At 38.3% G+C, this 72,089-nt stretch overlaps 1 pseudogene; it reads right to left on the reverse strand.

Moving 5' to 3' along the window:
• Window positions 1-13,239: 13,239 nt before the first annotated feature.
• Window positions 13,240-13,335, reverse strand: LOC113917585 (annotated as a pseudogene).
• Between the last annotated feature and the right edge of the window lie 58,754 nt (window positions 13,336-72,089).

Here is a 72,089-nt window from a genome sequence, read left to right on the forward strand (position 1 = left end):
TTCCCACCAGCGTGTGTAAGTTCCAATTCCTTCATATCATTACCAACTTGTTATTATCTCTTTAAAAAAATTATAGGGGTGCCTGGGTGGCTCAGTCAGTTAAGCTTCCATTCCCAGTCCTGGGATCAAGCCCCACATCAGGCTCCCTGCTCAGTGGGGAGCCTGCTTCTGTCTCTCCCTCTGCCTGTTACTCCCCATGCCTGTCCTCTCTCTCTCTATCAACTAACTAAATAAAATCTTTAAAAAATCTTTAAAAAATAATTATAGCCCATCTGGTGGGTATGAAGTGTATCTCATTGTGGTTTTGATTTGCATTTCCTTAATGACTAATGATGTTGAACATCTTTTCCAGTTGCCTGTTGGTCATTTGTATGCTTTCTTTGGAGAAATGTCTGTTCAGCTCCTTTGCCCATTTTCAAATTGTTTTGTTGTTGTTGTTGTTGTCTTTTTTATTGTTGAGTTGTAAGAGTTCTTTATACATTCTGGATCTTAGACCCTTATCAGATATATGATTTGCAAATACTTTCTTCCATTCTGCAGATTGTCTTTTCACTCTCTTGATAATGTTCTTTTTTCTATGAATTTTTTAAAAAAGCTTTTATTTATTTATTTGAGAGAGAGAGAGAGCACAAGCAGTGGGAGACGCAGAGGGAGAGAGAAAGGGAGAAGCAGACTCTCCACTGAGCAGGGAACCCAATGCAGGGCTGGATCCCAAGCCCCTGGGATCATGACCTGAACTGAAGGCAGATGCTTAACCAACTAAGCCACCCTAGGGCCCCAATAATGTTCTTTAATACACCAAAGTTTTAAATTTTGTTGAAGTCCGATTTATCTTTTTCTTTTGTTGCTCATACTTCTAGTGTTAAATTTTTACTTTTAAATCAAAAGATGAAGAGGTAGAAAAGGATCTCTTTGGCTCAGGGCTATTTGACAGCCTTCAAAACACTACTAGGGAAGTGGAATGATGACTTCTGGAAGACTATATTTTCTCTTCACTATATCTACTAGGATGGAGAACAAATAATAGAGTCTTTTTATGTTTATAAATGGTACTTTTTTCCTGAGAACTTACCACTCGTCTGAAATAGCATTTTTATTTCAAGAGACAGAAATCTATACTAAGGGATGTGGTACAGATTGTTATCTGTATGATCAAAGGGTGGTTTTCTAGAAGTCTGCATTTTGTGTCTTTTCCTAGAAAATACTATGGATGTTTTCCCATACCAAATAACAAAATCCAAATTCCAACAAGTACATATTAGAAGAGGGTCTTGTGAAAGACCTAACACTTATTGGGTACCTCCAAGTATGAAGTACACCAGAAATCCTTGACATGGATTACCCATTTAATCCTCTAACACCTCAGAAATACACTGTATTATCTACATTATCCCCATTATTATGGCACTCTAGTTAAAGGCTTAGGGGGATCATATTATTTTTATTATTATAAAAGTTGCCTTATGTTATTCAGTTTGTAGTTGGCAAGCGTAATGGGAGCTATGCAATTTCAGTTTGAAAACCTAAGACCATAGACGCCATAAAAAAGTTGAAAATAGAGCTGCCATACGATCCAGCAATTGCACTACTGGGTATTTGCCCCAAAGATACAAATGTAGCGATCTGAAGGGGTACGTGCACCCTGATGTTTATAGCAGCAAGGTCCACAATAGCCAAACTGTGGAAAGAGCCAAGATGTCCATCAACAGATGAATGGTTAAGGAAGATGTGGTATATATACAATGGAATATTATGCAGCCATCAAAAGGAATGAGATCTTGCCATTTGCAATGACGTGTATGGAACTGAAGGGTGTTATGCTGAGCAAAATAAGTCAATTAGAGAAAGACATGTATCATATGACCTCACTGATATGAGGAATTCTTAATCTCATGAAACAAACTGAGGGTTGCTGGAGTGGTGGCGGGTGGGAGGGATGGGGTGGCTGGGTGATAGACATTGGGGAGGGTATGTGCTATAGTGAGCGCTGTGAAGTGTGCAAGACTGTTGAATCACAGACCTGTACTTCTGAAACAAATAATACAATATATGTTAAAAAAAAAAAAGAAGACAGCAGGAAGGGAAGAATGCAGGGGGGAATCTGAGTGGGAGACGAACCATGAGAGACGATGGACTCTGAAAAACAGAGTTCTAGAGGGGAGGGGGGTGGGAGGATGGGTTAGCCTGGTGGTGGGTATTAAAGAGGACATGTTCTGCATGGAGCACTGGGTGTTATACACAAACAATGAATCATGGAACACTACATCAAAAACTAATGATGTAATGTATGGTGATTAACATAACAATAAAAATAAAAAAATAAAATATTTGAAAACCTAAGACCATAGATGCCAAAGGGAAGTCATCCTTTTGAAAACTGAATCTGACCATACCTTTCCCCTGCCTATAATAACCTTTCAGTGGTTTCCCAATGCTCTTTGGCTGAAGTATAAAGCTTAAAAGACTTTCCTAATCCTTAACCTACCTCACCCCCACCCCCCTTTTTAACTGCTCTTTCTTTTTTTTTCCCCTGGTTCACCCTATGGCATTATCTGCCATCTCACATCCCTAACATCTAGCCTATTGCTACTACAATCAAGAGTGTGTTGAATGACTTGATGACCTTTCCTTTACCACATGTATTCTCTAGCACACTGAGGGGAGGGCAGAAACCTAGCAAACAGAGTTTGGGGTAGAACCCCAGATCTGAGATATTTAGTTGCTCATCTTCAGATCCAAAGTTGGCTCGTTGAGATATATGGGGATATTTCACTTCTTCAGCTTCCACACTGACATCAGCAAAGTTGAGAACGGTCCCCGAACTCCTATGTTCCTGGAACCTCACTTCTCCCTGTCTCCACACTACCGTAGGCAGGAGTTAAGTGCCCTGCCTCCGGAAAGCTGTGTGGTCCTGGCAACTCCTTTCTCCTTTGTCCTTTCCTCCCTAGTACTCACAACCTCAGCACTTCAATGTGCCGGAACTTCAAACAGAATAGTACAAGGCTCTTTGTTTCTATTTATATCAGTTGCCAAAATAATCCCCAGGTTCCCAGAACACCATTCCAGAGTTTACCTCTTTTTCCTATCTCTTACCCCTTTTCCACCCTTGAAACACATCCCTTAAAGCCTCTGCAGCTAGCTCATGTGAACCCACAGGCAACTTCCTTACAAACCCCCTGTGGGCCTCTTCCTTTTAGACATGACCCGAGAATACCTGTTTCCTTGTAGCTCTCTCATTCAATATCTATGTTTAATTCATTCACCTCTGCAGTAGTAGGTTTGGAAAGAGGTCTTCCCTGCTCCTTGTTGCCACATCCAGGTGGCTCTCCCTCCCCCTCTCCTAAAAAGCCTCAACTTGAAGCTTATGCTCTTGGTCCATATTACTCATCAGATCTTCTTAATGTGGTCATCCCCAGCCCCATTGTACTGGCCACATTACTGAAAGATGCCAGTGCCTGCACTATCACTCTCTTCAAGACTCCTATCTTCCCCCACCTCAGTTTTATTGAGATATAATTGACATATAACATTGCATACATTTAAGCTCTGTGGTCTGATTCAATACACTTACATATTGCAATATGATAATATATTTTATTGTATATTGGATAATCTATTATATATTTTCCCTTTTTTTTTTTATGTTCTTTCTCTCCCTTGAAGTACCAAGACTGCTGTTAACATTTCTACTTTGTTTAGTGTGAACTTCCTTTAACAATTCTTTAAGGATAGGTTTATGACACAAATCTTCTTAGTTTTCTTCTATTCGAAATGTTTTTTATTTCCTGTCAATATCAAAGGGTCCTTTCAATGGATATAGAATTTATGGTTGATTTTTTCTTCTTTTGGTACTTGAAAAATATTGTGTCATTTCCTTCTGGCATCCGCAGTTTCAGGTAAGAAATAGGATGTTCTTCAAAGTGGTGTTTCCCAATATGCAATAGGTCATTTCTCTCTATCTGCTTTTAAGATTTTATCTGTGTCTTTACTTTTAAGAAGTTTCATTATGATCTGTCTTGATATAGATTTCTTTGATTTTATCCTATCTTATGTGTGGTTTATTCAGTTTCTTGAATCTGGAGGTTTATTTTGCCAGATTTGAGAAGTTTTGCCATTCCTTTTTTTTTTTTTTGTCATTCCTTTTTTAAATAGTTTTCCATTCCCATTCTCTCCTGTCCTCTGGGACTCTACCGAAATTAATGTTAGCTCTTTCGTTAGTGTCCCCAAATCCCTGAGTCTCCATTCACTGAAAAAAAAATCTCTGTTGTTTGGATTGACTAAATTCTGTCTGCTGTTCAGATCAAGTGAGTTTTATCATCTAAGTGCACTGACTCTATCTTCTGCCTCCTCCATTTTGCTATTTAGTCCATCCACTGAGTATTTTTTTCCATCTCGGTGATTAGATTTTTCAGTTCTGTAGTTTCCTTGTGTTTTTTTTTTATAATTTTTATTGTTATGTTAATCACCATACATTACATCATTAGTTTTTGATGTAGTGTTCCATGATTCATTGTTTGTGCATAACACCCAGTGCTCCACGCAGAACGTGCCCTCTTTAATACCCATCACCAGGCTAACCCATCCCCCCACCCCCTCCCCTCTAGAACCCTCAGTTTGTTTTTCAGAGTCCATCGTCTCTAATGGTTCGTCTCCCCCTCTGACTTACTCCCCTTCATTCTTCCCCTTCTGCTATCTTCTTCTTTTTTTTTTCTTAACATATATTGCATTATTTGTTTCAGAAGTACAGATCTGTGATTCATCAGTCTTGTACAATTCACAACGCTCACCATAGCACATACCCTCCCCAATGTGTATCACCCAGCCACCCAATCCCTCCCACCCCCCACCATTCCAGCAACCCTCAGTTTATTTCCTGAGATTAAGAGTTCCTCATATCAGTGAGGTCATATGATACATGTCTTTCTCTGATTGACTTATTTCACTCAGCATAACACCCTCCAGTTCCATCCATGTCGTTGCAAATGGCAAGATCTCATTCCTTTTTATGGCTGCATAATATTCCATTGTGTATATATATCGTGGGTTTTTTTGTTTGTTTGTTTGTTTGTTTTGCTTTATCACTTCTGTTGCTTTGCTGGGATTTTGCATTTTTTAAAATTTATTTTAAGAGAATTTGTAATTGCTTGTCGATACAGTTTTATGAATGGTCTTTCATATCTGTTCTTTACTGAATGATTGTAATATCTGATTCATCTTGGTGTTGCTATTTGTTGATTTTCTTTTCCTGTTTATGTCATGATTTTCCTGGTTCTTGGCATGGTAACTGATTTTAATTGTATCCTGGATATCTTGAATATTATATTATGAGACTCTGAATCCTATTTAATCTCTTTATTTTTTTAAGGAGGCATTCCTGTTGATGTGTAGCACAAGGGTCCAGTGAGGGTGTATGTTTAGCTTCCTGCTGGGCCTTGCTGACACCATTCTGACAAAAGTGAAATACTTGTTGCAAATAGTTGGGGTAAAATTTCACCTTCTCATTTGGTCCTGCTGAAAGTAGGACACAAAACTGCACCACTTCATTGCCTCTGAATGGAGGTGTAAGTTTGTCTTCATTCTGTGCCCTCCTGCCACCAGAATGGGGGCAAGGAAGAGTTGAATCCTACCACTTGGTTAGGAGATTCACCAGGGGACATCTGGAGAGAAGTGGGGAGGAATGGTAATCTGCCCTCCACTACCTCATCCAGCCTAGTTGATCACAGGTGGAGGTTGAGGCTCAGCTGCCCTGCTCACACAGCAGGGGGGAATCTGAGTACTGAATAACCCTATCTTGTATCATTTCGTTCAGTCTTATTGATGCTGGGTGGGGTAGAGGCTCAGCTTCCTGTCGTCCAATCTTAGAAAGGCAGAATAGGGGAAGCAGAGTACCCACTAGCCCTGCTTAGTACCACCTTGTTCAGTGTCACTGCTGCCAGATTGGAGACAGCTCCCAAATGAACCCTGCTGACACACCATGGAAAAGAAGTAGCCCAGTGGTGACTAGACCCACTTCTTTACCAGCTTTTTAGAATCTCATTGTGGCTGGAGGCTTAGCTTGCTGCTGTACCTCCTGATACTATCCCTTTGGTGGAATCTCAGCCTATGTTCCTCAATTCCACTGAGGAGGAATCTGGGTGCTACTTATTTCTGCCAGGCAGAGGACGGAAGATTAACTACCCTCTTGACTCCAAAGGCACCACTAGGCAAGGGATCAGAGTACTGCCATCTGCTTCCATGGGGCAGGAGGGTTGGGTGAGAAATCAGCCCCTTGCCCAGTCCTGTTAAAACCACAGGGGTGGAGGAGTAAAGAAGGGGTACAGTTTTTCTGTTGGTGTTGACCAAAGTAGGGTGAGGATTGCTAACAAGATTTTCTGTTGTTAAGCCATACCAGTCCTTTGGCCAGAGAAACAGGCTATTCTCAGAGCTCTCTTTATCTGTGCCATCGACAGTTCTGGATAGGAGGCTCTGGAGCACCCAGTCTGGGATGTATGTGAAATGATAAGAAGATCCAGGGGACCTGCTGCCATTTTGCTCCTCAAGTTTCAAGGTCTCTAGGCTACCATCCTTCTTTCTACCTTTCAGTTTTCCTATGCTTGTTGTTTGTTATATCTAGGGTGTTTTTAGTTGTGAGAGGGAGGAACAGGTAGGAGTAGGGTCTTTGTCAGAAAGAGAAATCTCTTATTCCCTTTTTGACCAACACAAACAAGGATTTTCCCCCTAAATCTGCAACAAAATAACTTGCTAAAGTCAGTAATGACTCCATGTGGCTAAATCCAGTGACTAATTCTCCATTCCCATCTTACTTGGCCTATCAGCAGCATTTGGCACGGTTGGTCAGTCCTTTTTGAAACACTCTTCACTTGGCTCAAGGATTCTACTTTCTCATGGCAATCTTCCACCATACTGACTGCTAACAATCAGAAAACATCAGAGTGCTCCAGAATTCTGTTCTCAGATCTCATCTTTTCTCAGGCTACACTTACTTTTAGATAACCTCAATCAGTCTCATTGTTTTGTCTGTTTGTTTGTTTTTAAACTTATTTATTTGAGAGAGAGGGAGAGGCAGAGGGAGGGAGAGAGAGAGAATCTCGGAGCAGATTCCCCACTGAGCACAGAGTCTTATGCAGGACTCAATCCCATGACCCCGAGATCATGACCTGAGCTGAAACCAAGAGTCAGACGCTCAACCGACTGAGCCATCCAGGCGCTCCAATCAGTCTCATGGTTTTAAATGCCATCTACATTTAAACACATGCTCACAATTTCCAAATGTGTATTCCACTTCTGACTCCCCTTAGAATTCCAGACCTAGATACACACCAGCTTACTTGACATTTCAGACATCAGATGTCTTACATGCCTCTCAACTTTGGTGTGATTTCCTTCAAACATACTCCTTTTTCAATCTTTCTCATCTTGGTAAGTGGTGACTCCATCTTCCCAGCTGCTCAGACCAAAAACCTTGGTGTTATCCTTGACTTCCTGGTTTGTTTGTTTTTTCCTAGTATCTCACATCCAGTTTTGTCACTTCTAACTTCAAAATATACCAAGGATCTGTCATACTCTCCTCCCTCCACTGCTACCATCCTGATCAAAACAATCATCACCTCTCATTGGTGACTGCAGTATCGAGGTAATGATATCTCCATCTTATCTCTTTTCCCCATCTGAGTCTCATACGGTCAACTTCTCAATCTAGAAAATCAAGTAGCAACTCTCATTAAAACATTCTTGTTCTACCTTCTCTGTTTATTTAATATGTTAGGACTTGTAACATTTGAAACATTTATGTGTTATGCTCATTTTCCTACTTAAATGATTTCCTAAAGTAATCTCTTTTGTGATAGAGCACATTTCTTAAAGTTCACTTTAAATTTAGAAAAACCTTTCAATCATTCAAATTAATACTTTAAGGGTTCAACATTACCTTTTAGCAACAAAATAAATTGAAAAAAAAATTAAGTGCAAGTAACAAAGGTTGACTGAGGTGGTGTATTGATTAATCCATTCCCAGTGTGTGTCAGAGTGGGATTGTTTTATGAATTCTTATGCATGTGAGTTTTGAGAAGGGGATGGAAATTCACTGCAAGGTCAGCCAGTCCATCTCCTTATCAAGGAAAATATTTTTCTTCCAAATAGACCTTCAAGCCTTTACCCCATTGAGGCACATATCCTGGATCACAGCATGGCAGGGATTACTTGGAGTGTGGGAGCTGTCAGTCCTTATGATCTAAAGGCAGATTAGTGGATGGTGTGATGATCATTAAAAACACCTATTGCAGCCCTAGTCGACAAGGATCATTTGTCTGCTTGACATCAAAATAGTCTGAGTCACAGGGATTACAGTTTCTCATTTTCCTGGAGGCACTTTTTCTTTTCTAGTTTACCTTCCTTCCATCCAGATATCTTGCCAGTATATTGATGATTTATTTTAGCATTTTCTATTTTTTATTTCTTTACCCCTAACTTTCCTAGTTCTTGAGAGTTTCCTTTTACTCATGCTGCTTTAAGAAGGAAACTCAATCTCTCCCTTTTCTGAGGCTATTAAAACTACCTAAAATTTACTTGATGCAATCTCCTTTTCACTACTGTGGTGTGGCTTGTTGTTGTTGTTGTTGTTGGAAAGTATTTTTAAATTCTCTGAAGTCTATTCTAAAAACATCAATTTGCTCAACACAGACAATTAATACATATCAACATTTTGTCAAATTCTTTAACTTCTTAAAGAAAAATAAAAATTATTAATGAACTTGAAATTAGCTTTATAATTCCAAAGCCATTCCAATTCATTTACATGAATTTGATGTGAGTCCTTCTACTCTTCTAGTTTTATTTATCTTCTATCCATATATTATTGGCAGTACATATGGTGAATTTTCCATTTTATTTTATTGATATTTTTGTCTCTACCTGTGCCTTTATTATGCTGTTTTACTATTTTTATGATTTTTAAAAAAAATTAATTCCTGTGTAGTTAACATAGGTGTTATATTAATTTCAGGTGTACAATGTAGTGATTCCATGACTTTTTAAAAAATAATTCTTAATGTCAAGAAGGACATTTTCAAATTTTTTTCTTCTTTTCAATTATGTTAAATATTCTTAAAATGTAATTTTCCATACAGTTTTAGAATCTGTCAAGTTCTACAGAATTTCAATGTGAATTCACTGATTTAATAGGTTAAACTAAACCTAGTCAAGGACATAATGTATCTCATGAATTGTTCAGATTTTTTCTTCATAATAGTTAATATTTTAATTTCATTTATAAAGTTTTATTTGTTGAATATTTTTAAAAAAATATTTATGCCTATGGGTCAGAGTTTTTATTACTGTTGTGAGCCATCACTGTGAATTAAGCAAGAAAACCCACGGATTGAGGCTCATGCTATGTAGTAGCCCATGGTGGTAACATAGCACAAGGTAGGGTAGATAAGTATTTTTATCTGCCTCAATGGGAGTTTTTTTGGGGGGTGGTTAATACATTTTTTTAAAGCTTAATTGAGGTATATTGGTCAATACATTTTTCTTTAAACATTTTATTTATTATTTGAGAGAGAGAGAACATGTGAACAGGGGGCAGGGCAGAGGGAGTCTCAAGTGGAATCTCAAGCAGACTTTGCACCAAGGGCAGAGCACCACGTGGGACTTGGTGTCCCAGATCATGACCCCAGCTGATATGATTAGTCCAACCATCAACCAACTGACCCATCCAGGTGCCCCAGGTCAATACATTTTTTTTCAAAGATTTTATTTATTTGACAGAGAAAGACACAGCAAAAGAGGGAACATAAGCAGAGGGAGTGGGAGAGGGAGAAGCAGGCTTCCCACCGAGCAGGGAGCCCGATATGGGGCTCGATCCCAGGACCCTGGGATCATGACCTGAGCCGAAGGCAGATGCTTAATGACTGAGCCACCCAGGCACCTCCCAGGTCAATACACTTTTTAAAAATTTTAATTGATGTATGTTGTACAATCAACTGTATATATTTAAAGTGTTCAACGTGATCATCTTTGACACATGTGTAAAGTATTTCCCATTTTCTACTAATTGTATAAAGCTGAAATTATCACCACGATCAAGATAATGAACATATCTATTGCCACCAAAAATTTCCTAATGCAACTTTTAATACCTTCTTACTGTCCTGCTACCATCCTTAATGGGATTTTATGGGGGGAAAATTAAGTAATAGCTGGGAAAGCGCATGAAAACATGTCATTAGGAGAGGTGGTGCTGAGCTGCATTCATCACCTGCATGCACAATTTGGACAGTGTATGGTTATTTTATGGTAAGCTCTCTTTCTTCACTATCTAGGCTTTCTCTTCTTTTGATGTGAAGATCAGGCAATTCCTGACTGACAACACTACCCTTGAATTATTCTTGAGTAGTAGGTGAATCTGAGCCTGAAATTTTTACCCTCCTCCTTGGGAATTTGGGGTGGTATTGCTCTTTGTTCCCTATTGAGGAAATATAGAGAGTTCCCAGACAAGTAACCTACCAGTGTTGACATAGAGAACTGAAATATTCTAATTCTTAGAGGAAGTTACATTTTCCACAGCCAACCTGCAGATCCAAGTCCCATTTATAACATTGTTTCTCTGGGCAAAATGCATTTACAATTCCAGGTAAGCTAAGTAAAAACAACCTTTGGGAATATGAGCTGCTTGGAAGCTGGGGATAACTGTACAGGTATAGTCTACTCTATATGAGGCTCTTTCTTGTAAGGATCATTTTAGCTCATTCTGTTTAAAACATTTTCTCTTGTTTGTCTGTCTCTATATAGAAAGCTATTTCCTTTTTTTATTATGAGGGGAAAATTAAAATTTATTTCATTGGAAACTTTTCCTTCTTCCCTCCTTTCTTCTCTGTCTCTCTCCTTCCCTTCCTCTTGTAAAGGAGGAAAAAAATTTCTCCTCTACCCTCTTAAGCTTAGTAGTCAGAGCTTTCAAATTAAACTGAAAAAAAAAAGGCAGATTGACAGGAGAAAAGGTTTATTTCATATGCACACAAGAGATTTACATAGAAGAGATGCAAATCCAAAAGAAGTGGTGAGACTTGAGAGCTCCTGTACCATTTTTCCAAAAGCTGATAAATTGTGGAGAAGTGTCAAGACAAAGGAAAGGGGATTTGGACTTCTGGGGGTGATAAATTGTGGGGAGGTAAATATATGGAGAGAAACTAATGGAAAATAAAGATTATTTCAGTAAGTTTTGCTTATGCAGATTCAAGCTGGTGCTTGCTTTCCATTTCCTGTGATAAGGGTTGTTCTCTTCCTCCTGGTATGGGAGAGGGGAGGGGTACACCTTCACACAAAGGGAGATTTATGCCCTGCTTTTAGGCAGAAAGGAGGAGGGCCAGGAGCCACTCCTGTGTCTGCCATTTTTTAATTGCCTTCAGCTCAAAATAGTCCTTATGCTAAAGTGACATACTGAGTAGCATTTTCTGAACCCCTTAATAGGATGTGAGGCTGTGGGCTCCACAAAGCCTCTCCCCATCGTGTTCTGACTACTCAGAGGCCTTGCTGCTGATAGGAGTCCAAGGACAACCTCTCTTGGACTACGGGCTCTCAGAATGTGTTTTATCTGGAAATGAGACTTATTCTTCCATCGCCAGAGTGTCCCTTAAATTATTTCAAACTCAAAAGCCATAAATATAAAGCAGCCTGATGCAACTTGGTTATAACACATAACCATAATGTAGGCACTTAGATTTGAAATGTTTGAAAATAAGAATGTGGTTGGTTTTAGCTATCTATTCATAAAAGATTGGAGAGGTGTTCGTACCCCTGGGATCCAGAGAGCGCAGTGGCCACGCCTGAGGCAGTGAAGTACACTCAAGCCAGTGCTGGTGCTGCTGATCTCTGGAGAGACCTTCCTTTTGACTAGCTGATAGAAGTTGGGTTTCTTTGGAGACCCACAAACTTCCAGGACAATCACTTCCATTCCCTACCACCAGTGCCTGTCTGTTTGGAATAGTGGAATAGTGAGGATTTATAACCATTAACCCCTCCAGGAATAGGACAAGAGGTGGTATTAAAGCTTGTTAGTAGTATTTAATCATACCATATCTCAATGCAAAGCCTCACTCATTTAGAGAAAAAAATAGCTCATGTAGAGCTCACCTCTGGACCTAGAAATTCAGTCCTTAGTCAGACTAACACAGTCTAACACATACTTGACTGACAACATGGGTGTAAGTTTGAATCTCCTACTTGTGATTAATTAGTTTCCCATGGCTTGTTATGAAAAAGGTAAGTGACATGTCACTTGAAAGAAAAATACCTCATAGTTATTAAAACTTGTATTTGGTTGGCATAGAATGCATCATTAAAATATCAAAGTGTAGGTAAGTTATTGTAAACATTTCTTCTTGTATAAATATAAGGTTACTATTTCCCATGACTAACATAGACCTTAGCTTTTATAAGGGTGGAAAATAAGGTCAACATTTAAAGAAATATACATCTGGCTAATTATGTTGAGTTTTGTCTTAAGAAGTAAGGAGAAAAATAATCTCAAAGAAAAAGAAATGTGGGAAGGAGCAAGAATAAATAGAAAAAGAGAAGGGAATGGCTGTTGGTTGAGTGATCCCTCTTGGGCAGGCATTATGCTAGGCATTCTGCCCTTTGCTATTTCAGGGAGGAGAGAAGAGCAGGGATAGAAAAACTTCAAGAATAAAATGACCCCTTCTGGGGTATAATTAGCTCTTTCCCTTAAGAATCTTATATTACCTGACAACCCATCATTGTCACCAGCCAACAACAAGACAGACTGCACGGGGCATAATTGTTCTCATTTTATTTTATTTTTTATTTTTTTTTGACAGGAAGTGGGTTTTATTGGTGGGCATGAATAGGGAGGGGACAGTGTCGAGGTTCTCATGAGTGCAGAGCCCTCCATTTGTCCAAGGGGCCACAATTAGGGATGTATTTGACCCCACAGCCATCTGGGATAAGGCGCTTTTCAGTCACCATGTCTTCAAATTCATCCGCATTAAACTTAGTAAAGCCCCACTTCTTGGAGATGTGGATCTTCTGGCAGCCAGGGAACTTGAACTTGGCCCTGCGTAGGGCCTTAATCACATGTTCCTTATTCTGCAGCTTGGTATGGATGGACATGATGACTTGGCCAATCCTGGCTACTGTGCCCTGGGGCTTTCCAAAGGCGCCCTGCATACCTGTCTGCAGCCTAGATTGGAGATGGCATGAGGTCAGACCTCAATATCCACTGGAAAGGGCTGTCTCCAAGGTCCCTTAGGGCAACCCATACAATCAACAGGCTGCATACACTACCAAGGAGGCTACTGTTTGCAGCCATGGCACACTGGGCCCCTATGTTATCATTTTAAATATAAGGGAAAATACACAGAGCATGTACACAGAGGAGAGTTCCAGGCGGATTACAGGTCTCTCAGATTTGCTTTCCCTGATTTGCCTAAGCTTTTCTTTCCTGCTGATGAGAAACTTGTGAATCTACTTTTCCTATTATGAACATTATTCACTTTAATTCAATGAATATTTGCTGAGCACTTTTATGTGCAATGTTGTGTGACAGGTGAAGGAGTGAGAGAAGATCAAGGATGTGGACATCCACTAAAGAATAAACACAAGACCCACTCTACAACAAAGAAGGTATGATGTGCCCTCATACAACCAGATGTTAATTCTGATGAAAGGTTGACAGAAAGCTTCCAGAAAGGATCTTAGTGGATTATGGGAGGAGAGGGAAGGTGATTCTAGACAAAGGGACTAAAGAAAGGCAAGGAGGGTGGTGCCTGGGTGGCTCAGTCTGTTAAGCATCTGTCTTTGGCTCAGGTCATGATCCCAGGGTCCTGGATCGAGCCCCACATGGGGCTCCATGCTCAGCAGGGAGTTTGCTTCTCCCTCTTCCCCTCCCCTGCTTGTGCTCTCTCTAAAATAAATAAAATCTTTAAAAAAAAGAAAGACAAGGAGGCATGAAAGTGCCTCTCTTAGCTATGGAATTGCAAAAGCTGGGTCTGGCTGAATGTGTAACCACCTGGGTATGTAGCTTAAAAAAAAGACTGGAAAGATAGATTACATCTGGGCTTTGGTGGATTTTGAATGCCAGATAGAATGAGAATGGGCATTCCAATAAAGGTTTTTGAGCAGGGAAAGATGGAATAGAAAAGAGAGAGACTGGATGTGGAAGACCACTAAGGAGACCATCATCGTCAATAGTCTGAGTTAGAAGTTGTGTGGGAAAAAAAACATGAGACTAATAATGGAAACAAGTGTGGTCTTCAGAAAGACATTAAGGGTTGGTCAAAAGAGCTTTGGGCATGGACATCAGAAACCTGAGTTCTGTCACTTCCAAGCCATGTGACTGAACTGGTTTCTTCAGTTGCTGAGATCAACTTTCTGATTTGTAAAATGGAAGTAGTATCATAGAAGTTTTGTGAGAATGCTTTTTAAATTCTAAAATGCTATACAACTGTTCTAGATTCTGGGCATCTGGCAGTGGAATAAAACAAACAAAATGGCCTGCCATCACTGTGAGGGGGGAATAGAAAAGAAATACTGTAAGTAGGGAAAATATAGAGAGAGTTGGTAGGAATGAGCAGTAAGGAGAAAAAAAAACAGAAGAGAGAGTGGGAATATAAAATGATGAAAGAGCAGGTGGAAGTTTTAGATAAGGTGCATAGGGCAGGAGCTCGCTGTGACAGACTGGGAGGAAATGAGGAGCTTAGCATGCAGATATCTGGGGAAAATTTTCCTGGAGGAGAAAACAGAAAGTGCAAGGGTCCTGAGGCAAGAGCACCCTGGGAGTATTTGAGGAATATATGAAAACCAGTGTGCTGGAGCAGATAGATGGGAAGCCAGAGCTTAGGTAGACTTTATGGGATAAAGTAAGTACTTTGGATTTTACCCTTAGTTGAAAGAGAACTATTAGAGTTTTGAACAGAGACATGGCAAGATGTGACTTAGGTTTTAACTGTATCCTTCTGACAGTACATTGAAAAGAGAGGAAGGAGTTAAGGAGAGAAACAGGGAGATCATTTTGGAATGGTCCAGAGTGCTAACAGGTTATGGTGCTTGCATCAAGGTAGGGGCAAGGGGTTTGAAGTGTGAGAAGTGTCCAGGTCCCTGATATGTTTGAAGGTAAAGTTCACAACATTTACTGATGGACTCCAGATGGAGTGTAAGAAGAGGAAAGTCAAGAATGACTTCAAGTTTAATGAAGATGCCCTTGATTGATTTAGAGAAAACTGCAAAAGGAACTAGATTTTGTGGGAATCTTAGGGGCTCCATTTTGAACATGTTATAATTGAGATACCTGAGTGGAAATATGTGTCAGGAAGTTGGCCATGAGCCAGGAATGGAGGAGAAAGGCCACACTGGTGATGTGGAATTGTGTCATTAGCAAGTAGTTACTGAGAGGAGAAGTGAATTTTGCCAAAGTGGTTTTATTATAAAAGTGGTTTGCAAGTCCCTGAGAGTGAATAAACAAATGGACAATGAATGGTCAGACCGTATCTAAAAATAAAGCTCTGATCCATCATCTGCAGCAACCAGACTAGGAAGCCAGCCTGCTATCTTTGTGTCAGCTTATAGGAAGTCAGACCCTTGCGATATCAGCACCAAAGGGCCAGGACTTGATTAATAATTGATAGCTTTCCTAATTTTTGTCCTCACTTCCAACTTAGGACCAACCAGAGAAAGTCCAACACACCCCTAATCAATAGGATCCCCAATTCTAATTAGCTCAACTATAACTCTCCAGTGCCCCCAGGTCAACAGCTTCCAACCAAGGCACACCCAAGACCTTCTCTTTCTTCTATAAACCTTCTCCCACGTCTGCTTAACTTCAAGTCTCTCACAAATGACAGTGATGGTGGCTTGCTTATAGCAAGCTCTGAATGAATAGATTTATTTGTTCTCATTTGACTGGTCTTGGTTTTCCACACTCCCCATCATGTCTGTACATGATAGAAAAATGATCACTCCAATAGGAGATTCTCCAGGAGAAACGCAGATTTAGTTCCCTCTTTAGAGAATGCCATAATATTCACAGAAAACTGTCTTTTTGGCTTCCCTGAACTGTCAAAAAATATTTAAACTTAATATTCATCATCAATGCATTTGTATGCATCGAACAATTATGTTAATTGACTCTTTTCTGCCATGAAACAGCTGAGCCCAAACAATTATATGGCCAAGCAGTTGCCCTAATTAGTCATTTGTACAGAAATAACCAAAACAGTAATGGTCTATTTCTTTTGTGCTAATAAAGAGTTGAATTTGGCTTGGTTTAAATAATTTGTCTGAAAAATTTTTGTATCGTGATAGTGGATTTTTAAAAAACAGGTATGTTGGTAGCATTTCTATTACAAAAATTCTATAAATATTATAGTCAAAAGTCTTGAATAGAATGGCTAAAAGGTTCAGATATTTAAAAATGTGTTTTTAAAAAATATTTATCTAAACTATTTAAACTTTTTCATTATAATTATTTTTCAATACCAGATTTAAAGATTAAAAAGAAGCTGGGATTTTTTTAAGATTTTATTTATTTATTTGAAAGACAGAGAGAGTGAGTGGGGGAAGGGGCAAAGGGAGAGGAGAGAGAGAATCTCCAGCAGACTCCACGCTGAGCACAGAGCCAGACATAGGGCTGGATCTCACAACCCTGAGATCATGACCTGAGCCGAAATCGAGAGTCAGATGCTCAACCAATTGAGCCACCCAGGTGTCCCAAGAAGCTGAGATTTTATGGCTATTGAAAAAGATCCCAGTTTTGACTCAAATGAGTAAGGGGTGCCCTTGTTGGGATGAATACTGGGTGATGTACAGAATTGTTGAATCACTAAAATGTAATCAATATAACACTGTATGTTAACTATACTGGAATTAAAATTTAATACAACAAAACAAGACAAATATTTTGTGTTTGGTTTCATGAGTCTGTGGTTGGACTTTTGTTCCACTAGAGGCAAATTCCCATTAGGCAATTCTAGAGCCTGCTCTAAACTTTGGTTCCCTCATTTCTAAAGCACAGATGGTGGTATTTGCCTAATGTAACTCACAGGACTGAGTTGCAGATCTGGCAAGACAATGTATATGAAATAATTTTGAAAGGTAAGTGCTAACAGCAATGGAATTTATTACTATTAGCTCAAATTCATAGCACCTCAAAGTACCCTGGGAGTGTTTTATTTATTTTTTATTTTTTTAAGATTTTATTTATTTATTTGACAGAGAGAGACATAGTGAGAGAGGGAACACAAGCAGGGGGAGTGTGAGAGGGAGAAGCAGGCTTCCCGCTGAGCAGGGAGCCCGATGCGGGGCTCGATCCCAGGACCCTGAGATCATGACCTGAGCAGAAGGCAGACGCTTAACGACTGAGCCACCCAGGCGCCCCCCTGGAAGTGTTTTAAATACATATCTTATCCTCATGTAGAGTAAGAGATGCCAGAGTACCTTTGCTCTCCTTGGCAGGAGCATCACCTCTTCCCTTGTTTTGGTTGCTGGTCTAAAGTATCTCAACTGCCAGACATTTCCCTTTGTCCTGGGAAACATACAGAGCATGTATTGTACCAGACTAACAAGATCAGAAGGCACCCAACTTACTAACTTGGCAACATGACAGTTATGAGCTACATACACCAACGTTCAAAAATAAATTTTGAGGAGCAAAGCCACTGCATTTATTAATGGCTGTGTGTACCCGTGCGCTGTGTCCAGAGCCTCCCACCTCTTCCCAGTAGCCTGCCCCAGCATTTACAGGGACTGTGTATTATGCCCTCTGGGAGGAAACAGCTTTTTCCCAGTCTAAGGAATGCAGATAATGGGAGATGGTTCAGAATTTCTTTATGTGTAAACACAATTGAAATTCTCCAAAACAAAGAATGTTCCTTCTCTAACTAGGACTTATTTTATTAAAATCTTTGCCAAACTGGGGACCCTGTTTTTCCCCTAATTAGTGGCTTTCATACAGGTTTGCAAGTGGAGCTTCCAGAATTGTGCAGAGGAGCTGGCTACTCCATTGCTTCATTGCTTTGTGTGTCTCTGGAGGTACGCCAAGAGTCAAGGGTGCCCATCATCTCTCTCAGAGCTGTGCAGACTTCACTGTAAGCACAAACTAAACCACAGGAGAGAAATTCTTCATTTCACAAGATCTCCAAGTGATAGTTTCTAAAAGAACCTGTTTATCATTCCTCAAATGAGTTAGCAATGCTACTAGTTAACTGTTCACTGTAAAATTATGTAAACACTTGCCTGCATCCCACATTAACACCTAAGCAACCGGAATGCAGGATATGCAATATGATCCTTAACCTAATTTTTAAAATCTTAGCTTTTAAAATATATAATCATATACAACACAGATTTTAGCTTAGCATTGTACTGCTAACTAGTATTTTGTTGCACAGAGATCTGTACATAACTACTCCATTATCCTTACAAATGATGGATTTACTCCAAAAGATGATAAAGAAAACTTTAGAATAAAATCATAACCAGCCTTTGTTTTGAAGTAGTATCTTACTATTTTGTTTAATTCAAAGTAACTTCTAGATATTATGTTATTATCACTCATCATAACACAACTATGCTGCACTCAATAAAAACTGAATACCACAATATTTTATGGTACAAGTGAAGCAACAACGATATCACTTTGTCTTTTGATCTTTGTACTTGACATGCTGAGGAAGAGGCTTATGAGTTGTTTTGGATCTCCAGAATTGTGATTGTCCCAATAATTCAGCCCAAACAGGCTTCAATAAAAATATTGGGTAGAGTTTGAATTTAATTTTTCTTTAATTATATGAGTAGTTACAAATTTATTCATTTTATAATTGCCTTAATATTCTTAATCTTTTATTTTGTAGGGACAGACCACATCGAACAATTTTAAAGGCTTCTAGTGCTTCTTTAGGTCTTTATCAAGTCCTCAGTTGTCACAAAGCAGAAGAGAGTGAGAGACCAAATACACAAACAATGGCCAGATCATACATAAAAATAGAACTTTGACTCACCATTTGCACCAACCTGCCCAGGAAACCAACACCTTATCTACAACAAACCACACTGCAAGTAAGTCTGATATAAGTCATGAAGGGGATCAGAATGTGCCACCCCCAAATATGCCAGTTTGCACAAGGATTATTTTGAGCTGATGGCAATTCAGAAGCAGCAGACACAAAAAGAGTTCTCCATCCTCCCCAATCTGCCTAGAGCATAAAATTCCCATTGTGAGGTGGTCCCCCTCCCTTCTTCTGTGCTAGGAAGAGAACAGCTCTTAGTCGTGGGAGACTACTCTTGTCACTGGAGACAGCATGGCTTGAGTCTGCATAAACCAACCTCAATGAAATTACCCTAGTCTTCCATTTAGTTTCTGCATATATCTACTTTCCCAGTTGACCGCCCCAAAGCCCAACACCTGTTTCCTCTGTCTAAACACTTCTCCACAATTTATTGTGCTTTATGAAAATGGTTTATAAGCTCCCAGGTCTAACCTCTGCTGGGTTTTCACTTCTTTTCTGTGAAGCCTTTGTACGCATGTGAAATGAGCATTTTATCCTGTTAATTTGGCTTTTTTCAGTTTAATTTTCATACCCTAGCTACTGAAATTAAGAGGATAGAGGAAAAAGCTTTTCTCTCCTGTGCAGTTTTGGAGACCCAGATGGGATGGCACAGATATCCCACTCTCTTGGGAAGCTATAGCTGAGTCTCGGGACATCTGACAAAGCAGAAAAGGCAAAAATTCTTACCAAGGCAGCCTCTCTGATTTCTGCTCAGAGTCCAATCACATGAGGGCAGTAAGAACTTCTCCTTGTCTAAATTTACATTAGCAGGAAAAAACACTTGAAGGAACTAGTTCTATGGATATTACTCTTGGGTAACTCGGTTTGGGGTCCTCATCGGTTACTGATTCTTTTCCTTCCAGGGACAGCAATGTTTTCCTTTTTATGTCTTATGTGTCATTTGTCACAAAGAGGAGAATCACAGGATAAGATTCTCCTTCTGCCTTCGTTTTATATCCTGAGAGTTGGCTTGGGTCCCTCTAGCTTTCTACCCGCCGAGGGTCTGCTTATTGGGCCTGTACCTGCTGTGAGGTTGGGGGCACTAAGACTTTGTGGGGGTTTGTACTGCAAATGTGAGTTTCACCCCGCTTACAGCTGATGTCCTGCTGACCACTGTCAGCTCTCAGAGTGTCTGGCTAGGTTTTTCTTTTAGTTATCTTTGGAAGTGACTTGAAATCATGGGGGACTGCTTCTTTTGCACCTTCTTGTGTTCATGGTTAAGCTATATATATATATATATATAAAAGCTTATTGGTTTTAGTTTTGAATCACATTTGGAATAGGCATACATTTGGAAAAAAATTCTCAAGTGCTATCTGGAAACAAATTGGATATATTACCTACTCATATGACTTTTAAAACATCCAGACAGCTACTATGACCTTTAAAAACATCCAGAACAGCCACTTGGTATTTCTAAAAGATTCCTTGCCCAAAATTTAGTCCACAGTCTCCATTAGAATACATATCAGGGGAAATCTTAAAAGTAATCTCCACAAATACTGGTAAAAAGTTTTAGTTGCCACTGAGTGGATAACCTTAATTTGTTCCATCTGCCAGAAACATATAGGATCTAACTATTTCATATAGACCAATGAGTTTGTATTATTATGTTTACCTGAGTCATGGCTAATGTTCTTTTCATTCAATATAATTGACATACAGTGTTACATTCATTTCAGGTATACAATATAGTCATTCAACAATTCTATATATTACTCAATGTTCAAGATAAGTGTACTCTTGATCTCATTTACTTATTTTCCCCATCCCTGCACCTACCTCTCCTCTGGCAACCACTAGTTTGTTCTGTATATTTAAGAGTCTGTTTTTTGGTTTGTCTCTCTTTTTCTTTGTTCATTTGTTTTGTTTCTTAAATTCCACATATGAGTGAAATCATATGGTATTTGTCTTTCTCTGACTGACTTATTTCACTTAGCATTATACTCTTTAGATCCACCTGTGTTGTTGCAAATGGTAAGATTTCATTCTTTTTTATAGCTGAGTAATATTCCATAGTATATATACTACATCTTCTTTATCCATTCATCTATCAATGAACACTTGAGCTGCTTCCGTATCTTGCTATTGAAATAATGCTGCAGTAAACATAGAGGTGCATATATCTCTTCAAATTAGTGTTTTTGTTTTCTTCAGGTAAATACCCAGTAGTGGAATTATTAAAGCATATGGTAATTCTAATTTTAATTTTTCGAGGAACCTCCATATTGTTTTCCACAGTGGCTGCACCAGTTTGCATTCCCATCAAGGTGGCACGTGGGTTCCTTTTTCTCCACATCCTCACTAACATTTGTTATTTCTTTTTTTTTAATTTTTTATTGTTATGTTAATCACCATATATTACATCATTAGTTTTTGGTACATTTGTTATTTCTTTTGTTTTTGATTTTAGCCATTCTGACAAGTGCATAATGATATCTCATTTTGTTTTGAATTTGCGTTTCCCTGATGATGGGTGATATTGAGCATCTTTTCATGTGTCTGTTGGCCACTTGTATGTCTTCTTTGGAAAAATGTCTATTCAGGACCTCTACCCATTTTTATTGCATTATTACTTTTTGTTGTTGTTGAGTTGTGTAAACTCTTTATATATCTTGGACATTAACCCCTTATCAGATATATCATTTACAAATATCTTCTCCCATTCAGCAGGTTGCCTTTTTATTTTATTGATAGTTTCCTTCACATTGCAAAAGCTTTTTATTTATTTTGGTGTAGTCCTGATAGTTTAATTTTACTATAGGATCTCTATTTGCATCTCTCTGTATGTTATGTATGCCTATGTATGTATATATACATATTTATCTATAGTGGTATTTTTCTACCTCTGGATGATATTATCAAAATTAACTTGTAAAAGAGTTCTGTGTTAATTTACTTACAAAAAAATAAGTACAGGGGTACCTGGGAGGCTCAGATGGTTAAGTGTTTGCCTTTGGCTCAGGTCATGATCTCCTGGGATTGGGGAGTCCGCTTCTCCCTCTCTCTCTGCCTCTCTCTCTGCTTATGCTCTCTCTGTCTCTGTCTCTCTCTCTTTCAAATGAATAAATAAAAATTCTAAAAAAATTAGTACATATATAAATTGAGTATTCATAAAAATCTCAGAAATATCAAATCTAACCTATATATTTTTCAGGGATAATCTTTGGAAAATTAGGCTAATTTAATATTGTTGGGTTAGTTAAAACATGTACGTCTTCAGAGCTGTCTGAATTATATTTAAAATCATTTCTCAGGCTCCTGGGTGGCTCAGTCGGTTAAGCATCTGCCTTTGGCTCAGGTCATGATCCCAGGACCCTGGGATTGAATCCTGTATCGGGCTCCCTGCTCTGCAGGGAGCTGGCTTCTCGCTCTGCCTCTCTCTCTCTGTCTCTCACAAATAAATAAATAAAATCTTAAAACAAGTAAAATCAATTCTCTTCAATATTGAAAGAACTACAGCTTTTTTAAAAAATATAAACCATGATGCTTTTACTTACCTTCAAATCTTTTATCGTCACTTTGGTTAATATTCTACTTGGGTTTACTAGTCAAATAAGCTTATGTTAACTCTATTAGATATTAGAGACTATAAAATTAGAAAACCATTCCAAGAACAAAATGTACAATAAAAATAAATAGCTCAATATATGTCAAAAACAAGTTGGTGGGGATAATCACATGTTTAACTTCTGCAATATTTGATGCTTGCTTAACATGCCTATATTACAAAATTTGTGAACAAGAAAACAACTTAATGTAATGGCTAGTTTTGTCCAAAGTCTCATGAAATTTTCATGAACAATCCAAGTATAATTTTTAAGAACATATGTTTTAAGTGGATATAAATGAGACAAATTTTGTAAATGAAATTTTCTGCTTAAAAATAGTTTCCAAAGTCTGAGAAACAAACTGAGGGTTCTAGAGGGGAGGGGGTTGGGGGGATGGGTTAGCCTGAGATAGGTATTAAAGAGGGCACGTTCTGCGTGGAGCACTGGGTGTTATGAACAAACAATGAATCATGGAACACTGCACCAAAAACTAATGATGTAATATACGGTGATTAACATAACAATAAAAAAATTAAAAAAAAAACTAGTGATGTAATGTATGGTGATTAACATAACATAATAAAATTAAAAAATCGTTTTCAAAATCCTTTTGGTAAATTTAAACCTTGAAATTATACTTATTTGAAAGATAGATATTAATTAATCTAGATCATTTGCAAATAAGACAAAATACTGAAACATTAATTGCTAGACATAAGTTTAAATTTATCTACTTTTGGTTTCTTATTTTTACAAGAAGATTAAAAAGATATTTGGGTCTATTAGTAAAAATGGGGGTGGGGAAATGAGAAAATTTTGTTCAATTGGTAGAAAATTCCAGCTATAAGATTAATAAGCTTTAGGGGTGCCTGGGTGGCTCAGTTAGGTGACTGACTCTTGGTATCAGCTCAGCTCATGATCTCAGGGTCATGAGGTCGAGACCTGCATCAGCTCTGTGCTTAATGCAGTCTTCTTTTTTTTTTTCCTCTCTCTCTTTTTTTAATTATGTTATGTTAGCCACCATACAGTACATCATTAGTTTTTGATGTAGTGTTCCATGATTCATTGTTTGCATATAACACCCAGTGCTCCATGCATTATGTGCCCTTCTTAATACCCATCACTGGGCTAACCCATCCCCCCACCCCCCTCCCCTCTGAAACCCTCAATTTGTTTCCTGTAGTCCATAGTCTCTCATGGTTCATCTCCCCCTCCGATTTCCCCCCTTCATTTTTCCCTTCCTTCTCCTAATGTCCTCCATGCTATTCCTTATGTTCCACAAATAAGTGAAACCGTATGATAATTGACTTTCTCTGCTTGACTTATTTCACTTAGCATAATCCCCTCCAGTTCCAACCATGTCAATGCAAATGGTGGGTATTCATCCTTTGTGATGGCTGAGTAATATTCCATTGTATATATGGACCACATCTTCTTTATCCACTCATCCATTGAAGGGCATCTTGGCTCCTTCCACAGTTTGCTTACTGCGGACATTGCTGCTATGAACATTGGGGTGCATAAGTGCAGAGTCTTCTTAAGATTCTCTTCTTCCTCTGCCCCTGCCCCCCCCCACTGCTCACTCATGCACCCTCTCTCAAATAAATAAATAAATCTTTAAAAAAAGATTAAAAAACTCTAGGGTTCTAACAAACAACATGTTAACTACAATTAGCAGTATTGTATTATATACTTTAAAATTGTTAAGAGAGTAGATCTTAAATGTTATTCCCAAAAAAGTTGATCATTATGTGAGGAGATAGAAGTGTTAACTAATATTATTGTGGTCATTATTTCATACTATATACATGTATCAAATCACCTTAAACTTACATGTGTTATATGTCAATAATATCTTGGTAAAGTTGGAAAAAATGATACAATGAAAGGAAGACACCATTACAATAGCAAAAAAAATACACAAAATTTCTGAGAATAGTTTCACTAAAAATGTATAAAGTCAGTATGATTAAAACTATAAAACACTGCTCAAAGACACAAATGTAGATTTAAATGAAATGCAAGACAATATTCTTGAAGTGGGATGCCTGCACATCCTAAAGATGTTACAAATGAAAAGATAAAGTGTTGATGGGGAACTTCATGATGGGTAAGAGGCTGACAGCCTCACTAACCGATCACAACATCACTGAGAGTGGGGTAGCCAGACCTTCTGTGCTTCCTTATCTGATGTAATTAACAGCATGTGGCACTCTCTATGGAGTATTTGCACCAAAAGAATTAAACCAGAATCTAATCAAATCTCTAAATTTAACTGCCAGTTTACAGGAAATATGACAAAGAGAAACATACAAAGGATGTTCTGGGATGTCATCAACCAAATCCACAAAGTCTACAGGACAATATGCTATAGGACAATTGATTTTAGAGAAAGAAGAGGGTACTGTTATAGATCACAAGGGACTGGAGACACATCAACCCCATGTAGTCTGTGGATCTTGTTTGCATCTTGATTTAAGCCACCTATGGAAAGACATTTGGGATAATTGGGGAAATTTGAAAATAGGTCGAGTATTAGATGATATTGAAGAATTACAGTTATTTTTGTTAGGTGTGGGAATTGTATGCGGCTACAGGTATCTTAAAGACATGTCTTATCTTAAAGACATATAACAAAATACTTATGGAAAAAAATAAGCAATAACTGAACAATAACAAACAAGGAAAAGCCATATATGGACTTCTGAGTCACATAAGATACCCTGGGTCTCAGCTCACCTGCAGCTTTCCTAAGCCAACAGTCTCCACAGTTGGGATATATCTAAAGCCTTCCCCCCTTTTTTTTCTATATAAAGCTTCCCCACTCCTCTGCCTGCTTCTGAGTCTCTGCCAAAATGTAAGCAATGATGACTGACTACTTGGTACAGCAAGCTCAGAATAAATAGCGTTTGTTTTAGTCATTAGTGGGTCTCCGTGTATTTTTTCAAGGGTTTTAGAAGCATCACAATGGCTGATGTGATTTCTAAAATGTTCCCTCCCAATCTCAGAGAGAAAAAAAGTGCTATTTGGTGATAAACCCATTCACCTATAAATGAAAAACTAATTAACTGGTGTGCCATTTTAATAGGGAAACTGGCTGAATGCAGCTTGCTAAAAAGCATTACTACCATGGAACATTTAGTTCTCTGGTCAGCCCCAAACACTGATGTAAAATATCTTATAAATACATCAAAGTCACTGAAGTCAGGATAGGCCTGAAACTTAACCGACTTTGTTTAAAAAGGAAGATGTTTAACAGATGAAGGGAGTTATGCAGATCGGTTAACAGATTAGGTATCCATTAGCCTGTATGAATTCCAGAGGGGCCAAGTAAGCTGTGAGCTTGGCTGGCATATAAATTCCTAGGGGTGCCCCTTCTTCTTGAGAGAAGATGAAACGCTGTGGTCTACAAACGCCATTATGGTCATTCCCATGGAGGAGCCTGAACGCAGAGTCAAGTTTTTCTAACCATTCATCCATTCACACACACATTTATTCACTCATTTGACAAGCATCTGTGGAGCATCTCCTATATGCCAAGCACTGTCAGACTTTCTGTGGGGGGACAGAGAGGTGAGTTAGGGGTTCCCTAAGCTCAAAGTTTACACTTCAGCAGGGAAGACATCACCTATATGGGTAACTACATAGATAGCAGTGGTGCCAAGTGCTTATAGAAATGGGTGTGGCGTGACACGTATCTCTGCTAGGATCTAGGTCAACGTTATACAACTGTCAGTAGCTAGAAGACCAGGTGCCAGCCTACTCATCTGCTTTCTCTGTTGCCTTACAATCTCTCAGACCAGAGCTACATTGAGCTGAGTTAGCAGACGGTTTGGTATAACATGTTTGTTTGTTCATTTTTTTCAATGATACACATAGTTTGGAAACGGCAGAGCTTCTTTTGTTCAAATAGCCAACTGAAATGGTCCAGCCTCTATAGTCTTTGTCTCATTGTCATACCTGTTCATTTTTAAAACATACCTTTGTTCCACAGGTATCCATCAAGTTTGCTTCTTTTTACAGGCTGAAGAACTAAGGAGAGCAGAAACTTGGCTCTCTGTTGACACTGAGAAAGAAAAGGATCTAGTCCTTTCTGTGGTTTCAGGTCTAGCTACTTTTCTTTGAATGTGGAGTCATAGAATTTTAGAGAATGAGAAAATAAAAAATTATCTAAGCCAACGCCCTCAGTATATTTGAAAATACTGAACAAGAGGCTTGTTCAGGTTTGCCAACAAATGGTGCAGCCAGGGCTCCAAGTCAGACACTTTGGTTCCTGTTCCTGTGCTCCTTCCATCAGGAAACTGTGGCAAGTGAGTCATAATGTTGTTTGCCATTTACATTTTTCTTAATTCTGTATCAGGATTCCAATTTGCAATGGAATTACCAAGGTAGCTATGTCATTTTGTATTTAACGTTAGTGCTTTCTTGTTTACAGAGTGCTCTTTTGTTTTGCCCTTGTAGCTATTGGATTTTTATTTAGCTGAATTACTTAGTTGCCTTTATTTACTTAATTGCTCTTCAGAAGCTCTTAATTTTGTACCTTTCTTTACAATTTCAATTACAGCTCATTACACTTTACAGAAGTCAGATTACATACTGTCTCATGAGTGCAGAACACTTGTACCCTTGTTAAGGGACCTGCCTCGGCACACCTATAAAAAACGACGGGAAATTCAGAGGATTCCATAATTTGACAAACTGGAGAAGTAACAACCCCCCCCCCACCACCTATTTACCATCTATATATCTATGTCAGTGGTTCTCAATCATGGGACATTTGGACCAACCCCCAACCCCCTGAAGGACGTTTGGTAATGTCTGCAAAGAGTTTTGGCTGTTGTAGCTGGGAGGTGCTACTAGCATCTAGTGCATAGAGCCAAGGAATGCTGTTACCATTTTAAGAACAATAAGTAAACTAGATGATATGGGGGAAATGTGTCATTCTGTCAGGAAGCATAAATTGGACTCCTTGATTTTAACTTTGTTTTTGGAAAGCTAACTATAGCTTAGCTAACCTGTTTAAGACTTTAGTCCTTTACACGATGCTGCAAAGACAGAGCAGGACAGCATTTTTCAGTGTGTCTTGGGACATTTATCTTGAGAACTGATTAAGAAGTACATTGATAAGAAACATATTTGGCTATTTCTGATAGCTAAACATGAATTGTTTATATTTATCTCCATGAATGATACAGTGTTCTCCCAGAAATTATCTTCTAACTCAATTTTCTTCCTTTTCCATTGCTACTTTATTCTTTGGATGGCAAAATCCAGTGGTTCCAAATAAATAAATAAATAAACAAGGAGAAGGACAGCATTTTATTACCAAAGAATTCCAGATAATAAGCATAAAGAGAGTGGAGGAAATAAAAAACGGCCATTAGAACAGCATCATAATAACTGCTGCAGTTGAGACCCAGTGAGGGACACTACAATTCATCAGTAAAATTTGCGAAGAAACAGGATATCCCAATAGCCTCTAAGTATCTCTCCCCAAATATTCATTAATTAAGAATGGAAAGATAGTGTATGTATTTGTTTTCTCTGGCTGCATATCAAATTGCCACAAACTTTGTGGCTTCAAATAACATCTAATCATTATCACAGTTTCTGTGGGTCAGGAGTCCAGGGAGGGTCTTCTGCTCAGTCTCACAGGTTAAAATCAAGGTGTGAGGATGGATGTGTTCTCGTTTGGGGCTCAGGGTTGTCTTTCAAGCTTATCCAGAGCATTGCCAGAATTCAGTTCCTTGTGCTATGGAACTGAAAACTGTGTTTTTGATGGCTCTCAACTGGACTCCTCAACTCCTAGATGCGAGCTCTATTCCCAGTCACAGGGCCTCATCCACCACATATAGCTTTCTCTGGGAAGACCAACCGAGTCTCTTCCACTTCCTAGTTCAGGCTAAGCCAGGATAATCTTGCTTTTGGTGAACCCAAGTCAACTGTTCAGGACCTTAATTAAATCTGTAAAATCCCTTCTACAGTATAACATAACCATGGGAACTCTTGCCCCTATTTTTTGCAACTGTTCTGTAAGTCTAAAATTATTTTAAAGTAACAAGTTAAAAAAATATGAATAGTCTTCCATGACGGTTGGTTAAGTTCAGAGAGCTAATGATTTGGAGCTAAACATTCCTGCTAGGGTGGTATAGATGCGTGGACAAGAGTGAAATTTGCCATTTGCCCTTTACAGGAAATGGCAGGAAATCTATTAAGGTAGGCAAAGTCAGGTATAAAAAGGATATGACCACATTCCCTTTCAATTTTGAACTCAGGAAAGATGGCTGGTGCTGGGAACCCTGTTCCTTTGTGAGCTATGGGCACAGAGGCCAGGATCCAGTGCTAGGGGAAGAGGTGTGGGGGAGCCAGGCAGATTGTTGGTTTCCTGCTCAAGGAAGGACCAGATAGGAGCAGCTGAACTAGTTATGGTACCCGGAAGCAGTGCAGGGAAACTTAGGCAGAAGTTCATCTCTAGACTGACCCAACACTGGGAATGGGCAGAGATAGGGAGAATGGCTCATGGACTGACTCTGCCTTTGAGGTTCAGGGGCTGTTAGGTTTGGTTGGCAAGAAAGAATATTTGGACTGTGTTAGTGGGAGGAGAGTGGGTAAGACTTCCTGCCTCTTCCTGTCAGGGTTTACCCAGGACTGCACATATAGGCGGTGGATGTTAGCCAAACATATTTACAAGGCTAAAAAGCAGGAGGAAACAGTCAGAGGAAAAGTTGTTCAAATGCTCACTAAGGGAGAGTCCTACCCAACTGATTTCATCACATCTTTGACAAGTGTATTGAATTGGAGACATTGATTGACAGGTCTATCTAGCATTAGCAAGACCTTTGACTAGGTTCTTCTTGATACTCTTTAATGTAACTCATTCATTTTGCTGAGTGCTATGGATGAATATTAGGACAATTATATGAATTAATTAAATACTGTTAATCAGTGTGTCCTGGTCAATGTCAAAAAGAGTGTCAACAGTCTCTACTCTTATTCAATCTTTTTCCTAATGACACAATCCAGAGAAGGACAATTTCCAGGATGGCATACCTGCCCAGAGAGCCAGGACTCAGTTTAGTATCAACAGAGGACCACCATTAGCTGTTTGTATGGCAAAATGAGATTTGGAGTTGCATTGCAGAATGGGAAGCAGTCAGAAGGAAACAGATTGGTGTGCATTCTTCTTCCGGCAATTGGACTCCTGTGTAGATTTTTAATAAGCTCTGTTTTTTTAAACCTCATTTCAGGAATTTATTTAGAAGGTTATTTGAATTTGTAAAAATTTCAGTCATATTGTCCTCTAAAACATTGACATAATTTTTATATAAACTGTATATTTTGACCAGAGAATATTGGCCTCATTTAAAAGTTAACAATGAAAAAATCATTAGTAAAATTTTTTTTCGTGTAGAGAACAAATTTTTTTTTCATTTGGTATTATTGGTTTCTTGTTATAACTGAAAAAGAAAAAACAAGGTCTAATTTATCTCTTGCACACCTTTTCCTCTCTTCAGCATCTTTAATGATTTTCAGTATAGTCTTTGAAATTCATAAAGAGAGAGGAGAAATCTACCTTACTGCTTTACAGGGCTCAGGAGTTTAACACTTTATTTATTCACTTAACCAACTGTCTTATCCTGTCACTCTACCCTTAAAAACTTTTTTAAAGAAGACTTTATTTATTTATTTGAGAGAAAGAGAGGGAGGGAGGAGAGAGAGAGAGAGCAGAGACCAAGCAGGAGGAGGACCAGAGGGAAAGGAGCAAGCAGACTCTGAGCTGAGTGTGGAGCCTGACATGGGCCTTGATTCCATGACCCTGAGATCATGACCTGAGCTGAATGAAGAGTTGGACACTCAACTGAGCCACCCCCCACCCCCCACCTTAAAACTTTTTTAATAACAGTTTTATTGAGATACAATTCACACACCATACAATTCAATAATTTTTAGTATATTCACAGAGCTGTGGATCCAACACCACAATAAATTTTAGAACACTTTCATCATTCCAAAAGAAACCGCATATTTTTTTTTTTGAGAGAGAGAGAGTGAGCAAAGTGGGGAGGGGCAGAGAGTGACGGGGAGAAAGAGAATCTTGAGCAGGCTTCAGAGCCAGTGCAGAGCCCCACACGAGGCTTGATCTCATAACTCAGATCATGACCTGAGCCAAAATCAATAGTCACAGTTAACCAACTGAGCCACCCAGGTGCCCCAAGAAACCCCATACTCTTTAGCCATCAGTCCCCACCCCAGTCCCCTTAACTCCACCAGCCTTAGGTGACAACTAGTCTATACTCTGTCTCAAAAGATTTGCTTATTCTGAGCATTTCATATAAATGGAATCATATGATATTTGGTCTTTTGTGACTGGTTTTATTCATCTGGTGTAATGCTTTCAAGACTTAGCCATGTTTTATTATCAGTACCTTTTTTATTGCTGAATAATAGTTCATTATATGGATGTACATATTTTATTCACTCATTCATCTGTTCATGGATGTTTAGGTTTTTACTTTTTGGCTATTGTGTATCATGTTGCTATTAATATTTGCATACAAGTTTTTGTGTGGGTGTATTTTTTCATTTCTTTTGGGTGTAGACCTAAGAATTGAATTGCTGGGTCATATGGTAACTCTATATTTAAATTTTTGAGAATCTGCCAGACTCTTTTCCAAAGCAACTGCATTGTTGTACATTCCTGCGAGTGTTGGATGAGGGTCTCAGTTTCTCCATATCCTCACCAACACTTATTATCATCTGTCTTTTTGATTAGAGCCATCTTAGTGCATGTGAGATGGAATTTTGTTGTGGTTTCGATTTGCATTTCCTTAATGACTAATGATGTTGAGCATCCTCTCATGTGTTTATTGGACATTTGTCAATCTTCGGACATATTCAGATCATTTGCCCAATTAAAAAATTATATTATTTGCCTTTTTTATTGTTGAGTTGTAGGAGTTTTTTAATGTATTTTAGATACAAATGCCTTATCAGATATGTGATTTGCAAAATTCTTCTCCAATTCTGTAAACTGTCATCATTTTTGATGATTGTTTATATGTCAAAGGTTTTAATTTTGATAATATCCAATTTATCTATTTTTTCTTTTGTTGCTTGTACTTTTGGTGTCATATCCAAGAAATCGTTACCTAATTCCAAGGTCACTGAGATTTAAGTCTATATTTTCTTCTAAGATATTTTTGGTGTTTAGTTTTTTGCATTTAGTTTTGTGATATTTTGAGTTCATTTTTGAATATGGTATGAGATAGAAGTCCAACTTAATTTTTTTACATGTAGGTATCCAATTGTCCCAGAGCTATTTGTTGAAAACACTATTTCCCCATGGAATTGTTCTGGCACTCCTGTTGAAAATCAATTAGCTATAAATGTAAATGTGGGATTTATTTCTAGAGTCTCTGTTTTATTCCATTGATCTCTAAGTTTATCCTTATACCAACATCACACAGTTTTGATTATTGCTACTTTTTAGTAAGTTTTACAATTGGAAAGTGTGAATCCTGCAACTTTGTTCTTTTCAACATTGTTTTCACTATTTGGACTCCCTTGATTTTCCATCTGAATTTTATGATCAGCTTATCAATTTTCTGGAAAGAAGCCAGTTAGTATTTTGATAGGGATTGCATTAAATCTACAGATTGATTTGTCATCTTAACAATATAGTCTTTTGATCCTTTGAAGTGGGATGTCTCTCCATTTTTTAAGGTTGCTTTAATTTATTTCAATAATATTTTGCAGTTTTCAGAGTTAAGTTTTGCCCAGAACTAAGTTTTAAAATTTTTGTTCTTTTTTTTTTAAAGATTTATTCGAGCTGGGGGAGGGGCAGAGGAAGAGAATCTCAGGCAGACTCCCTGCTGAGTGCAGAGCCTGAGGTGGGGCTCTATCTCACAACCCTGAGAGCCTGACCTGAACTGAAATCAAGAGTTGGACACTCAACCAATTGAGCCATCAGGTGCCCCTAAAATTTTTGTTCTCAAGTATTTTGTTATGGATGTTTTTTCTTAACTTACAGTGTTAGATTTGTTTTAGGTGTACAACATAATGATGCCATTTTAAAAGACAATTTTTTTTCTTAGTTTTACTTTTGGTTTGTACTTTGCCACTGCATGAAAATACAGAGTTTTTGTATATTCACCATGTACAACTTTGCTGAACTCCTTTACTAGTTCTAATAGTTTTCTACTGGATATATTAGGATTTTCTATATGCAAGATTATTCATCTGCAAGTAGAGAGTTTTTTACTTCCTTCTTTCCAATCTGGATGTGTTTCTTTCTTGCTTTTATTCTTTCTTTTTTTCCTAATCATCCTGGCTAGAACTAGTACAATGTTGAATAGAAGTGGCTAGAACAAACATCTCTGTCTTATTCCTGATATTAAGGGGAAAGAATATAGTCTTTCATCACTAAGTATGATGATAACTCTGGGTTTTTCATAGATGTCCTTTATCAGGTTGAGGAACTTCCCTTCTATTCCTAATATCTCGAGTATATGCTTAAAACCCTAAGAAGAATGAAAAAGAAGTCACTGTGTTTATGTAAACTTTACCTCTTAAAATTTATTTATTAATGGCTAGCAGATGATTCTGACTCCTAACATTTACTACAGGTTGCTTCTCACCAAAAATCTGCAAAGTGCTAGGGAAGGATGTTGAATTGTGAAGTCGGTTTGAGTAATAATAAGGGCACGGGAGGGGAAGGGAACCAGATGGCCTGTGGGGACCAAATGCTGGGAGGCTGCAGTTAGGATGCCAAACTTCAGTCCTTGATGCATGTGGAGGGATGGTAAATTCATCCTAATCTGGAGAAGTAGCTTGCCCTTGTCTCCAGCATAACCCTAACTTAATAGTGGTTCCTCCTAATGAATAATACTGAAAGAGAAAATAAGATTGTAGTATATTTTGGGTAAACTTTTCATTTTGTATGGGTGGTTTAATTCGTTGTCATTGTTGTTTTAGTAGATAAGGAAAATTTTGTTTGTAGCACAGAGTTTCTGCTCTCTCAACTAATTTGAAAACTGAGCAACTGGAAACAAGAAGCAAATGAGCAAGATATACCATTGGAGTGGCCCAATGTATCACCACTCCAGCTAGTTTAAGAAACAAAAGCAGAGCTTTGGAACAAAGAAAAGTCCAAGAGAAAGTTCAGCATCAGTATTGATGGGAATTAATGAAACAAAGTCTCTGGATTCCAAGTGAGAATGAAGCAGGTCCAGACAGTCTCTAGCACTAACTTTGGGGGTGGCAAAACTTTCCTGGCAGCCTCAGACCATCCCTCCTGGGCATACCTTGGCCAGTCTTCCAGGCATAGCTAGCTGCTGAGTACCCACTGAATGGTACCAAGAAGATGTGGTCCCTGAGCCAATACAGAAGACAGCAGTCTAGGACCCTACAACTGGGGGCAGAGAATAAGGGTCTTTGTGGATAAAGTCTTGGGTAGAAAATGATTAATAGCATCTAGTAACAAATCTCAGCAGCTACAAACCTCTTCCCAGCAAGGAGGAATGCAGGGTGAAAAGAAAGAAGAAGCTTGAGTTGTTTTGTTGGGTAGATCGGCTTGCCCACTGAAAGAATCACATACCCCAGTGTAAGTTAGTTTGTACATAATGATAAACTCTTAGAGCATTCTCCAAATGGGTAGGTATTAGGGTTATTTTTTTTCTTATTTTTTAGCTCGTCTTTATAAGGTAGCTCAACTTAAAAGTGTAATTATTTTCAGAATTATTTTTCAGAAGTTCATTTCATAAAAGTGATCATTTTGAATGGGAAATGGTCTCATCTATTACCTACATAAAATGAAAGAGGCTTAAGATTCTTTCATTTTCTTGACAAATCACCTCCAGAAACTGATAGGTAATTGAAAATCACAGCGACTGAGACTAGAGAAACCTGCTACTCTTCTTGTTTGAATTACTTTGTAAGTTCAGAAATAAAGTGCTGTGATTCTGACAACTTTCCATTAGGATATGAAATAGATAAGATATAACAAGAATTGCTAGTGTTCCCAAATTATGAAAATACTCAGATGTTAGAATTATCATCTAACTTTCACAGAAATATATTTTTTATTATTTTTAAAATTTTATTATTTTATTATTTTATTTTTTATTTTATTATTATTATTTTTTAATGGCTGTCATAGGCACCATCTATGTTTGTGTATGTGTGTATAACAGAAAGGTGATTTTTTTTTTTACTTTTCCCCCCATGGTTGTGCTGATATGTGGAGCAAGTGGAAGTTGAAACTTCAAATACAACCCACCCAATGGTATTTGACTAATAGTTCCTAGTTTCTTATATGTCTGTTTCTATTTTCTTATATGTCTGGGATGCTTTGTATATGCCAGGAGTTGGAGAAGGTTAGGACGTTAGGTTGGGAGAATGCCTCAAATTTACTCAAGGCATTTGTTAAAAATAACTATTCTTGGCCCTTCCCCCTTCTTTTGCCACCCCCTTCCCTTCAGATTCATCATGTCGGAATCTCTACATGTCACTCAGGGGGTCTGTGTCTTTAATAAGCAACCTCAGATGATTCCAAAGGGTAAATCAGTTCAGAACTTCTAATCTTGTCCAGTCTGTTTTACAGAAGAGGAAAATGAGGCTCAGCCAGAACTAAGCCATGCATGGTGTTAGAATCCTGGACTGTCAGGGATGGGGACAGAGGTTCTCACTGAAGTACTAAGATCTGGGTTAAGAACCTTGCCCCTCCCCCACGGCCTGGAGGTGCCTGAGTGCTCTGTTGCAGCTGCTTTGCACCTCAACTTCTCCCTCTGCACAGTCTTACTTTCCTCACCCCCTCCATCTTGCTGATCACCAGGCAAAAAGAAAAAGTTTAGAGTCCTGACTGTAGAATATTTTCTAGTGGGAGAAATTTTTAAAAGTCAGAGGTTTGTTTTTTTTCCCCCTGCAGATTTTGTATTTAATTATTTGTGTGTGTGTGTGTGTGTGAGAGAGAGAGAGAGAGAGAGAGAGAGAGCATGAGAGTGCAAGAGCTCATGAGCAGCGGGAGGGGCAGAGGAAGAAGCAGACTCCCTGTTGAGCAGGGAGCTCTACAGGGGACCCCAGGATCATGACCTGAGTCAAAGGCAGATGCTTAACTGACTGAGCCACCCAGGTGCCCTGAAAGTCAGAGCTTTTAAGAATAAATTTAGTATAACAATAATGTGATAACATCCATTTCTGAAAACCTTATTTGAAAGTTTTCCGCCAAAGCCTATAAATTGCCAACTATATTATTTTTCAGGTGCATTTCATTTTTAATGGCAAGGGTTTGTTGCTTATCATTCTCACTATGAGACAGCAATTTTCCTGAGGACAGACACTGGGAAGGACCTCAGCTTGGTGTCTCAGAGTCAGGCACATGGGTTCCTGGAATGCTCTGAAATGCTTATTTCTATGAGTCGTTTCTTGGGTTGTTGTTTTTTTAATTTTTCTTAAGATTTTATTAATTGTCAGAGAGAGAGAAGAGAGCACAAGCAGGGGGAATGGCAGGCAGAGGGAGAAGCAAGCTCTCTGCTGAGGTGGGACTTGATCCCAGGACCCTGGGACCATGACCTGAGCCGAAGGCAGATGCTTAACCAACTAAGCCACTCAGGCGTCCTTCCATGAGTTGTTTTAACTTACTTATTCTTCGTGCTCTATGGAAAGACCTGAAACCAAACCAAAACAAAATAAAAGTCATTTATTTTTTGCTTGCATCATTTAGGTTATTGCTCAAACTGTCCTTTGGATACCTTTTAAACTTGCCCTGGAGTGTCCTCATTTATGCTATTTCCTTTAGGAGGAGTTCAGAAATCTGCTTGACAACCTCAATATCAAACATTGCCAATTTATAAATGTTAATTCAACTTCAGGTAATGATTTTAACTTAGGTAGTAGAAAGCTATTAAAATTCTGTATCAGACAAGTTTTTTTTTTCTAATTGAGTAAGTTCAATCTATACTGTACAATAAATCTCATAAATACCTACTACAAGTATTAGTCTCCTCTCAATGACCCATCAATAAGCTGTACCAGATATAAAGCTAAAATTAAGATCTTTTAGTATTCTAAAATAGGTGATTAATTGGCACAATTTAAGTTGACTGATTTGGAAGCAAAAAAGCTATCCCAGTTCTCGTTACCTGAGAAAAAGGATAATATACTGGTACTACAGCTATAGGCAAATAAGCTCTTCCTCCAAAGGGTAGTATAACTTATATGGATTGGTGAGCCGGGATGTGAGGTGGTGGCGGCAGGCAGACCAGGAGGCAGTGGTATGTGTGACCTGAGATTCCTGTTATTGTTTATCCAGTCACTCATTTTGAATGGATATTTGAAATGTTTCTGCTCATCAACTTGCTGAGTCTTACAACATTTCTCTGAAGTAGGAGTGGGGCAAGTTGTATTTTTATAATTGTAAAAAAATTATTTTATTTTATCTATTTTTAATTTTTTCATTTGAATATAGCTGACACACAATGTTACATGAGTTTCAGGTGTACAACAGAGTGATTCAACTTCTCTGTGTTATGCTGTGCTTACCACAAGTGTAGCTGTCATCTGCCAAACACTAGTACGGTACCATCGACAATATTCCTTGTACTGTGTCTTTTATTCCTGTGACTTATTCATTCCATATCTGGAAGCCTGTATGTAGGAGTGGGGCAAAATCTACAATTCATAGTCAATGGCTACCAGAGGAATGTGGTATATCTATTTTCTTTTCTTTTTAAGATTTTATTTATTTATTTGAGAAAGCGAGGGAGAGAGAGCACAAGTGGTGGGTGGAGGGGCAGACGGAGAGGGAGAAGCAGACTCCCCACTAAGCAGGGAGCCTGATTCAGGGTTCCATCCCAGGACCCTGAGATCATGACCTGGGCTGAAGGCAGACGCTTAAACAACTGAACCACTCAGGTGCCCCTCTATTTTCAATTCTATTTAATATTCTTGCTTATATTCTCTGCTAGACTGTGAAAGTTATATATAATTTAAAATGTCCAGAATTCAAATAAGTTTTTGATATCTGCTTCTCCACTTTGCTAAATGTATAATAAAGTCAATCAGGGCTACAAAATATAAAGAATGGATGAAACTAATACTTTCTTCATTGTAAGTGTTGTTTCTGATATAAATTATTAAAAAAGAGTTCTTAATATTTTCATAGAAAAGGAATCTCTAACACAATTGTGATGAACGAAATTATTTCAGATCAACAATCAAAGCACATAATACCAAGGAAAATGAAGCATGTGCTAGAATAGAAACCAGTTGACAATAACCTTAAATTGTTCTTTGTGGCATCTCTAGAGGCCAAGCAATATCTCACATATAATAGGTAAATGAAAATATTCCTTGAATAATTATAAGTGATAAAAATATTGAGGTTTAATGTAATTGTGGAGGCTTTTTAAAAAATATGGAAGTCTCTAAAGGAGCAGCTTATATCCTTGGGTAGATTGTATGCACATGAGCGTGCTAGAAGTATGAACCATCCTGAATGAAGATACTAATCGTTCATCAGGGATGCAAATGGTTTTTACTTTTGTGCTTTCCCTTCTCTATCATTCGATGAAATACTCTTAGGGACAAGAGACACTGCCTCTGAAGAATTCACAGCCTTGGAGAGTAGACAATCATGAACAAATAACCATGCCATGATGTGGCAAATGCTTTCAGAGTACAGGGGAGGGAACTCATTGATGGTAAATATGAAGCAGCAATTTCTCTTTAGATAAATAGAAATGGAGATTGTAGTAGCCCAAATGGAACACTGCACAGATATAAATACTGAGTCATGTGAAGTTGTAAAGTCGAAGTTGTAAAGTCGAGTGAGGGCAGGTAGCTTCCCTTCCTCTGGTTCTTCGAGCTTTCGCTGAATGAGGCTGGAATGTGAAGTGGTTGGGGTGAGGAGCAGATGTGGGAGTAGAACACAGTGTGTTGAGGACCAATGTGGGGGATAAGGGTATGGTGTAGTGAGGGGTGAGGAGGGGAGTCAGAATGCGGTGTGGACACTGTTAAAAAAAAAAATCATAGGCCCAAAATGGCATCACTTAGGCTAAGTCCCAGGTTAGTAAAGGAAGACGTAATACCTAACCTAACTGCAGTTTCAACCCCCCAAAAAGATAACCTTTAGCCAGTCAATGTGGGAATTTCCTGGTCAGCAGTAGGAAATTACTAATCAATCCCTTCTATTCCCCTCAGGAGGGTAACTTTGCCTAAAATAATAGATTCTTTGATAATAATTTCCTTTTTTCTGCTACCTCCCTAACTTTAAAAACATTTCATTTTCTGTTGCCCTTTGGAGCTCCCCTCTACTTGCTGGATAGCACGCTCTCTGATTCATGAATTGATGAGTAAAGCCAACTAGATCTTTAAAATTTACTTGCTTAAATTTTTGTTGTTTAATACCACTCACATACACATGCAAGTCACCAGGTACAACTTCATGTGTATTTTCCTTTCTGAGGTTTCTCTTCCTAAATGTTGCTTTAACTGATCTCTGAATTGTTCTGATTATAACCCAATATGAATCATGCTCAACCCTTAGATGCATAGCAGGGCCAATTTATGCTATTTAACTTGTTTTCCTACTTCCTATTGCACAAAGTTCTTAATGAAATTCCCACAAATGTACCTAATTTTTGGTGAATAATTTGCCATGACAAAAAACCAGCTTCATCTCTCTACACAAAGTAACTCACTTTTTGCCGGGAAGATGCCTGCTAGGGAGCAGTGGTAGTTCGGATTGTACTTCATAACCACAGGGTAGAGGTCACAGTCCTAATATGCATTTGACTGCGACCACTTAGGGTAAGTTTGCCTGTGATTTCTATGGAAACCAAAGATGGATATGAGAGCTCTGTTTGGGAGAAAAGAGAAGTAGTTATCATTTGTCACCAGCATTTTGCATATTCTCTTTATCCTATTGAAACATTCACTCTGAAGCCAACTTCAAAAAAGAGATATGATTATGGATAGAAGCGTATGTAATAAAATTACAAAATCATGTATGGAAACCATAGGCATCAACCTAAGTCTAGTGATAATTGTGAGGGAGTTAAAGAGAGAAGGAAGAGATGGGTTGGGGGTTGGGTGAGGTCATTAGCTTTTTTTTAATATTTTCTTGCTGAAACAGAGAAAGAGTTCATGAATATAGCACAACACTGCTATCATATGTCTCAGAAATACTATTTTATGAGTATTCAGCACATTTTATATATTTCATATTTAACAAAATCTTTGTTTTTGAAATAAATAAAACCACAAGATGGTGGTAGGGAATAAAAAATACAAACATTATCCTTTAAGAAAATCTCATGTATCAATTAAAAATAGTTATGTCATGCAAATTCATCACAATCTGATAACTGCAGAAAATAACGTAAGAAGATGGGGTGACTGGGTGGCTCAGTTGTTAAACATCTGCCTTCGGCTCAGGTCATGATCCCTGGGTCCTGGGATGGAGCCCCACATGGGGCTCCCTGCTCAGCAGGAGGCCTGCTTCTCCCTCTCCCACTCCCCCTGCTGTGTTCTCCATCTCACTTGTGTCTGTGTCTCTCTGTCAAATAAATAAAAACTTTAAAAAAAGAAAATAACATAAGAAAGACAAAAACATTTTAAAAAGCAGCATAACTATTGAAGTCTATATTTTTAACTTTATTTGCAAACATTCTAATGGACTAGAAAACTTGCCCAGATAGACTGAGAGTGTTCCTATTGATTTGTTTTAAAACAAAAACAGGGGCACCTGGGTGGCTCAGTCAGTTAAGCACCTGTCTTCGGCCCAGGTCATGATCTCAGGGTCCTGGGAGTCGGGCTCCCTCCTCAGCAGGGAGCCTGCTTCTCCCTCTCCCTCTGCTACTCCCCTGGCTTGTGCTCTCTCTCTCTTTCAAATAAATAAATAAAATCTTTAAAAAATAAATAAAAAATAAAGCAAAAACAGGTACTAGTTTTAAGTAACCGAGTTTGTGCCCTGATCAATTCCTTTCCAGTACAGACTTAGGTCATACTCTCATTTATCAGGACTTGGTTGGTAAACCCTTGAACTATTAGAGGCCAAAGGGACATTTCATAGTGTACAACTGTATATGCTGGCCAGGCTAAACGTGTTTTTAATCTATGATAAAGTCAAGAAAGTTTTGGCAATATTCCTACGAAGTCCTATCTGAAATGTACAGCTGTTTTGAAATAAGCTTTATTGTGAACCTGAAGTTAGTGTGTGATAAGACCTTCTAAAAAGGGGTAAATGACATTTGGGTAACCATCTGCTCCTGCTGTGAGCAAGGCCAGTGGAGCATTCTACCACCAGAGGAAGGACAAGTGGCTTCTTTCTGCAGCTGACTGGCCTCCTGAGCCACATGGCAGGCAATGAAGTTATTCATAGTTCTGCATGACAGACAGGCTTCCACCCAATGGTAGATTTTAAGATTATGTAGCTGAGGATTCAGGAAGTCCAGAAAGGATTTTTGTGAGTTAAACGTTATAGTAGAATCAATCTATACATTGGATAAACTAAGGTATTTAAAAGTTAGTTCATACTTTGCATAAAAATAGTGTTATATATTTAACTTTAATAATGTTTAATCAAGTAAAGTCATTGCTAATAAACAAAAATTCTGAGGATTATGGAAAACAAAAACTAGATTTTTTCTCCCAGTATTTCTCTACAGCAATTATAGATAAATATTCCATTTTGTAATAAATGTTCTGGTAAGCTTGATTCCTTTAGACTTTGAACAGTAGCAAATTTTTAAATTTCTCAATATTTAGAAAAGTCTTGAAAGGTTTCTCCATTTTAATTCCATTGCTTGTCCTCCCTCTATTCCAGAGTCAACTTCATACACTGTCCCAAGTTAAGCCCTTGATTCTAGTTGTTTGGTAAAGATTGAAAGTCCTGTTATACAAATCACCTATTAGTAACTAACTATTCCATGCAATAACATGTAGGGTGCTATTGATGCTAGCAACAAAAACTATTAATTAACTTAACTAAAAATGCTCCCAACTTTTATGGGGAAACTTTTAAAATTCAGTTTTACTCACAAAAAATGAATTGCTATGGAATTTGCCTTCTCCCACAAACAACTAGAAAACCATTAAAAATATGAAAGAAGTACTTTTATTCAGACAAGAGGCAGTGAAGGACTGGGAGGAGGGAAACAGCAAGGTTAGCCCTATGATGGCCCCAGATTACTGCCTGAGGCATCTTCCAGGCCTCTGGGCATGGACAGGTGAGGGGAAAGAGAGACCAGGGTTCAAGGAGGCTGACGTAGCTAGAATTTGAGGGGAAAAGTTTGGGGTAGCTGGTAGCTCAACAGAGGAAGCTCTGGAGATGACAGAGGGATTCTCTTCAGCCTTTGGCAAGTGTTAAAAAAAAACAACAGTGCACCTGAAACGCATATAACACTGTATGTTAACTAACTGGAATTCAAATAAAAACTTAAAAAACAAAAACACCAAACAACATTAAGTCAGAGAGTTCTCAGAGCTTACATGGGACTGGGAACAGTTCACGTTCACAGCAGCTGGAGTAAATAAGCTTGGTAAAACGGGAGCGTTGATTAGAAGTCTCATTTAATGTGTTAGTCAGTTTGAGCTGCCATAACAAATATCTGGGTGGCTGGGGGCCTTAAACAACAGAAATTAATTTTCTCACAGTTCTAGAGTTTCAAAGCCCAGCATCAAGTTTCAGCAAGGGTTGGCTTCTGGTAAGAGCTCTCTTCCTGGCATGCAGATAGCCATCTTCCCACTGGGGCCTCACCTGATATGTGTAGATGGAAACAGATGTCTTTTTCTCTTCTTATAAGGCTACCAAACCTATTAGATTAAGACTTTACGCTTATAACTTCATTTAATCTTAATTATCTCCTAAAAACCCCAACTCCAAATACAGTCCCTCTGGGGGTTAGGGCTTCAATATAAGAATCTGGTGGCGGGGGGAGACACAATTCAGTCCATAGCACTCTCTATTAGGGCCAGTTAATTCTGGAGTAGTTTAGACTGCTCTGACCTATCTACACAAAGATTTAAAACAGGCCTCAGGGGAATTAATATATTCCCCAAGTAATATATCTGCATGCCAAAATAAATGTTAGTACTCTTTAAGAGAATAAAACAAAATCCAGCACTCAGAAACATCACATTCACAATGCCTGGCATTTTATATAAAATTATCAAGTATGCAAATAAGCAGGAAAATTAATCCATAACCAGGGAAAAAACTAATAAGCAAAGCAGATTCAAAAATAACAATGATGATGGGACTAGCAGATGAAGACGTAAGAGCTGGTTTTATAAATCTGATAACTATATGCTCAGTGATTAAATAGCAATAGAATGTATCCAAAATGAAGCACAGAGAAGAAAAAAAAAACCTGTAAAATTATGAACAGAAGATTAGTGACCTGTGGCACAACATCCAGCAACTTATCGTACGTGTGATTGGGGTCCCAGAAAGGAGTGTGTGTGTGCGTGTGTGCGTGTGTGTGTGTGTGTGTGTGTAGGGCACAAAAATTATTTGAAAAAGTAATTACTAAAAATTCTCCAAGTTGAATGTATAAAATCGATCCACAGGTTCAAGAAGCTAAATTAGCACCAAGTGGAATAAACACAAATAAAATCGCCAAGGCACATCATAATCAAATTGCTGAAAACATGTGTTGAAGAGAAAATATTAGCAGTGGTCAGAGGGAACAAAGGACACATTAAGCATAGCAGAATAAGGAAAAGAAGAATAGCCCATTTCTCATCAGAAGCAATTCAAGCCAGAATAAAATGGAACAACATTTTTAATGTACTGAGAAATAAAACTTGTCAACTTAGACTTAATATACTTTCAAAATGGAAGTGAAATAAAGAGCTTTCAGACAAACAAAAGCTGAAAGACGTCATTATTAGCGGACCTGAAATACAAGAAATGTTAAGAAGTTGCTGAGGCAGTAAGAGAATAATACAGGATGAAAATTTGTATTTACACAAAGAAATGAAGAGTGCCAGAATGGTAAATATATGGATAAATATAAAAAATATTTCCCCTCCTTTTAAATGTCTTTAAAGTATAATCAACTATTTCAAACAAAATAATAACATTGTCCTGTCTGGTTTTTGAGTCATATATAAAAATGTCATGTATGAACAAATAACATTAAAACCAGGAGGGGAAAATGGAAGCAAAATGCTACAAAGTGCTTACACTACACATAAACATAAAATGTATATTTTTGAAGGGAGACAAGACAAAGTAGATTTCAAAACAAGGATATAGATGGGTATTTCATAATGATAAAGGGGCCAATTAATCAAGAAAATGTACTTATCTTAATGTGTATGACTCAAGCAGAGGGTCTTAAAATACATGCAATAAAGATTGAGAGAATCTAAAGAAGAAACAGACAAATCTACAATTAGAATTGGAGACTTAATGACTCCTTCCTCAATAAGTCATCAAACAAGTAGACAGAAAATCAGTAAAGACAGAAGATTGAACAACATTACCCACCATCGCGACCTATTTGATCTTTGTGTGCCACTCCATTTACTATAGCTCATATACTATAACTCATTCTTTTCAAATGCTTGGGGGCACATCCACTAAATTAGACCATACATTTTGGGCCTAAAACAAGTCTTAACAAATTAGAAACCCCAAACATTTAAAAACGAAACATCACAATACTAAATAAACTATGAGTCAAAAAAGCAATCACAAGGAGAATTAGAAAATATTTTAAACATAATGAAAGTGAGAACTTTACAAAATATCACATTCTGTGGGCTAGAGCTGAAGCAATGCTCAGAAAGAAATTTATAGCATAAATGCTTATGTTAAAAAATTAAAGGTTTTAAATCAATGACACCAGCTTTCACTAAACAGGAAAAATAGAACAAATTACATTTAAAACAAGCAGAAGAAAATAAATAGTAAACATAAAAGTGGAAAACCATAAAATAGAAAATGGACAAGTAACAGAATTAATGAAACCAAATGTGAGTTTTTTGAAAATATGAAAAAAGTAATATATTTTAGCTAGATCAATCAAGAAAAAAAGAGAAAAGAGAAATTCCCAACATCATGACTGAAAAAGATGACTTCACCACAGTTCTAAGACATTAAAAGGGTAATAAGAATATTATAGAACAACTTTATGCTGGGGTGCCTGGGTGGCTCAGTCTTTAAGCGTCTGCCTTCGGCTCAGGTCATGATCCCAGGGTCCTGGGATCGAGCCCCACATCGGGCTCCCTGCTTCTCCCTCTCCCACTCCCCCTGCCTGTGTTCTCTCTCTCTCTGTGTCTCTCTGTGTCAAAAAATAAATAAAATCTTTAAAAAAAAAAAACAATTTTATGCCAATAAATTCAATAACTTAGAAAAATAGGCAAAGTTCTTAAAAGATATAAAATAATGCTCACTGAAGTAAAAATAAGTTGAATACCTCTCCATCTATTGAAAGAAAGAATGAATTCATAGTTTAAAACCTTTCCACAAAGAAACTCCAGACCATAATGACTCCAGTGATGAATCTCCTAAATATGGAAGGGAGAAATAATATTGATTATATGCATACTTTTGAGAAAACTTAAGAGGAGTGAATGTTTCCCAAGTAACTCAATGGAGCCAACATTAACCTGATACCAAAACCCAGCAAAAATATTGCAAATAAAGAAAATTATACGTCAATATCTCTTGTGAACAGAAACTGCAAAAATCCTTAAGAAAGTATCAGCAAATCGAATTCCATAATATACAAAAAGAATAATCATGACTGTGTAAGGTTTATCCCAGGAATAACAGTTTGGTTTAACATTAAAAATTCAATCAATATAATTCACTCAGTCATTAGATTTAAAAAAACAAAGCAAAACAAAATGCAGAAAAAAAGCATTTGACAAATTAGACCAGTGCTCAGAAAATTAGGAATAGTAGGAAACTTCCCCAACTTGGGAAGCTATATTTATCCAATCAAAAGAGCTTAAAAATAGAACTGCTCTACAATGATGTGTAGTGTTTACAAAATCTTTTGTCATCACTCCACAGTGTTGCAACCACTCTTGTGGTCAAGTATACATTCATTGGAAGGAGTTTTGGCACTCTGATAGAAGGGGCAGACTTTGGAGGGAAGTTGAGACTTTTAATAATGTTCCAAAAGTTTTCTCTTAACAAGTGTCCCTCTAACTGACCTTCCTCCTCAGGCACCAACATGCATTTTTAAAAATGCCATTATAGAGAAATGGCATTTCTGCCTGCCTGCCTCTAATTTCAGTGGGATTTCAGAAGGTAGAAGGGGTACTCCATGCCAGGAGATATCATGTTAGGCAGATAGAGCCCTGGGGGACTGCTAAAATTATGCCACAGTGGAGAGCTTTCCGCTCTTCTATGAATATTGTTTGCAAAATGAATACATTCTTTTTTGGGAACATACCATTTACCTCTCAAGAGGTGACTTCACAAGTCTGAGACGGTAATCATACTTTTCTCTCTTTATTTCTCTCTCTTTAATTGAGGATTGACGTTTCTGAGCCCTGACCCATAGTTTCTAGAATATTTTAAAGTAATGCTTTTACATGGTATCAATAGAACTGTTTTTTCTTGAAACCCAATCTTCAATGGCTCTTGATGGTCTTTGGTCATAATGTTGCCCGTGACTGGACACTCCATTCAATGTACCCACCTTCTACACTAGTAAGTGCATTTCCCTTGTGTTGGAAGTCACTAGCTACATGAGCTCAACTACTTTTCCAAATAATTGGCCTGAAATTTACTGCCTTTTCTTTTTTTTTAATTATGTTATGTTAATCACCAAACATTACATCATTAGTTTTTGATGTAGTGTTCCATGATTCATTGTTTGCATATAACACCCAGTGCTCCATTCAGTATGTGCCCTCTTTAATACCCATCCCAGGCTAACCCATCCCCCCACCCTCTCCCCTCTAGAACCCTCAGTTTGTTTCTCAGAGTCCATAGTCTCTCATGGTTCGTCTCCCCCTCCGATTTCCCCCCCTTCATTTTTCCTTTCCTGCTATCTTCTTTTTTTTAACATATAATGTATTATTTGTTTCAGAGGTACAGGTCTGTGATTCAACAGTCTTGCACAATTCACAGCACTCACCATAGAACATACCCTCCCCAATGTCTTATCACCCAGCCACCCCATCCCTCCCACCCCCCACCACTCCAGCAACCCTCAGTTTGTTTCCTGAGATTAAGAATTCCTCATATGAGTGAGATCATATGATACATGTCTTTCTCTGACTGACTTATTTCGCTCAGCATAGTATCCTCCAGTTCTACCCACATCCTTGCAACATTCAGCATTGCATTTAATAGAAATAAGTTACCCATTTCTGTGTGCAAAACTACCTTTATTTTTATCTTTATTATAGCATTTCTGTCATTCTGTCTTAAGTCAAATCAAATTGTTTGCAGACCTACCTCAGCATTGGACTACCAATTCCTCAAGGGTAGGTTTGTTTCTTGTTCATTATTATATCTCTAACACTTAGCACGCAGTGCCTGGTATCTATCAAATGTGGCTTAAATATTGCATATTGTGGATGAAATAACTTTGACTTTATGAAAGGGGAGGAAAATTAAGCCCAGGATAAGAGTTGGGAAGGATAAAGCTCTACTTAATGGGTGAGAGCACTTGTTAAGTTTTTTAATCATCACAACAAGACATGACAAGCTGTCTGATTTCAGAGCCTAATTTTAAGTGTACATTAGCCTGTGCTTCTTAAACTGGAAGTTAGGAGGTAAATGTGGTACATCTTTTACCGCATCAATTCTAAGTGATGGAAGACATTTTTTATATAAAGGCAGGTGCAAATATTTTACGGAGCATGGCAAAAACTTAGTTATTTACCCAACATGAGTTCTTATTTTCTTCTTTATGGATCCCCAGGTTCATTGAACTTTATTTATTGAGCTGGGCAATGTGCCTAGCTAAAAAGTCTACATTCCTGGGATGCCTGGGTGGCTGTCGGTTAAGTGTATGCCTTCGGCTCAGGTCATGATCCCAGGCCCTGGGATCAGGTCCCACATCAGACTCTCTGCTCCACCAGGAGCCTGCTTCTCCTTCTGCCTCTGTCTCTCATGTATAAATAAATAAAATCTTAAAAAAAAAAGTCTACATTCCCCAGCCTCCATCATAAGCTGAAGCCACCATGGAGATCTTCCCAGAAAACTCTTTAAAGTGGGCTACAGTGGCTGTTTGGGGTCCTTTGCTCTTTCATTCCATCCTCCTGCTTGCCTCAATCTGGATATTTGAGCTTCAGCAGCTGTCTTTTGACTTAACAGTGACTTTGAGAATGGAAGCCATGTACCAAGGGTGGAAGAGCAGAATCATGGTGGGAACCTAGGTTCAGAATCTAGGGTTTCCACCAAAATATGACATACCAATTAAATTAAAGTTTAGATAAAAAGCAGGGGCACCTGGATGGCTCAGTCTGTTAAGCATCTGTCTTCGGCTCAGGTCATGATCCTGGGGTCCTGGGATCGAGCCCCGTATCAGGCTCCCTGCTCAGTGGGGGGGTCTGCTTTTCCCTCTCCCTCTGTCCTTCTGCCTGCTTGTGCTCTCTCTCCCTCTCAAATAAATAAATAAAATCTTTAAAAAAATAAAATTAAAAGCAAAAATAATTTTAATATAAAAATGTCCCAAATATTACATGGAACATATTTTCACTAAAAATTTATTTATCTGAAATTCAATTTTAAATAGATTGCCTGTATTTCTCATTTATTTGTGTAAAGAGACATCATATTACTTAATCAAATTAGCAAAACCTAGAGAACAAAAATATGGCAATTGTAGTCTTCTAGCCTCTGTGCATCTGAAGTAGGTTTCTTATAGAAAACTGAGAATATAGTACAGAGCTCCCATTTACTCCACACCAAATTATTATATTAGTATGGCACCCTTGTTATAATTAATGAATCAATAAATTATTATTAACTAAAGCTCATAATCTATTCAGATTTCCTTTGTTTGTACCTAATACCACTTTTCTGTTCCAGAATCCCATTCAAGATACCACATCACATTTAATCATTATGTGGATAAGTGCCTCTTGCGTGTGACAGTTTCATTATGTCAGGCAATATAGCTATATAACACACACATATGATATATATTGTGACCTTTTTTAATCCATTTATCTGTCAGTGGACACTTAGGTTGTTTCTTTGTTTTGACTATTTTAAGCAATGCTGCAATGAACATGGTGATGAAGATATTTCTGGAAGATAGTGATTTCATTTCCTTTGGATATATACCCAAGAATAGGATTGCCAGATTATACAGCAATTTTATTTTTAATTTTTAAAGAAACTGCCAAAATTTTCCCTAATGGCTATGTCAATTTACATTCCTATCAATAGTGAAGAAGGGTTTCCTTTTCTCCATACCCTTGCCAACACTTGTTATCTCTTGTCTGTCTCTTGTCTGTTTGCTAATAGCCACTCTAACAGGTGCAAGGTCATATTTCATTGTGGTTTTGATTTGAAATTCCCTGATTACTAGTGATGTTGAACATTTTTAAAAAAATGTACCTGTTGGTCCTATTTTTGCCCATTTGTTAATGGGACTGTTTTTTTTGTTTTTTTGTGTTTTTTTTTTTTTTGCTATTGAGTTGTATGTCTTTTGGATAGTAACTCTTTATCATACAGATGGTTGCCTTTTCATTTTGTTGAGTATTTCTTTTGCTGTGCAGAAGTTTTTAGTTTGATATAGTCCCACTTATTTATCTTTTGTGCTTTTGGTTTCATATCCAAAAAACTGTTGCCAAGACCAATGTCAAGGAGATTTTTTTGATATGTTTTCTTCTAGGAGTTTTACAGTTTTGGGTCTTAGCATTTAAGTCTTTATTCTATTTTGAGTTAATTTTTGTGAATGGTGTAAAGTAGGGTCTTGATTCTGTTTCACTGGTCTCTGTGTCTGTTTTATGACAATACCATACCCTTTTGATTACTATCATTAGGTCTGTGGGGGCTGATCTGGTTCTAGGTTGGGCCAGAGGCCCAGTGCTGGGTTGATTGAAAGTCTAGTTCTGTGGTACTTGGCCTAGCCAGGGCCCATCTAGAATCCTGGGTTTGTAGGGGCTCATCTGGAGCCTGGTGCCATGGAAATCAGTTGGCACTGAGGTGGTCTGGGAGCCTGGGTTCATGGGGGCCTGTTGGTAGCCTGGTGCCATAGGAGCTACCTGTGACTATGAGAACCACCTGCCACCGCTGGAGCCAGCTAGAGACCAGGTGGGCTGGGGTCTAGGTTTGTGGGAGCCTTCTGTTTGCCTGGAACCAAGGAAATCTCTTGGAGTTAAAGGAGCCACCCAGGGCTGCTGAAGCCAGCAGGTGCCAGGGAGATCTTGGTTTCATGGGAGCCAGCTGGGAGCCTAGTGCTGGGGGACCCACCAGGGTCTGCAAGAGCCACTTTTTGCTGTGGGAAACTCCTGTGGCTGCAGGATCCACTTGGGGTCACCTGAGCTGGCAGGTGCAAGTGTAAACCAGGGGCCTAAGTTCACAGCAGCCCTCAAGGAGCAACCTCGGGCCACAGCAGTAGGCCTGGTGCTGGGGCAGGCTATCTCTAGGGTCCATGGTGAAGTTGGGTGCTCACTTTTCTTCTCCTATGGGGTGAGAGTCTCTCTCTTTGTTGGACTGCCTGGCTTTGGAGAGGGGTTATGGAGTAGTGTGAATCTATTTCTACCCTTCTCATTGTGTCTTTTCTTATGTCTGTGGTTCACTCAGTTGCTGTAATCCATCACCTGGAATCTTCGACTCTTGTGAAGGTATTTTCACATGCAGATAATTGTTTAAATTGATGTTTCTGAGGAGTGGGCAAGGACTAGAAATTCTATGCTGCCATTTTGATGACATAACTGCCCAATATTTCAAACTCACTATTGAAGGGTAGCACATTAGGCCATCCTAAAATGTGCCACTTTGGCATTATTATTTTGAGCTGAAGGCAATTGAGAAGCAGATACTAGAAAAGCTCCCTTCCCTCTTCTTATTTATCTGAAGCAGGCCATACATTTACAAAGGTGTCCTTTCCCCCTCTCTACCAGGAAGGACACAGGTTAATCCCTGGAGACAACTTTAGACCCTATCAGCCTAGAGAAAGCAACAGAAGAATCTATATGACAAACTTCACTAAGCAGCCTTTATCTCTGGTTTTGGAAGCCCAAACCTGTTCTCCTTATTTCAGTCTTTCTTCACAAATTTATGGTTCTTTATTGAGGATGTTATAGAAGCTGGAATTCTAAGCCACCTTGGAGAATTACTCATTTTTCCTTGGGTATCTCCTGTATATTCACGAGACATACATGTGAATGAACTTCTGTTTGTTTTACTCTTGTTAATCTTTATGAGAGGGATCTCAGCTAGGAACTCAGATGGGTAGAGGGAAAAATATTTTTCTTCTCTTATGCTATATTCCTATTGCTGGTATGATGTTCTTCTTTGTTTCCTGTAATGTCTCTGCCACTTTTCTATATCACTACAGCTCCCAGACTAATGTTAATACTTTTGATGGGTTTTTAATAATAATTATTGATTTGTTGGTTTATATGGTTAATTAATATAACAAATGGTTGATTAATATAACAATTTCCCCTCTACAAGGACTGTTTTATAAAGCAGATATCATAGATAAGTAAATACATTAAACTCTCATTTTTCCATGATGGCTGGGAAATTAGGAATTAGATATTTTAACTTACTAAATGTCTCAGTAACTAAGTATTTTTTACCACCTCTGTATTACACTGTAACTATCAAACATAAATTAATTTTTCTTTTCGAGTGCATGTGAATCAGCATTCTGAATATCTTTTATCAATATATAATACTGCAAATAAATACCTACTTGTGTTGACTTTCAAGTTTTTGTGGAGAAGTGAAAATGTGTGGTCAGAAACAGTAATTTATTAGTCCCATATTGTAGATCTCTTACACATTTAGCGGATGGGAAGGAGAGAAGCTTTAAAATGTTTGGTCAGATTTGACAAGCCTCTTAGAAACTTTAAATGCTAATTTAAATCCAGGTTTTTTTAACAACACTTTTCTATTTTTGTAATACCTCACTTCATTCCTGACAAGCGAGATAATTTTCTGCGTTTGCCTGGGACTGAAAGCTAGGCTTAAAATCTCCTGGGAACACTATTTCCTTGAAAGTGCTAAGGTCAAGAAGATGTTATGAGGGTTTCATTCCCAGGCTTTTTCTCTTTAATTAATTTGTTTTTTTTTTTCTGTTCAAAGAATACTCCCAAAGACCTTTTTTTTTAATTCCCAAAGACCTTTTACAGGTTCTCTCTTTTGCTCTCCATATCAACTAGATGATTGTTTGCAAATGCCATTTGTTTTGAAAACTGACAGCAGAATCCTTCTGTGCAAAAAATTACAAACCAAATCTGCATCTCTTTCAGGGTTGCTTTTAGACTCTTATTTTATATTTTGCTTCTGAAGTTTAATAAACTGGAAGCAGCTAGCACAAGAAAACTATTTAATAAAACTCTCAAAGGGGGAGATTTCATGACTTCTGGTTACAGAGGGACCTCTCTGCTGGTGCCCAGAGGTTGTTTCATCAAAGAGAAATAAAGCTGGACTTCAGGTAAAGTGGCGAAAACATTTTATTCAGTGACTACTGACAATGGGAGAAAGAGCTGAGCCCCATTCTGATGTGCATAGGGGTGACTTGGCGTTTTAGAGGGAAAATGAGTAGGGATGGGGGATTGGTAAGCAGGACTTCAGTAGAGTCAAGGAAGGGAGACGTTACAAATGGGTGGTCAGTGTCGGTGCAATTAGGTCCTTTGTATCTGCTCGCTGGCAGTTAGTTATGGAAGTTTGAGGCCCTATCCTGCCTGATGACTACATCTCAAAGAAATGGTTTTCAGGTCTGTGAGAAAGACACTACTAAGTTGTAGGAGATGCATATATATCTCAAAGAAACAGAGGAAGAATTCACAATTGTAAGCCCCAAGTGCTCTAAGAGGTCAAGGGCCCATGCTCAGGTGTTGGCAAGAGCAAACAATAAATTCTTTTGACAACCCCGAGCTTTTCCATACACGAACTCAAAAGGGGGCTGGGTGGTCCCAGGAGTGCAGCCTTAAGCTACTAGAAGCTGGTTAGGTGTCAGCCTAGGGGTTTGGAGGAGTGATTGTGTGCAGTTCTCAGTATCTCCCAGAGGGCTGCACTCCTTATTTAAACTCATGTAGAACAATCTTTCCACAGTATTATAAATCTCAGCTTATTTTGTAATGTCTTGAACACCCTTTAGTTATCTTGATATCATAAGCAATATCACAATAGGCACAATTTGTAATTTCCTGGTATCTGTTTATTGGAATATGTTTATAAACTGCATCTAAGAACAGTATTGGATTAAAACCTCTGAGCTCTGAAGAAAAATAAAACAAAAGAGAATGTTTTGCTCAGCAAGTTCACACCCACTTCATTTACATTTGCTTTCTATGAATAGTGATCAAAGTATTGACTTAAAATGTAAAGGTTTATCTTTTTTCCTAATTTTGGCAATCTCTTCAAAACTTCAGCTCATTCACCACTATTTCATTATACTCTTTTGAATCATCTTCTGAAATCATTCTTCTGTCTTATAATTATGTTAACCCAGAATAGATTTTTAAACTTTCTTTGAATCATTTTGTAGAAAATCAATCACCTCTGGAGCCAATTCAGCCCGAGTCCAATACCTCACCATTATTTATCATTCAATTAAAACCTTCTGAAACAAGTGTAAATGGCTCCAGAATTTTAAAATATGCTGCTGCTGCTGAGTCCCCATGAGACAAGCTGTCAAAGGAATGAGTGCCACCTAAAATAAACGTTTTCCCATGGGCATTTCAAATCACTAGGCTGAGACACCGCATTTAAACTCTGACTATTCCAAAGTGCAATGTTTGGGAAAGGCAAGTTTCCTTTTTAGACAGACAAAAGCTCCACATAATTTTCAGAAGAGCCATGTTGGAGGCCACTGGTAATGATCTTCAAAAGTCCATTTGCCATCACAGAAGGCAACAAATGACATTTATCTTGTAATCAACAAGATGCTTTTACTGCTCACACAGGCATGAATGTGCCTGTGTGTGTGTTGTGTGTGTGTTGTGTGTGTGTATGTGTAAGAAAGACAGAGATAGACAAAGACAGAGAAAGAGACACAGAGAGGAAGAGGAGGGGGAAGAAAAGAAGGAGAAGCAGAAGATGAAATATGTGATTTATAAGCTCCTCCTTCTTCTAGATTTTCCTCAATGGTCCCTGCAGATTGATTTTCCATTCTTCTATATATTGCTGTGTAGCCTGGCATTAACCTTACTTGCTTTCTTGCTTCCAGCTGAGTCAGCCAAGTGATGCATTGAAAGATTGGAGGTGCTAGAAGAGAGCTATCAGAGTTTTTATGTCCCAGATACCTACCTGCTTGGAGATAGAGGGACTGCATTCTTCATGAAGGTCATAAGACCCCCTGGATGGACTTGTCCAACTGCTTCACAATTTCTCCTTTAATCCACACTTAGCATCTCAAGAAAAGTTCCCTATGACCAAATAACAGAAAAGAATATAGGCCTATGTATGGATAAATCTATAACATGTATGACCCCAGCCAGAAAGTGATGTCCATCTTTCTAGAGCACCATTCCAATGTGGCTCTGAAAGGCAGTCATGAAAGGGTATTATCCCACTGGGGAAAGCTGTAGGCAGTACATATGGTTGGCCAGCCTATAGAAGAGATGGTCTGAGGTACAGATCTACAATGATTTAGGACAGTAGCTAATATGTTGTCCAATTAAACAAAGGATCTGAGAAGAACAAGGACATCTGGGGAGAACATTTATGGCTAGTCCTCTTGGAATGGATTCAGAATGTGAGGATAGTTGAGTAATGCCACCCAGCAGGCATGCATTATGGAGGTAGCCTCAGTCGCCAGGGGGAATGAAATGAACATCCTCTGATGTCAGACAGCCCTTTCCTGCCACCCTGGTGTTTGCTTCCTGGGCTCATGTACAAACAAGTCTTGATGGCAAGGATGAAGTCCATGCATTCATCCACAACTCAGCATGGATCCCTCCTCCCTGGGGTTAATCTGATGACTGCCACTACTGAGTGCCAGCCTGCAAACAGCAGAGGTAATACAGCCTTCAATATGATTCCATCACCCTGAGGAACTGGCTGACTGCCTGGTTGCAGGTTCATTAGATGTATACCTCAGATTTGAGTTTACCTTCCTTGTCTGTGGCACTATTTGTGAACTTAGAGAAGGCTACCTTCATTGACATGATACCTTAATCAAAATTGCCTCTGATCAATTTTTTTTTTGCAAATGAGCTCATGTCCACAAAATTAATGTGTCTTACCTACATGTCCTATCACCCAGAAGCAGCTGACTTGAAAGGATGGTGAAATCACCAGCAGAAGGTTGTTATTTCTTATGTTCTCCTCTAGGATTTTGATGGATTCTTGTCTCACATTGAGGTCTTTCACCATTTTGAGTTTATCTTTGTGTATGGTGTTAGAGAATGGTCGAGTTTCATTCTTCTGTATATAGCTATCCAATTTTCCTAGCACTAGTTATTGAAGAGACTCTTTTTTTTCCATTGCATATTTTTTCCTGCTTTGTCGAAAATTAGTTGACCATAGAGTTGAGTGTCCATATCTGGGCTCTCTATTCTGTTCCATTGGTCTATATGTCTGTTTTTGTGCCAGTACCATGCTGTCTTGGTGATCACGACTTTGTAATATAGCTTGAAATCGGGCAACGTGATGCCCCCAGCTTTGTTTTTCTTTTTCAACGTTTCCTTGGTGATTCGGGGTCTTTTCTGATTCCATACAAATTTTAGGATTGTTTGTTCCAGCACTTTGAAAAATGTCATTGGAATTTTGATAGGGATGGCATTGAAGGTATAGATTGCTCTGGGCAGCATAGACATTTTAACAATGTTTATTCTTCCTATCTATTAGCATGGAATATTTTTCCATCTTTTTGTGTCTTCTTCAATTTCTTTCATGAGTGTTCTGTAGTTCCTAGAGTATAGATCCTTTACTTCTTTGGTTAAGTTTATTCCGAGGTATCTTACGGTTTTTGGTGCTATAGTAAATGGAATTGTTTCTCTAATTTCTCTTTCTACAGTTGCATTGTTAGTGTATACGAAAGCAACTGATTTCTGTGCATTGATTTTGTATCCTGCCACATTACTCAATTGCTGTATGAGTTCTAGTAATTTGGGGGTGGAGTCTTTTGGATTTTCCACAGAGGAAATAACCTCTTTGACATAGGCCACAGCATCTTCTTTCAAGATACATCTCCAAAGGCTAGTGAAACAAAAGCAAAAATGAACTTTTGGAACTTCATCAAGATAAAAATCTTCTGCACAGCAAAGGAAACAGTCAATAAAATAAAGAGGCAACCCACAGAATGGGAGAACATATTTGCAAATGACACTACAGATAAAGGGCTGGTATCCAAGATCTATAAAGAACTTCTCAAACTCAACACCCAAAAAACAAATAATCAAGTCGAAAAATGGGCAGAAGACATGAACAGACACTTCTCCAAAGAAGACATACAAATGGCTAGCAGACACATGAAAAAAATGTTCATCGTCATTAGCCATTAGGGAAATTCAAATCAAAACCACACTGAAATACCACCTTACACCAGTTAGAATGGCAAAAATGGACAGGGAAAGAAACAACAAATGTTGGAGAGGTTGTGGAGAAAAGGGAACCCTCTTACACTGTTGGTGGGAATGCAAGTTGGTATAGCCACTTTGGAAAACAGTGTGGAGGTGCCTCAAAAAATTAAAAATAGAGCTACCCTATGACCCTGCAATTGCACTACTGGGTATTTACCCCAAAGACACAGACGTAGTGAAAAGAAAAGCCATATGCACCCCAATGTTCATAGCAGCAATGTCCGTAATAGCCAAACTGTGGAAAGAACTGAGATGCCTTTCAACAGATGAGTGGATAAAGAAGACTTAGTCCATATATACAATGGAATATTACTCAGCCATCAGAAAGGATGAATACCCAACTTTTACATCAACATGGATGGGACTGGAGGAGATTATGCAAAGTGAAATAAGTCAAACAGAGAAAGTCAATTATCATATGGTTTCACTTATTTGTGGAACATAAGGAATAACATGGAGGACATTAGGAGAAGGAAGGGAAAAATGAAGGGGGGAAATCGGAGGGAGAGATGAACCATGAGAGACTATGGGCTCTGAGAAACAGATTGAGGGTGTTAGAGGGGAAGGGGGTGGGGGGATGGGTTAGTCTGGTGATGGGTATTAAGGAGGGCATGTACTGCATGGAGCACTGGGTGTTATATGAAAACAATGAATTGTGGATCACTACATCAAAAACTAATGATGTATTGTATGGTGACTAACATAACATAATAAAATAAAAAAAGAAGTTTGTTATTTTATCATCTAGGAAATGAAACTGTTTGGGACACTGAGACACTATTTATAGGATGCAGTATGTGTCTTAAATCAGAGGCTAATTCATGGTTTCATCCCTCCTACATCCAGAATATTCAGGTCTGAAACCAAAAGGAGGAGTAGATGAGAGTGGCCTCTATCACTATTAAATCATACAACCCACATCAGAAAATTTTGCTTTCCTTCCCCAACATTTTGGACCAAGTATGTTTCAAGGTTCAAATATCCAAGAAGGAATGCTTCCACCAGAATTCACAGTCCTGGTTTTATTACATTAGAGGCCAAGAATGCTTCATGGCTCTTCGGAATTCTTACTATGCCCCCAAAATGCAGACATTTCAATTCCAATTACTTAGAGTGGAAACTGAGTTGCTGATACAGAATAGGGAAAGGCTATCCATGTAAGGAATCCAGAGGATTCTCAGGGATGATTTTTGTCAGTGCTTTGTCAAATAATTGTATTCAGTGAAAACTGTGGTCACTCTATAGAGACAGGACCTCCAAGAACTCAGACCTGCATGAATAAAGGTTTGGGTCACCTCACTAACTGAAGAATCTTTTCCAGCTGAGGGGCTGGCAGAGAGTAACAGGAAGATGAGTTCTAGAAAATCGCAGTTATGATGGTGAACTTAGATCTTTCTAGTCAACTCACAAAATCAGGAACTAGAGCAATAACATTTTATGTAAATGAATGGTTTTCTTCCTTCTCCTCACCTTACATAATAAATATCACTAGAGCTGTTAACATTTTAGGTTTTAAAAGGGAATATGACTGAATGGACCTCATCTCACAATAGCACTTCCAGTGCTATGGAAATTTGTGTGACCTTTGCACTGGGGACACTATTTTCATCCATACAAAGAACTCTGGAAATCCCAAAGACAAGAGTGGCCACTGAGGGAAAAAGGAGTGGACTGACCTGAATGTCCTCTGTTTGGCCCATATTTAATGACCACCATGCTTTATCCTTCTCTGCTCCTCAAGAGCCACACCACTCCTCCGCTGTCTGTGCTACATCACTTGGGCTCCTTGCCTTCTAGCTTCTGGTTGGGTTTTTGTCAGTGAGAGGCACTAGCAGTTTAGAGATCAGAAGTGGGGAAATGTCAAGGTGTTTGCTCCCCTGGCTCCTTCCGGTGGCCCTGGGGTTTGGAAGGAGCCAGAGCTCCTTCCTGTCAGAGGGGCCACTGCTGCAGCCACAGCCTCTCTTCATCCACTGCATGCCCCACCCTGCTGATGTAGGCTTCCCACTGAGCCCCACCCTGACTGCTTCAGATTGCTTAATTGCTTTCCTCAAGCCTGCCCACACCTCTGGAGAGAGTCTTCAGCCTGTGTGTCTGCTATTTATTTCCAGCTAACAAATTCCCGTTTCTATAGATTCCCTTTTGTGAGAAAGCAAACATTCAAGAATAGAATAAGTCTATTTTACTTATTTTTTAAAGATTTTATTTACTTGAGAGAGAGAGAGAAAGCACGAGCTGCAGGAGGGACAGAGGGCGAGGGAGAAGCAGACTCCCCACTGAGTAGGGCGCCTGAGGCAGGGCTGGATCCCAGGACCCTGGGATCATGACCCTGAGCCAAAGGCAGATGATTAACCAACTGAGCTACCCAGGCTCCCCAGAATAAGTCTATTTTGATGATCTCCAAATGGGTTTTTTCCAATATGAAAGAAAAAAATTAAGAACTTGATTTTTAGTAAGAGAAACATCTGTGAGCTTCACATAAAAATTTCAAAATCCTAACAACAAGATGTCATCAGTTTCCCATCTGCAGTTTCCATGTTTGGTTCTTCTCCATGTGTCATGGAATCAGATCATAAAAATCATTCCAGGTTTCAAGAATGCATCTATGCAAGTAAGTATAGAACATAAAAAAAGAAATGCAATTATTCCATTTAGATGAATGGTGACCAAACTTGAAGTCCTTGGGGATCCTCAAAGTTAATCATGGGAGGTTGTCAATTAATTAAAACAATAAATTTTGATATAAACCATCCATTTGCCATGATGTCTGTGAGGAAGCAATGTGGCAACATACAGAAGATGTTTTAAACCACAAAATTCATTTCTGAATTTTTAAAAAATAGGTAATTTGTAATATATTAGAAATAAATAAATTATGAAAGCATTTCAGTGCATATTATTATAATGCCCTGTGACAAATATCTTGTTTTTTCTCTACTATACATTCTATGCAAAAGAAGTAGTGCTAGAAACATTTAGTAAGTTGATTTGTTATTTATTCTCAAGAGAAAGGCTTATTAAATCTCATTATGTTTAATGTTTAACTACCTAGTGACACTACTTATACAGCATGGAACAAAACAATTTGCTTAAAGTGTCCAGGAATTTAAGGCTGGGATGACAATACAAGATTCATTTAGGCTCCTAAAATTTTGTATTGAAATCTAAATCAACTGCTTTCAAGCTGGTCAACTTATTTTTACCACTAAGACTACTCTTTTTCTAGATTCCAAGAAAAATTATCTTTATGTGGGAAATCTCACCTCCACCTGCAGCTTCTATGACCTGCCTTCTGCACACTCGACGGCATGCCAGAGTCCACTGCCTCTAATGCAGCCTATCCCTGTCAGGGGTCTTTTATGCCCATCCATGCCCCCTCTTATTGCACTTCTCATTTGATGCTTAGCACGAGTCAGTCATTTGGTTAGTGATTGCATTTGATGTACTCTTTTTGCTGTACTAAATGGGAAGTTCTTTAGAAACAGAAAGCCTCTTATGATTCAGATATAGGATCCAATGTACGCTCACTCATAGAAAATGCTCAATAAATGTTGGTGACAATTTTTGAACAAGTAAAATCTTCCCCTTCATTTTGTCCCCGTGAGCCAGCAGGAGGACATGCCACACTGGGCCATCACCTCACTGTACTGAGTATGTATTTAATCAGGTAGTGAATGTTGTTGTGTGGGAAGAACACTGAGCTAAGGTTCAAGGGACCTTAATCTAGTCCACAGAGTTACTAGCCAAATGTGAAACCGAACTATTTTCTGTCTCAGTTTTCTTTGTCTGTATCAGAGAAATTGAGATAACTTGGGGCACCTGGGTGGCTCAGTCAGTTAAGCATTTGATTTCAGCTCAGGTCATGATCTCAAGGTCATGGGATTGAGCCCCACCAGTGGGCTCGGCATTCAGGGGGCAGTCTGCTTCACCCTCTCTGCCTCTGCCCCTCCCCTTCCCCACCCATGCTCTCTCTGTCTCTCTCTCAAATAAATAAATACTCTTAAAAAAAGAGAAATTGAGACAATTTCCCAAACACAGAGAATTGTATTAAGACTCAAATTAGGGCGCCTGGGTGGCTCAGATGGTTAAGCGTCTGCCTTCGGCTCAGGTCATGATCCCAGAGTCCTGGGATGGAGTCCTGCATTGGGCTCCCTGCTCCTTGGGAGCCTGCTTCTCTCTCTCTCTCTCCCTCTCTCTCTCCCTCTGCCTCTCATGAATAAATAAATAAAATCTTTAAAAAAAAAAGACTCAAATTATATAATAGGTAGTTAACTTTGCTCCTCAACCCCCACCCCCGACAAAAAAAGGTCTTAAGCCAGAGTTGGATTTAGACCTCTCCTCAAGGGAGCTGTACCTCCAAGCTATTGTGCTGCTATAACTACAATCAGAAAGATGAATTTTCTTTTTTTTTAGAGACTTGTTTTCTTTTCTTTTCTTTTTTTTATTTTATTATGTTATGTTAATCACCATACATTACATCATTAGTGTTTGATGTCGTGTTCCATGATTCATTGTTTGTGTGTAACACCCAGTGCTCCATGCAGAATGTGCCCTCTTTAATACCCATCAGCAGGCTAACCCATCCCCCCACACCCCACTCCTCTAGAACCCTCAGTTTTTTTCTCAGAGTCCATAGTCTCTCATACTTCGTCTCCCCCTCCGATTTCCCCCCCTTCATTTTTCCTTTCCTGTTATCTTCTTCTTCTTCTTTTTTAACACATAATGTATTATTTGTTTCAGAGGTACAGATCTGTGATTCATCAGTCTTACACAATTCACAGAGCTCACCATAGCATATACCCTCCCCAATGTCTTATCACCCAGCCGCCCCATCTCTCCCACCCCCACCACTCCAGCAACCCTCAGTTTGTTTCCTGAGATTAATAGTTCCTCATATCAGTGAGATCATATGATACATGTCTTTCTCTGATTGACTTATTTCGCTCAGCATAGTACCCTCCCAGTTCCATCCACGTCATTGCAAATGGCAAGATTTCATTCCTTTTGATGGCTGCATAATATTCCATTGTGTATATATATATATATATATATATATATATATATATATATATATATACCACATCTTCTTTATCCATTCATCTGTTGATGGACATCTTGGTTCTTTCCATAGTTTGGTTATTGTAGACATTGCTGCTATAAACATCGGGGTGCATGTACCCTTTTGGATCCCTACATTTGTATCTTTGGGCTAAATATCCAGTAGTGCAATTGCTGGGTCATAGGGTAGCTCTATTTTCAACTTTTTGAGGAATCTCCATACTGTTTTCCAGAGTGGGTGAACCAGCTTGAATTCCCACCAACAGTGTAGGAGGGTTCACCTTTCTCTGCATCCCCGCTGGAAGATGAATTTTCTATCCAGCAACCTATTCCTAAAATGACTGATCCGGCCTTACTTCCAATCGCTAGTTCTTAACTTTCTTCCAAAGGCTATTCACTGACTAGATGTACTGATTACAGTACTTTAAACTCAACCTGGCTTTACTCTGTAATGGAATGATTGGCAGTTAATCAAAAGGCTAGAGATTCATAGAGGTTTTTGTTTTTGTCTTTTTGTTTTAATCTGAGGCTAGTAAAATAATCTGATACAGCTGCAATTGTGTTTTTAAGCCTCCATGATTAGACACTTGATGTCTTGTCATTAGAAAAATAACTGAGTGAGGTATAATCTAATCATACAGTGAACCAACTAACACAAGAAAAAGAAATCATTTCTATCCGGATTTATTTCATTTATTATATACGGGTTGTAATGCAGTTCATACCTGAAATACTTAAGGTAATGAATCTTGCACAAAAATCCAGACAAGGGCCACCTGGGTGGCTCAGTCAGTTACTTGTCTGCCTTAGGCTCAGGTCATGATCCCGGGGTCCTGGATCAAGCCCCACATCAGGCTCGCTCGGGGAGCCTGCTTCTCCCTCTCCCTCCCTGCTTCTCCTGCTTGTGCATGCGTGCGCTCTCTCTCTCTGGCTCTCTCTCTCTCTCTCTCTCTCTCTCTGTCAAATAAATAAATAATCTTTTTTTAAAGATTTTATTTATTTATTTGAGAGAGAGAATGAGAGAGAGAGAGAGAGCATGAGACGGGGGAGGGTCAGAGGGAGAAGCAGACTCCCTGTTGAGCAGGAAGCCCGATGCGGGACTCCATCCCGGGACTCCAGGATCATGACCTGAGCTGAAGTCAGTCGCTTAACCAACTGAGCCACCCAGGCGCCCTAAATAAATAAATCTTAAAAAAAAATCCAGACAAGAAAAGAAACTAGGAACTATGTCCCCCATGAGCATTGCTGCCTGGTTTAGCTTGGCTTTAGCACATGTTCTGTAAATATTCCGTGTCTTTGCACTTACAGAATTATATTCATTTTCCTTTGCTTACATTTTAAAGTTTCCTTCTGGAAAAATGCTAATCTCATGGGAACAGTGGGGCTAGAACCTTCAGAACCCAGGGACCTGGAGGAGCTGAACAGCATGGGTAAGCTCCCAGCTCGCTCTCTACAACAGAAAGGGTTTCTGAGGGACACGTGACTTGGGCAGCCCCAACTATATCCTAAGTGATTTCATTGTCCAGTCTCATCAAACGCAGCCAAACAACACCTAATTATCTATTTTCCTGTTTACATCTCCATAGATGTTCCTAAATATAGTGAGAACAATTATTTTGTTATACCATGTCTCCAAAAATGTTGTGATCTTTTATTCCTTTACCTTCTTATTGTGAACACAGCATGTTGCATTGTTAACTAGGTGGCAGCATCCCTGCAACCAGGCTTTTCTAGATTGGTGTTGATGATGATGGTGAGGATGAGGATGGTGACAACTTTGAAGGCAGTTCAAAGTCCTAGCTCACAGAGATGAAAAGCACAGCATAGTCAATGTAGTCAATGCTATTGTAATAACATAGTATGGTAACTACACTTATCATGGTGAGCACTTAAGTAATGTATAGAATTGTTCAGTCACTATGTTGTATACCTGAAACTAAAATAACATTATATGTCAATTATATTTTATTAAAAAAAGAAATATGAGCTAAGGCAGCAATGGGGGTGGGAATGAATATGAAATGAAAGGCATGAAATTTAAGGGAGAGGAACTTTGAGGTGGAGGTAATGGAGATGTCTCCATTTCAACACTGAAATTGATCATAAAGATGACAAGATTGTTATATATAGGACAGTTTTACACCCAATCATTAAAAGTGCTTACAGCCTCCATGGAGACCTCCCTGCTACTCTTGTCCTTAACTGTTGCCCTGTTCTCTGAGTTCAGTCGATACACTTTATCTAAGTCAAACAATTACATAATAGTTGGCAACGTGCAGTAATCATTTCAAATTTGTTGCTTTTGTGTCCTCAACTAGATTATAAGTAGCTTGTTTATAATTTCTTCTGTGCCCCTTATAAAAGGCTTGTCACAGTGATTACTGCAAAGTGGATTCAGTCAAGGCTTGCTAACTGATTAATTGAGCAATTTATTAAAATGAGATCAACCTCAGTGTAATTTGTTGTTTTCATAACTGGAAGCTTACAAAATTCTTATACTCCCCCCCCAAATGGCTACATACCAGAAAAGAACATGTATCTTTTAGAAAGGAAAATTTATTCATTCATTCAACAAATATTTATTACATACTACAATGTGCCAGGTATTTTTTAGAAATAGAATCCATGATGAGACAAAAATTTAAATAAAAACCAATGAATAATTCCTGTTTGGGGGGAGTCTAGTACATGAAGAAAGAAAATGAACATCATAAATAAAGTATCTAGCATGTAAGAAAGTGATAAATGCTAAATGAAAATATAGACCACAGTAAGAAGACTCCTGCATGGGTGGGTGTTGGGGGCTGAGGAGTGGGAAGGAGGTCAGGCAGCACAGGTATCTCTAAGAAGGTGACATTGGAGGTAGGGGATAACCATGTCATACTTCCTGTTTCCATGTGAGATCCTTCCATCTTATTTTTATCTGATATTAATATTCCCTGGCACTTTTCTGATACTTTATGTAAAAGCAAGGAGAGTATTCTCTCTTCACCTTCCCTGAACAGCTCATTTTTATCTGTAACTAACATGGCTCTATAGGCAGCATGGAACTCTAGTCCATACAATTAGATGTATATTTGTGTAGCCATTATTATTAACTAGTGTGCGTGAAGACCAACTGTGTGTTAAATACTCTCCTAAGTATTTTATGAAATTACACAAATTTATCGTCACAGAAAATGTTTAGGCATTCCCATTTTATAAGTAAAGTAAACCGAGACTCAGAGATTTCAAAAGTTCTTTGATGCTCCAACCTTCTACATATTTGAGACAATTCAAATCATCTCCTAAAAAGATAAGAAATGGCTTCACAGAACTCTGGTACTTTACGTGAGCACTTTGTGTGTGTGTGTGTGTGTGTGTGTGTTTGGAAGAAATTTTCTTTTTATGTATGATCTAATTTTAATCCTGTAGCATTCCTACCTAGTGGGTGTTTTTAACAATGCCACAGATGAAAAATGAAGTTTAGTAGTGTAAGTAACTGCAAAGTCCTATATCAGATCTGGGCTTCCCATTCAGATTCAAATCCAAAGTGCAGCTGTCTCTACTAATTTGCTTTACTTGCTTACCAAGTATTTTTTAATATGTACGAGGCATACATGAATGATGTCCCAAATTGCAGGAACTTTGAATTTTTGGCAAAGACAGACTAGGAAAGAGACAATTATAACAGCATTAAATGTAATAATTAAGGTATAGATAAAACAGAGGGGCATTTACCTTGAATCTGATAAAATTGAAGCTTCTAAAGTACTGGAAATGTTCTAATAAGGTGTTTACGTGATTGTTTTGTTTTTGTTGTTCAATTGGCAAAAATTAGATATTTTAATTGCAATTGATGAAGAGAGCTCTTATATTCTGACTTTTGTTGCATTTCGCCTTTTGCCAGCCAACATTGAAATAATTGTAGGCATTTTGGGGGTCCAGGAAAGAAAATTTAAGTTGGGACTACGTTAGCTTGGATTTAGTAAGATCTATTTTTTTTAAAGATTTTATTTATTTATTTGTGAGAGAGAGAATGAGAGATAGAGAGCACAAGAGGGAAGAGGATCAGAGGGAGAAGCAGACTCCCCGCTGAGCAGGGAGCCCGATGCGGGACTCGATCCCGGGACTCCAGGATCATGACCTGAGCCGAAGGCAGTCGCTTAACCAACTGAGCCACCCAGGTGCCCTAGTGAGATCTATTTATGTAGTTTGTGGTTATTTCCATGTAAAGTCATTTATGAAACTCTTAAGGAGGGAATGTGTTATAGGATAAATAATGGTCTCCAAAGATATGCAGATCCCAATTCCTGGCACCTGTGAGTGTGACCTGACATGGCAAAACAGGGTAAGTAAGAATCTTGAGATGGGGAGATTATCCTGGATTATCCAGGTGGGCCCTAAATGCAATCTCAAGGAGATCTAAGAAGGAAGAAGGCAATGTGACCACTGAAGCAAGATACTATGCTAATGGCCTTGAAAATGGAGGGAGAGGCCACGCAGCACAAGATGCAAAGATGGAATGCAGGGCAAGGCACAGATTCTCTCCTAGAACCTCCGGAGGGAGGGAGGGCGAATTTGCTGACACCTTGATTTGGGCTCATTAATACTGATTTCAGACTTCTGACCTCCAGAACTGTAAGATAGTAAATGTTTATGTTTTAGGCAACCGAGTTTGTGATCATTTGTTATAGCAGCCATAGGAAACTAATACAGGGTGGAATATTCCAGGAATATTCCTACGGCCCAACGGGTGACACATCGGGTGTTTGAAAGGAAGTTAAAAGCTATAGGTCAGTAAGAGTGCATCTTACAGTGTCCAACACTAAAAGTTTGAAATTTAAGAAACCAACAGCTACTCTCTGGAAAATTCTTCCCATAATCAGATTGTAAAATTATAATCAGAGAACAATTGATCCAAAAATACATTCATTTTTTTTCTTTTCTGAATTACATGAAATCAAATTAATCAGAATTCTTGTGTTTGAGGGTACAAATCAATAGCAATACTATCACCACTTGTGAAGTTTCCTGTTTTATGCATTAACCTAAGGGAAGGAAGTTTCATATTTTATGCATCCCAGCTACCAACATAAAAACAAGTTTTGATCAAATGTGTTAGTGGAAGGATGGCATTACCTTTTTTTTTTCCTTAGAGAACATTATGATAAACATTCTAGGTATTAAAAAGGCAAGAGACTTCAGTAAAAAAAAAATGTAGGCAAAAGTATTTTAGCAAGTTTCAGGCAGTTAATTAGTAAAATTGTAATGCTCTTTCTCTGAATTTTGTTATGTTTGTGATATCTGAGATTTATTTTCTCATTCTAAATAAGTATTTGTTCTTATGCCTAATTTTATATTTATTCAATTATTCTTTTAAAATAAGGCCCCTGGGATTCATAAACTTCAGGTCCCCCAACCCCTGATCTACCCATGGCACCAAGTGATTGGAAATGTGACAGAGGGACTCAACTCAGGGCATGGTGGAAGTCAGGATGAGCTTCTGGGTGAGGGGGGGGGGATCCTGTGGCAACTTCCAGAGACTAATGGAGGACATTAGGAAATTGGGATGTGGGGAAGGAGGCTTGAGAGGAGGCAATTATGCAAAACTGTCTATTCTCTTTTACTAGGGAATAGTAGAATTTATATAGATGATTTAGCAAGCAGGTAGGTTTTCAATATTATCTGTCTCTTTTAATTTTACAGGATTATCACTCAAATTTGTTTTTAAGCAACCATGTAGGTATATACTAAAACTGAAGGCTGACACCCACTCAAGGGAAAAACACAGCCCTGAGGCACTGGTGTGGAAGATCACTGATATTTACTAACCTGAGAAAAGCAAACAATAACCACAGCAGGAAAGGCTTTTCATACCAGCAAGAAAATAATGTACCCAATATTAGGTTAGGAATATGAGTTCAATTTATTACATTTAATTGCAACTTCATAGTTCATTGTGACATTATGGAAGACAACCTCTTTAACTCTTCTAAGCATTACAGTTGATGTTAACATAAGTCTTCCTCTCTGCCCTAGAACTATATATATATATATATATATATATATATATATAGTTTGAGTCAATCCATTGAAATACTTAAAGAATTATTTGCATCTATACATTTTAAAATGTGGGAATATAATATATGAACATATGGGCCGAAAACCAAATGATTATAATAAAATAACTCTTTCATACAATTTCTTCATTTTTTTTCAAGGATTCAAGAAAATCTGTCTCAGTTCTAACAAGTACCTTATGCAGTAACATCTTAGCATAAGGATGGGGAGTGAAAGTGATAGAGGGTAAGTTAGACTGAAGCCTATCCTATAGCCCACGTGTCAGCCTTAGAAATGCCTAAAACAAACCCGAACAAGGCTAGCCTAGAGGACAATTTGGTTAATAAAAGGAGAAGTCAGGGATGGGCTGAAACTCATCCAGTGGTTGTCTAGGAGACAGCTTTCTCTAGTTCAGAGTCACATTATGTAGGGGCTACCAAAGAATTTATTGGCATTCAGCATAAGAAGAAAAGTAATTTTGGGATTTTAATAGCAGATTTCTAAATAAATTTATGTATCTGCATTGAAAGACATTTGTAGCATTCTATAGGAAAATGTGACCCATAATCCCACCTTATAGTTAACTATCAGGAACATATATTTTGTTCCAGTCATTTCTTAAGTGTCTATAAACCCTTCACAATTGGATTTATTCCATGTAATTTTTGTGTCCTAGTTTTTATTTTTTAATTAATTAATTAATTTTTTAAGATTTTATTTATTTATTTGAGAGACAGAGAGTGAGAGAGAGCATGAAAATGGGGTGAAGGGCAGAGGGTGAAGCAGACTCTCTGTTGAGCAGGGAGCCAGATGCGGGGTTCAATCCCAGTACTCTGGGATCATGACCCAAGCAAAGGCAGATGCTCAACCAACTGAGCCACCCAGGTGCCCTGTGTCCTACTTTATAATTGAATAATAAATTTTGAGCATTTGCTCATGCCAGTAAGTATTCCTCAAGCACATCATTTAAAATGAGGGCAGAACATGCCATTGTATACATGTGTCATAATTCAGTATTTTCTATACTTGGAAATTTATGTCATTTCTAATATGAAGCTATCAACTAAGACTGTGATACATATTCTCATGGTATGAAGGTGAACACAGCTAATTATTTCCTCAGTTAATTTCTAGAAGAGGAACTATTGGATATGATCATTATTTTTAAACTCGATAGACATTTTTCTGAAGAATATACAGATGGAAAGGTGCTCAACATCACTCATCATCAGGGAAATAAAAATCAAAACCACAATGAGATATCTCCTCAGACCTGTCAGATGGTTATTATCAAAAAGACAAGAGATAAATTGGTACAGCCATAATGGAAAATACTGTGGAGTTTCCTCAAAAAATTAAAAACAGAACTATCACATGATCCAGCAATCCTACTTCTGGCTATATATATGAAAGAAATGAAAACTCTAACTTGAAAGATGTATGCATCTTCATGTTCACTGCAGCATTATTTATAATAACCAAGACATGGGAGCAACAATGAAGAAATGGATACAGAAAATACGGCCTATATGTGTATATATATGGAATATAACTCAACCTTAGAAAAAGAATGAAATCTTGCCATTGAAAAGACATGGATGGACCCTGAGAGCACTACGTTAAGTGAAATAGGTCAGAGAGAGAAAGACAAATACTGTATGATCTCACTTAAATGTGGAATCTGAAAAATAAACAAAAAACAAAACCCTGAACCATTGATAGAGAGAACAGATGGGCGGTTGCCAGAGTTGGGCGTTGAGGGTGAGTTAAATGAGTGAAGGGGGTCAAAAAAATACAAACTTCCAGTTATAAAATAAGTAAGTCCTGGGGATGTAATGTATAGCATGTACTGCCTACTGGAAAGTTGCTAAGAATGTAGATCTTAAAAGTTCTCATCACAAGAAAGAAATGTATGTGTAGTGATAGATGTTAACTAGATTTATTGTGGTGATCATTTTGCAATATACACAAACATTGAATCATTGTGTTGTACACTTTTAAAAAATTAATATACTATATGTCAATTTTATTTCATTATATTTTATATGTCAATTTTATCTCAATAAAAAATTTGGTAGGTATTGCCCTATTATAATCAATAAGATTCCCTTAGCAATATCAGAAGTTCTGCTTCACTGTTTGTCAACACAAAATTAGCACTTTTAAAGAATTTCTGATAAGTATATAACCAGAATACTTTATTATTTTCACATTTATATTTCTTGAATCACTAATGAGCTTGAAAATTTTTCATTTTTATTAACATTTGTATTCATTTTTTACTTTTTCTTTTTAAAATTTACACTCCTTTTTATACAGTGATTTTTATTTTCTATTGATTTTAAGCATATTTCTTTTTTATTCTAGGGTATTATTTAATCATTTTGAGTATTTATATAATATATATTTTAAGTATTTTCCCATTTGACATTTGTATTTTAATTTTTTCCTTTTTAAGATTGAGATATAGGGCGCCTGGGTGGCTCAGTCGTTAAGCGTCTGCCTTTGACTCAGGTCATGATCCTGGGGTCCTGGAATCAAACCCCGCATCGGGCTCCCCGCTCCGCGGGAAGCCTGCTTCTCCCTCTCACACTCCCCCTGCTTGTGTTCCTTCTCTCGCTGTGTCTCTCTCTGTCAAATAAATAAATAAAATCTTTAAAGAATATAAAAATAAAATTGAGATATAATTCCAACACCTAAAATTCACCTTTCATGGGTACAATTCAGTAGTTTTTAGTATATCCACAGGGCTGTGCAACCATTACCACTATCTATTCCAAAACATTTTCATCACTCCAAAAAGAAACTGGGTGCCTGTTACCAGTCACACCCCATTCTTATCTTCCTCCAGCCCCTGTTAACCATTCAGCAGGGAGTCTGCTTGAAGATTCTCTCCCTCTGTCCCTCCCCCAACTCTCACTCACTCCTCCCCTCAAATAAGTAAATCTTTAATAAAATAAAATAATAAAGTAAAATAAAATAAAGTAAAATACCTGCATGGGGTAAGAAATGGCAACATTATTTCTATTCTAGACACATAGGTCAGATAAAGACAAGTGGTTGCTTTCTGCACAAGTGCAACAAGCACAAAAACCTAACTCTTCCTCTGCTGGGATATTGTAACCACCAACTGACTGCTAGATGGGTGGAATGGGGTAGTTCCTGAGTGGTCCTCACTTGGGGCTCTCCCTCAGGACATCTAAGGTCCATCCTCCTGTTACTCATGCCTAGGTTTCTGCCTAACATTAGTAGTTACATTTCTGGGGAATCAAACTTATACATGGATTTACAACTGTGCAGGGGGTCAGCATCCTTAACTGTTGTTCAAAGGTCAATTGTATTTATGTATTGCAATATGATTACCACCTTAGCATTAGCTAACACCTTCATTACATGACATAATTACCTCTTTTTTTTGTGGTGAGAACATTTAAGAACTACTTTATTAGCAATTTTCAAGCATATAATAGAGTGCTGTTAACTACGATCACAATGCTGTGCATTAGATCCTCAGAACTTATTCATCTTACAGCTGGAAGTTTGTACCTTTTAATAAACACTTCCCCAATTTTCCTATCTCCCAGCTCCTGGTAATGACCATTCTACAATTTCTATGAGTTCAGCTTTTTCTGATTCCACATGTATGTGATAGCACATAGTATTTGTCTTTATCTAACTTACTTCATTTAGCATAATACCCTCAAAATCCATCCATGTTGTCACAAATGGCAGGATTTTCTTCTTTCTTGTGGCTGAATAATATTTCATTGTATACATATATTACATTTTTTTTCACTCCTCTGTTGATGGACATTTAGATTATTTTCATATCTTGGCTATTGTGAGTAATGCTGTGATAAACATGGGAGTGCAGATATCTCTTAGATATATAGCTTTAGTTTCCTTTGGGTGTATACCCAGAAGTGGGATTACTGGGTCATATGGTATCATCCGCTGAAGTCTCTTCTTAGTGTAGCGTTTGATTAATGACTGGGCAGAGATTTCCTTTAGCTGCAAGGACCACCCAGTCTCCCCAGTCTTTGCTGAGGGCCTCTGTGTGTTTGTTGAGACACAGCTTCAACACTCAGCCAGGTAATTGGCCTCTCTGACTTAGCCTTCATTTCCTGCTTGTGCAGAGCTCAAGATCAGCCCAAGGTGAGATGTTAGGGCATTCCAAGGTGTACCCTGAGAGTGCTCACAGTCCCGAGTATGTGCACAGTCTTGTATATGTGAGTGGCCTTCTAGATTCCTAAGAATGTGTCAGAGCTCTTCAAAGCCACTATGGACATCTTGTCTCTTATATTTTCTTTTTAAGCTTTTTGCTTAGTCTTTTGTCTGCCTCAATTGTCATTCGTCCAGCAGCTGATTAATTTAACAATTGTCTTTCATTCCACCCCCCTCCCCAACAAATGTTCCCAGGGAAAAAGGCTACACTGGGTAAATTCTGAGTCAGATTAAAGATAACTTTGCAAGTAGAATTCTCTAGGGAACCATCAGACAGGTCAAAATATGACCATTTGGTGGAGAATGAGGATTTGAAGAAGTTTTAAATTTTGTTTTGCATTCTCTGATGACTGCCATTTTTATTGCGTTGTGACTATTGGTCTCCAAGATTACTGTGGATGAGGAGAAGGAAGGATTTAAATTGGGTAAATTGAAATGCCACAAAATTCACCATTCTTACCCAGATTCATCCACT

The sequence above is a fragment of the Zalophus californianus genome, chromosome 4, assembly GCF_009762305.2.
Source record: "Zalophus californianus isolate mZalCal1 chromosome 4, mZalCal1.pri.v2, whole genome shotgun sequence".
Lineage (NCBI taxonomy): Eukaryota > Metazoa > Chordata > Mammalia > Carnivora > Otariidae > Zalophus > Zalophus californianus.